This window comes from Protopterus annectens, chromosome 7.part0, assembly GCF_019279795.1.
Source record: "Protopterus annectens isolate FY-2018-M chromosome 7.part0, PAN1.0, whole genome shotgun sequence".
NCBI lineage: Eukaryota > Metazoa > Chordata > Ceratodontiformes > Protopteridae > Protopterus > Protopterus annectens.
In genome coordinates this window covers 1000611048-1000683136 of record NC_056739.1, presented here as the reverse complement: position 1 = coordinate 1000683136, position 72089 = coordinate 1000611048, and positions in this window count along the sequence as shown.

Sequence of the window (72089 nt, the reverse complement as noted above, 5' to 3'; positions counted from 1 at the left end):
GGGCAGTCAGGTTATAAGTTTCTTCACAACTATATGTACCATTTTTTGCATCAATTTATTTTGGTATACAGTACATGTTTTTGTTGGTAGGGAGTTATTTTATGTTTGGTTATATGAGTTTTTAATAAACTGTATTAATGGATTCATTATAACATGAAATTTGTATATAAGAGAACAGTTTTGTAAGGGATTTACAAAAGTGTGGTTTTACATTTAATTAGATAATTGTTAAATGGATAATTTAATGGTATTTTTCATTGGGTAATTGAAGTCACATGGGGTTGTGTGAAGGCTTTTTAAATATATGGGTAATCGCATATATTGTTCTGAAGAAGTCTGACATTTTGAAAGACAGAAGCTCTCAACTGTCAATAATAAATAGTATTTTCATTCTTTTCTTGTCGCCTTACAGTTAGACGTTGCCCGTTCGAGTCTCAGTTAGAGCGTCTTCTATGTGGCGATACGCGCACATGGGCGTTCCTTCAATGAAGGTTGTGTGTTAGGCCTGGCAAGCCAGCATGTAAAAATCTACTGCCAATCATTAGCGGACCGGAGTTCCACTGTGGCGACCCCTAACCGGGAAAAGCCGAAAGACACAAAAAATTATTTTCTGCTGGTTCCAAGGTGTTTCATTCATGGTGTAATTTAGTTCTTTGTATTTTAGAAAGGCCAGACTACTAGCTTTTGGTGATACCTTTGTAGGGTGGAACAGGACAACTGGCTGATAACAGCATCTTTTTAGGGGCTGATAAGCCACATGCACTTCCTGTGGACAGGATTGGTAAAAATGATACCTAGCTAGATTATGTCTGCTGAGTCTGCATTACATAATTGGGAAAATGAAGAAGGACTGCATTTTTTCTGTTTCTTTTCTCAACTCATGTCCAAAGAATCCACATCAAAGACAGAAAACAATTTTCTAGAATTCTATTCTGTTTTACCAGATGCAGTAATTAAATCATTTATAGTCACGATTTTAGAAACACTGCACAACAAAGAAGTATACATATATGTAATTAAATTGTTCAGGCTACTTAACTACCTCTGTGGTGTAAAAGAGCAAAGTTAGGCAAATAGACAGTTAACTCAGGTTTGACTACTGGCCTGAAAGCTTGAGGAGCCATCCAGGGATGGAAGCAAGTGTTTGATACCAGCTGTCCTACACTCAGAGAAAGGAGTTGGATATATGATTGCTACATGCACACCATCTAGATGAAAGATCAGCAATCCACTCAATGTATATACACACACAGACACACAGACACACACACACACACACACACACACACACACACACACACACACACACACACACACACACACACATACACACAAAACTGAGGACCTCAGCCCTGCAGTTGTGCATAAGGGCACTGGATAATTTTGGCAGAGCATTGTCCTGTACTTTCCAACCAGAAACATGAGGTCTTTGGTACACTGGAGAAATCTTGCAGTAGTCAAGGCTGATGGCATGTTAGCTGATGGCTGTAGTTCTCACTAACAGTGAGGTTTTGGTGAAGACAAATCTCTACTGAAGAGCAGAATATCCCCTGTGATGATGCGGGATAATGTAGCCAGATGGAAATGGAGAAGGAAAGGGACAACTGTACCCCAAAGAGGGTTAATGTTCAGATTGGGAAGGGATAGAAAATTTAAAAAAAAGTAAGCATATAGCTTCAGTACACAGACAGAAAAGTAAAGAAAAAAATGATAGAGCATTGATCCACTTGGACCTAATTCAAACATAGAGCAAGAGTGATATCTGCTTATAATCAGACCCAGGACTGTTGCAGGATATATGTATTTACAGGGAAATAAACCTGAATCTTAAACCTCTCATATTTCACAGGTTCATACTAGGCTATTTCTTCTTGAGTGACATTTTAAGCCTAGCCAGTTTCTCTTTTAAAGGTGATGAATCGTGTACCTTGTGTCTGACAGGCAAGCACCTTAACCATTGTACCAACCGCTAACCCTGCTACAAGCTGCTAGAGAGGTAAATGAAAAAAAATACTAATTCAGAATGCATGCCATCAGAATGTATTTACAAAGATGGCACACAAATAGCATGAGACACTGGAACATTAAGTCAAACCAAAGCTGTGTTGTCTAAAGTAGTGAACAAACACAAAGGGAATCAAGTCTGTTTTAGACCTATTAATTATAGGTCCTTGCCTTGACTTTTCAATACACCTCATTCTGCTTTAATTTCTTATAAAAGAAACACAGAAATAGCAGTGTTCTGTTTGCTTGAAGAACTCTTTGTAAAATATTCTAAAAATTTCAGGTACTAGACTCTACATAAGAATAGCCATTGTGTAGCATATGAAGGCCACATTTAGTGCTAGTGTTATTATTAGATCACTAGAGATGTCATCTTCCTGTTTCTATCCTTCACTTTTTTCTAGGCCATGCAGGATAAATTCAGAAAGGGACTATTTCTCAAATGAAAATAGCTTATTTTACTTCAAAACATTTTGCAACAATGCTAGCATTAGTTAAATAAAATCTTAGAGCATGGCGGACAACAGCATACACAGTTTGGATATTCCTTTTTCAAAGCAGTCAGTTTAAAAATAAAGTCACAACCCCCCCTCCAAAAAAAATGGATTTACCTGGGTACAGCCTGTACATTGACTGATACAAAGGATGGAACTGTGTGTGCATTATCATTACTTAATGCCACATGTTATGACTGGAATAAAATCTACAGTGTGAATTAACATTCATAATTGCACATACATCAAAGAATAAATAATGAATTATTGCAAAGTTATTTAAACAACATAACAGTAATGATGCGTTAGTAAACTTTATTAGAAGGTTCCTCTCTGAGGTACTGTTTTATTTTATTTATTTGTTAGTCTTTTTTCTTAACTGGTTTAATAAACTGGTCCAAAGATCCTTTTATTTGAGACAATGACAAAAAAAAAATAGTACAAATGCCATCAGTAGCATAGGATCATAGGAAGTTACTAGGCTATTGGCCCTAAGGCCCTTAAAGCCTAGCCAAGAATTTAGCCCATGTCCCAAAGAGTCAACACCCTATGCCACTATCCAGCAGGGCATAGGAGGAATGGGTGTATTTTCTGTTCCCCATCCAGTTATCCAGGTTGCTCTTAAAAAGGTTTAATGAGGTACTCTGCTTTACATGGAGATGGATTCTATTCCACAAAATGGGGAGTCTCTGGGACACAAGTCTCTCCCACCAAGTCCTATTGATGTTGCAGACCAGGTTGAGGTCTCGCATGCAGGTTACTCAAGTGGAGCTTGACTTGCGGATCTGTAGCAGTTCCATCAGGGCAGGGTCTGAGATTGCTTTGTATGCCAGACAGAGGTCAACTTTGAGGAGTCTGCAGGAGACTGCGTAGAGGGACAGGGCTTTTAACCTATTTGTGTAGAGGAGATGTTTGAGGCCCTGGATTCTCCACATGAGGAATCTCTGTGGTCTCTCCAGTTCAGCTGCTGCATGTGCCTTGGAAGGTACATGCCGAAAGGGGCATTGTATTCAATAATCAGTCTTATAAGCGAAGAATACAGGGATGTTATGACCACCTTGTCCCTAGATGAGATACCCTTACTAATGAGGTGGGACATGTAGAAAGCTTTCCATACAATGGAGGCAATATGGTGGTCAAAAGTCAGTTTGCTATCAACCTGTGTTCCCAAATCCCTCATGACTGATTGCATGCATAATGCCTTATTATCAGTGTGATAATTTGTGGGGACATCATTCTCCCCAAAAGGGATGGTGATGCATTTTGTTGGCATTAAGTTTGAGGACATGTTTCTAGCGCCAGGCATTCATTTGGGTGAGACCCTCTTGGAGGATGTCCACATCACTAGGAGAATTGATGACAGTACCCAGCTTGCAGTAATCTACAAATTTGGTCACCCATAGCGCATTAGATTTGGCCTGCACTTCTGAGAAGTATATCCCAAACATCAGAGGCCCCAAGACAGATCCCTGGGTTGCACCATTTGTTTTGGGTCTACTAGTTAAGGTGGCCTCCCCTATTTTGACTAGGTGGGTTCTATCAGTAAGCCAGTTTGTTACCCATCTGGTAACATATGGATTGATGCCTAGTTGAGAGAGTTTATCTATTATACCTGAGAGGGAATAGTATCAAATGCCTTGACCAGGTCAAGGTAGCACTCATCTATGGCCTTGGTGACTGTCTCAAAGAAGTCGACCAAATTTAACAGGCATGACCTCCCCTTGACAAAACCAAACTGTGTCGGTTCAAGTGTCTGGAGGTTGCCAATGTCCTTATTAATGAGGTCCATGATAATCTGCTACAAGGGAATAAAAGTTAATATTGACATAAAAACTTGTTTTTATTTGTGAAAGTAGATGGCAAGTAGACTTAATTACCAGAATGGGCAATAGAAGGTGATACTTTTACCCCAGCTTGGGATTCCTGAATAGTGAATGTAAAGTGGGACAAATGGCTTTGGTTTGGTGAAGCAATCAGACAGACTAGATCTACTCGGTCTCCACCCATCATCCTGATGGTTATTTTATGTCCTGCTGTATCTTGTTATAGGTTCATAGGTTCATAGGTTCATACTAGGCTATCTGCCCGAGGGCATTTACAAGCCTACCCCATAGTTTTGTGGCTTACGCCACCCCTTTAGTATGGGGAACTATACCCATTATTTTGCTGTGCCTCTGTCGAGTAGTGACACTGAGGTAATCCCTGGGGTATATCTGCGATCTCCCATCCATTGGTCAAGATTTCTCTTGAACAAGGCGAGCGAGGTGCTCTGCCTCACATATACCGGGATTTTATTCCACAGCATAGGGAGTCTTTGGGTGATGAATCTATCCCTCCAGCACGTCCTATTAATAGCCGTGTCGAGGTTTAAGTCTCCCGCCCTTGTGGCTCTGACGGATCTAGATTTTTTGAGGTGAAGCATATTCATCAAATCTGGGTTTGACATGGCCTTGTATGTTAGGCAAAGGTCACCTCTGAGCAAGCAGTAAGCGACTGAATAGAGCTGGAGTTCTTTCAGTCGGGCAGCATAGGACAGATGTTTGAGACCCTTTATCCTTTTGGTGAGGAACTTTGTGGCCTCTCCAGCTGCTGCAAGTGTCGGGTCAGATACATTCCGAATGGGGCATTGTACTCAATCATTGGTCTGATGAGTGATGAGTATAGGGAGACTATGACCTCCCTTGATCTAGATGAGAATCCCTTCATGATAAGGTGGGCAATGTAGAAGGTCTTCCTAACTACTTTAGCTACATGGGTGTCGAATGACAGACTACTATCAACCTGGGTCCCCAGGTCCCTGATAACTTCTTCTGTGCTCAGTGGATTGCCACCTATTTGGTAGCTAGGGGTAACCTTGTTTTTCCCGAAGGGTATGACTATGCATTTTTGGCATTTAACTTTAGGCCATGGCTCTGGCACCAGTTATCCGCTTTCTGTGAGACCCTTCTGAAGGATATCTGTGTCAGATGTGTTTTCTACTATGGCCCAGTTTGCAGTCATCTGCAAACTTTGTCAGCCATAACCCTCCTGTGTTTGCTTGTACTTCAGAAAAGTAGATGCCAAACAAGAGTGGGCCCAGGACTGAGCCCTGTGGTACACCACTTGTGACAGGCTTTGAGTCTGACATGGCGCCAGCAACTCTGACCCTGTGGGTTCTGTCACTCAGCCAGTTTGCAACCCATCTTGTGATGTATGGGTTAACATTTAAGCTGATGAGTTTTTCAATGATACCCGAGTGGGGTATTGTATCAAGGCCTTTGCCAGATCGAGGTAGGCTGTATGGACTGCCTTTCCTCATCAATGGCTTTGGTGACTGTTTCAAAAAGTCAACCAAGTTTAGAAGGCATGATCTGCCTTTGACAAAGCCAAACTGGGATGGATCCAAAGTCTGCAAATTCCCTATGTCTTTATTTATGAGGTCCATTATGATCCTCTCTATGGCTTTGCAGATAAGGCTTGTCAAGCTAATGGGCCGGTAATTTCCAGGGTCGGTGGAGGCACCGCCTTTGTGAAGTGGGACCACAGTTGCAGTGCGCCACTCCCTGGGTACGTATCCAGAGGTAAGACTATGATTAAACAGCTGTCCTAGCTGTGGGTTTAATTCCTCGTTGAGTTCATGGAGCACACAGCCGGGGACACCATCAGGTCCCATGGATGCTGTGTTTTTTGCTTTGGAGGGAGCAGTTCTCACTTGGGCGTTGGAGATGTTTGGGGGGCTGCAATCACTTGGTATAGATATCTCTCCTTTTGGTAGGGGAGAAGTTTGCACTGAACCTGTCAGCCAGTATGTTGGCAATGTCTGTAGGATCAGTAATCTTCACATCATTTTGAACTAGTTCTGAGCATATCAGGGAGTTTCCTCCCAGGTTTCTAACATAGCTAAAGAAGGCCTTATGATTGTCTTTTGAGTCTTTAGCTATTTTTCTCTCAAAATTTGCTTTGGATGATTTTATGAGAGCTCTTAGTTTTTTACTTATAGTGATCAAGGGTGTCTTACCTTTTAAGGATTTTGCTCTATCTTGTAGTAGCTTCCTCCTTTTGTTGTAGAGTTTGTTTATGGCTGGGGTCCACCAGACTGGATGCTTGCCTTTGGTACAAAGAGTCTTTGTTTTGCTTGGGATTGCCTTATCCATGCAGTCCTGCAGGTGCTGGTAGAAGGCATTTGTAAGTGATTCAGCGGCTTGAGTACTGTTTTCCGCAGGCTCGGGGGCCTTAAAGGAGACCACACTAGTCTTTAGAAGTGTGAAGTCGTCTTTCGAGAAGTTCTTTACTGTGGTCTTTTTATTTCAGGTGGGGTGGGATGAGGACCTCCAGCGAGATTAGTTTGTGATCTGATCTCACCAGTGAGGGGTATACTTCCAGTGTTGAACATTGTGCTCCCATGTTCGTGATGATGAGATCAAGTATGTTTTCTCCTCTTGTGGGATGGTGACTAGTTGTTCCATGGCATTTGAGTTTATGAATTCCAGGAACTTTTGGGCTAGGTGTTTGGGCTTGAGTAGTGTTCCCAGTCTATATTAGGGTAATTGAAGTCACCTAGTATGATGGTGTTTGGTGATACATTTATCCCTCTAGTGTTTTCAGGAAGGCCATGTGAGGTTCCTGAGTTTGTGAGGGTGGCCTGTAACATGCTACAATTTGCAGAGCAGTCTTGCCTATGGTTAATTGCACCTGGATGGTCTCCGATGCATCGTGCGTTGCCACCAGTCTTGAGGTGTGGGTGTCTTTGATGAATATGGATACCCTCCTTTCTTGGTATTGTCCGGATTTTGGGGCCGGAACGCATGATAAGAGGTAAAACCTGATAGTGCTGGGGTGCTCTCAGGAGCCTTGAACCAGGTTTCTGTCACTGCACAGACATCGATGTTCTCCATACTGAGAAGGGCCTCGAAAAGTGCATTTTGAGATTTAGACTTCTGGCATTGAGCAGCATTACCCTTAGTTTTTTCCTTTTTGTGTTCTAGGGTGGTAGGTTTAGAATTTGAGCCTTGCCTAAAAAGGCACTATGGGGTGGCAAGAGCCTTTGCCAATATCCGAATCCCAGGGTGACAGGTGCAAGCCGCCCTTGCGAAGCAGCGTGGCTTGTCCAGCATGTCATCCCAGGCAGACAGACATTGGATCCCCTTTGAATGACACCAGAGTTTAAGCCAATTGTTAAAGCTGATCATCTTATCTCTGTATTGTGGCATCATTCTTGGTGAAGGTAGGATACTGCTCAAGGTCAGGGTCATACCTGCCTGGGCTACATAATCAGAGAGCTCCTCAATGTCTCTTTTCATGTAGTCCAAGGAGGTACGTCTCAGGTCGTTTACACCAGCGTGGACAATGACTGAGTCGTATTTGTACCTGCTGTTGAGAGACCTGAGTGCTTGCGTTATGTGGCGGATTCTAGCTACATTAAATAAACAGTCTGTAAAGAATAACATTTGATTCTTAATCTAGTGCTAAATCTATGCAATATTTAAAATAGAAATTGCAATACAGGTAGTGTTAACAACTTACAAATGTAAATCATACTATTCACAACTAATCGGGTGGAGTTTTATTTAACAAACAGATAAGCAGAAATATGAAACAGAAAAAAAAGTGTACTGGAGTGGGAAGCAGTTTAATCTGAATCATTTAAGACACACAGATCTGAACATCTAATTCACAGATCAGCTAAACATTGAATCTTAGTAAGCACATGCTGTCTACCTCTGAACCATAAGAGAAGATGGGACAGCAGGGAAATACAAATGTGTCTGTTTTACTGGTTGCTGTTGTGAGTCATAATAAAATTGATTTTGCTATAAAACCTCAAACATCAAGACATCAAACTTAGAGTTGCAAGTATTTTTGCAGGAAGGCATGTCTCCTGCATACCCCACTTCTCACATTTGTGGTTTTCTATCAATCCACGATACTGGAAAACCCATTACCCTGGCAACTTATTAAGTTCATGATAGCAATATTTAAGTTCCGTCCCTATTCTTGGGGCTTTGTCCCCCATTATTTTTGGTTCTGTCCAGATTTCTTTTGTTAAGAGGTTGAGAGGTATGGATTGAAGTATCAAAATGTTGAGTGCTGTGTCTCTCACTAGGACAGTTTGAATCAAAAAATTTCAAATATTTAGCACGTTTAATAACAAAGATTCAAAGCAACACAAAATGTGTCTTTGTATATATAATAAATCATCTCCATAGAAAGAATATCTAACAATACGCAAATCCCTGCCAGTGCACACTTAGAAATCACAACAAGGGTGATTTTCTGTGGAAACTGGTATTCTGTTCCTTAACATCTTAAGCCTCAGGCAATGATGCTCAAGTAACTACATACCATCCACCTGTTGGTATACATGTTTTTCTCACTTATTATTTTTTATTTGACTGCCATTTGCTAATCTTCATATTTCTGAATTGCATATTCAAGGTTCATTAGGAGATTATTTAGTTTTAGACTTTGTAAAATACCCATTAGTATATGGGATCCTATATTGTCTTCTCCATTTGCCTAAACTGAAGAGTTATCCACCCTGGTGGCAGATCTAAACCGGCACCTTTTTCCACATAGATGCTATAGCTCCTACCCTCTTCCATGCAGTGCAGTCCTACTGTCCCCCAAATCGGTTTTGCTGTAATCATCAGATGCAGTCCTGCAGTGCTCATCTGCATTCTTCAGATAATTAAAATGTTTTCTTATTATTATGTATCTTTGTGATATTTATTCTAAATTTTTACGTCTGTATATTCTTTCTGCTTATTTAGATGCTGTAATTTTATTACAGTTTCCATTTTTTTTCTCCACTCCTCACTTTAAAAATGATACCAAGGCCTAACCATGTCTATATTACTTCTAGTGTAATTTCTATCAGGAAAACTACAATTTCTAGACTTCTCTCTTCTGTCCTTCTTCTATTTCTTCAGATATATGCATTCTTGTTATAAATATTTGTCTAAAAATTGCATTACTGTAGTGATAAGTGAGAAAGTTTCAGGAATCCATGAGCGCTCAAGGAGTGGGTACAAACTTTTACTCTAGGACACACATGAACTTTACATTATGTGCCTATAGCCAGTGTATCTGCAAGTTCCGTGGACCTAGATCCTTTATGGATTGAAGCAATAGACTAATTTTGAAAGGCTTTTTTCCTGCAACAGTGAGGGGGTCATGTGGGTGATGACATGTTATAACAGAGAGAAAAACAACAGGACAAGGAGCAGGACAAACCAAGAAAGAATGACTGAATTGGAGAAAGAGAAAAATCCAAAGAAAAGTAAGAGAGGAAGAGACAGTTTGAATGATCTCCCTTTCCTTCTTCTGCACCAGAAATCACCAAACCATCTTCTCCTTCTGTCCCACAGCTCTGAGCCTATCCAGTCAGGGTGTTTCTAGGTATTTCCCTCTATGTTTTCCCATAGGTCTACCAGGAGTGTACTGGACCTTGATTAGGGGAAAATGATGAGGGCATTCATCAAGGCTCAGATAGATATGGGTGTCCTCTACCACTCTGCACCTAAGGCAGATCTGGTTGGCCTAACAGCTCATGTTTTTACTGCTCCTTTCCTGGCACATTTTGGTTTTAGTGGTCTTGAATCTGATATCCATTGCAGAATCAACCCATATTGTTGCTGATGAATCACCATTGATCTACACTGTCTATGCATATGACAGGAGCAAAAAAATACACTTTATGCATCGCTGCTTAGCTAAGGTTAAACTATTCCTGGCGCCATAAAGTCTGCTCTTCAAATTTTCCCTTAGAACTAGCCAGTTTTTTAGTTTTAGCACTCAAATCCCTTTCTTTGAGCTCAGTACTTGTTCAGAACTCATTGTAAGCACTAAATAAGCTACAAATTACTACAGCACTCAACTTTCCTCACTTGTCTAGAGGAAAACAGTTTTTTTGTACTTAATAAATAAGCACCTATCCAGGAATGTCTAAGGGTCAGCTCCAGTTGTTTTCTCCTGTCAACCTGATGAATTTGGGCATCTTGAGGCAATGCAGCAATTGCCACATGTACACAGACAACCCTCTCCTCCTACCACACAACACTACAACATGTGAGAGATGCACTTATATAGCCAAACTGGAAGCAAAGCTCTCTTCACCCATTACTTGACTAGACAGTCAAGAGAAGAAGGTAAACACTTGCACCACACCACACTCATCACATATTCCTCAAAACCTACACCACCAAAACACATACATAGCAACACAAAACACAAACCTACATTTGCAGAGGCTCTCAGTAAAAACCTGCTCAAGCAACAGAGACCTCCAAAGCAGAAACGCATGCAACCTCCACCCCAACACAACCCAAATGACACATAGCCCACAAACTCAGTGTGCCACTCAAACACAGCCCATAAGGCATAACAACGTACCCAACACTCTAGTCATAGGTGACTCTATAGTCAGGAACACTAATGTTCCACTCACCAGGCTAAACAAGGAGAAAGTTACTGTCAGCTGCCTGTCGGGTGCCAGGATCCGCCACATAATGCAAACACTCAGGTCACTCCACAACAACTACAAATATGACTCCATCATTGTCCATGTTGGTGTGAATGACCTGAGATGTACCTCCCTGGACTACATGAAAAAAGACATGGAGGAGCTCTTGTAGCCCAGGCAGGTATGACTCTAGCCCTAAGTAGCATCCTGCCATCACCCAGAATGATACCACAGTACAAGGACAAAATGATTGAATTCAACAATTGGCTAAGCTTCTGCTGTCATTCTAAGAGGATCCACTATCTGTCTGCTTGGGATGACATAATCGACAGGCCATGATGCTTTGCCAGAGATGGCCTGCACCTGTCACCCTTGGGATTCCAGATACTGACTAAGGGTCTTGCCACCCCTATAGTGCCTCTTTTAGGCAAGGTTCAAATTACAAATTCACCACTGTAACAGGTACAAACAAGCAAAATCTGAGGGTAATGCTACTCAATGCTAGAAGTCTAAACCTCAGAATGCATTCACTCGAGGCACTCCTTAAAATGGAGAACATTGACATCTGTGCAGTGACAGAGACCTGGTTCAAGGCTCCAGAGAGCGCCCCTACATTACCAGGCTATAATTCATACCACATCTTTCGGCCACCTAACCTGAACTGAAAAACTAAAGGTGGAGGCGTGTCCATATTCATTAAGGATATCCACACCTCCAGGATAGTTGTTCAGCATAATGCATCCGAGATTATCCAAGTGCAACTAACTCTAGGCAAGACCGCAATCCAAATTGTAACTTACTACAGATCCTCCACCATGCCCCAGGATTCCCACTCCTCATTTCTTGATACACTGGAAAATAATACCCTAATAATGGGCAATTTCAACTACCCCACCATTAACTGGGAAAACTACTCATGTACCAACTCTTTTTCTAAATGTTTTCTGGAATTCATTAATTCCAACACCTTGAATCAACTTATCCACACCCCCAACAGAGGCAGCAATATCCTAGACCTGGTCATTACCAACATGGGTGACTGGTGTTCCACACCAGATGTCATTTCCTTGTTGGTCAGATCTGACCACAAGCCAATCAGCCTAGACATCCACATCCTGCCCTTACCCCCCCCCCCATTAGGGAAACCACCATAAAACATTTCTCCAAAGTCAACTTCATGCTTCTTAATACAGAACTGGCAAACTTCACAACACCCATGCAGATGGACAATAGAGGTATGACTGCTGAATCCTAAACAAATGCACTTTATAAGCACTTACATGAGTGTATGAATCGTGCTATCCCTAACAGAACTAAGATGCTATCCTCCAAAAAAGGGAAGCCAATCTGGTGGTCCCCTGCCATAAACAAACTCAACAACAGAAGAAAGGAACTGTTGGAAAAAAGAGTAAAATCCCATGACTGTAAGAACTCCATGGTCAGCCTCAGTAAGAAGCTGAGATCCCTCATACAATCCTCCAAAGCTAGTTATGAAAACAAAATTGCCACTGATTCTAAAGACAACCAGAAAGCATTCTATAGCTATGTCAAGAATCTCAATGGCAACACTCAGATCAGCTATGAGTTACAGCACAATGGCACTAAATATACAGAACCAACTGTTATTGCCAACATCCTGGCAGATAGGTTCAGTGCAAACTTTACCGCATCTCACCCCCTAAAGGGCCCATCTCTATACCAGAAGAATGCAAAGTCCCTGTAATCACAGTGGCACAAGTAAAAACCACACTCTCCAAAGCCAAGAACACAGCATCCATGGGACCTGACAACATCCCAGGCTGCGTTCTACATGAACTACAGAATGAACTGGCACCCCACCTAAGCACCATGTTCAATCATAGCCTCACCTCTGGCTTTGTGCCCACTGAATGGCATACAGTGATGGTTATCCCACTCCACAAAGGAGGAGCCACCACGGACCCTGGGAACTACTGCCCCATTAACCTAACGAGCTTGGTCTGCAAGGCCATGGAACGTATCATCATGGAACTTATAAACAAAGACACTGGTCATCTCCAAACTCTGGATTTCACCCATTTCGGGTTTGTAAAAGGCAGATCATGTCTCCTAAACCTGACTGACTTCTTTGAAGCAGTCACCAGAACCATAAATGAGGGTAAGGTGGTTCACACAGCCTATCTAGATCTCGCCAAGGCTTTTGACACAATCCACCATGCTGGAATTATAGATAAACTCACTAAACTAGGTATAAATTCCTATGTCACAAGATAGGTTGCCAACTGGCTTACTGACAGAACCCACACTGTAAAAGTAGCAGACTCCAAATCCGACTTCAGACCAGTGACAAGTGGAGTACCAAAGGGTTCAGTCCTGGGTTCTGAAGTACAGGCTAACACAGAAGGTCTTTGACTAATGAAGTTCGCAGATGACTGCAAACTAGGAGCCATAATTGAAACTCCTAACATTGTGGAGATCCTACAAAAGGGCCTCACTGAGACAGATGCCTGGTTTCAAAGCCATGGCCTCAAGCTCAATGCCAAAAAGTGCATTGTCATCCCCCTTTGGTAAAAATTCTGTACCCATGAGCTACCACAAAGGTGGTAGTCTACTTAACACCACAAGTGTGATAAGCGACCTTGGCACACAGGTGGACATTAGTCTCTCCTTTGATAATCACTTTGCCACAGTAGTCAGGAAATCCTTCTACGTGGCACACCTCATCACAAAAGGTTTCTCATCCAGGAAAAAAGAGGTCATTGTTCCCCTCTACTTGTCACTCATTAGACCCATTATAGAGTACAACGTCCCTTTTGGTATGTACCTCACAAGACATCTAAAACAACTGGAAAGGCCACAGAAATACCTCACAAAGAGGATTACTGGCCTCAAACAGATGCCCAATGCAGACCGTCTCAAAACCCCCAGCTTTACTCCATCACATATCGCCTACTCAGAGGCGATCTCTGCCTAACATACAAAGCTATATCAAACCCAGAGCTGTTGGACATGCTCCACTTAAAGAAATCCCAATCCCTCCGAGCTACACGCTCTAGGGACTTAAACCTTGTCACCACAATAAACAGAACAGATTCCTGTCCCAGAGACTTCCCATACTCTGGAACAAACTACCTATCTATAACAAACAAAGCTCCTCATTAGCAATCTTCAAAAAAAATCTTGATGATTGGATGGGAAATAGGAAATTCACCCCAGGGATCACCTCTGTGGCTCTGCTCGACAGGGGCACAGGAAAATCATTTTCTTGGGTGGCGAAAGCCAGGGTACCTTTTTGGCTAGGTTTGTATAGGCCCTAGCCTAGTACCTACCTATGAACCAATGAACCTATGAAGCCTTCAAAGCTAACTGAATCTTAGTGATGAGTGGTTGAACCTGAGGCATTGATGCTAATTGCATTGCCAACTTCTTTGGCTCCATTTTGGTGTCAGGTTACTCAATAAATTGGCTTTGATGTCAGTCCCAGAGCCGACTGGCCCTTCAATGTTGGGGGTGACCAGCCTGCACTCCCTCTCTTTGCTGGTACAGGGGTGACCTGAGCTTCAATATCCTAGAAGTTTTCTTTCCTGGAAAAGTAGGACTCACCTTAAGAAAAAGTCATGCTGGGGTATTGCTGCTAATAGGAGTGGTAAAGACACAGAGGTTATTGCATTGTTGGAAAATAAAAACTTGATGATTATATTATTTATAAGCATCTTATGCTATGAGTGTATTCTCTGTGTGTATCTGTTTGCAGAAATAAGTAAATAAATACAATTCTCCACTTTTATATGCAGGGAGAGTGCAGACAATACATCAATGCAGCAGCTCTACATAATGGTATGAATGCTGACTCTGCCTGGTATAATTGTCTGCATCTGTTTAACCATATACACACAGATTGACATGTAGGGTATGACCTACATCAACTACAAGAAGCAGCCCTCATCTGAAATACCTTACATTTTATAGAGTTTTGAAGCACATCATGAGTATCTTCACTGCAAACCTTTGGAGTACACACTATGCCTTTATTTGGCAGATAAGCAGAATGTTTCACTACATTGCTAAAGGAACAATGCCTTATAACCACCTAATGGTACAGAGAGTACAGTATTTAATAAACTCTGGATAAATGAGTGCAAATATGGTACAGATTATATGAGCAGGCCATAACCTCAAGAGCAACTAGTTTCATGACTGGTTGCAAGAGCACAGGGTAATCTGATTGGTGCTTGCTGCACTGTAGGAGAGGTGTACACACATTGCATTAGAAGAATAGACATACACTCAGCATGTCATTGTCATAAAGGTTTAACAGCAACATTATGGAAAGATGAGAGTATGCTGACTAGTCCATATAAGTAGGAATAGCAGAACCATGAAGCATGGGCACCTTAAAATTTGAATACAGTAAAATTAGCAGAGAAATAGTTCCTTTCTCTTTCTCTGTTTTTGTTGTTACACCCCAAAACGAGAATCTCTTGTATAAAACAGAAAGCACAACTTTCCACAGTCATGCAGGATTAAAGGCTGTACATTAACAATCAGTTTTGAAACTGCATATTTGTTCATGTGGGAAAATCTCCCCTATGTCTACCATGCAAGGGCTTCAACCCTGTACCTCCAGACTTATTATTAGTGTAAGAGCAAATCATGATTAGGGTGCCACCACCATTAATGAATGTATGTTTAGGGTAAATGTTTTTATTTGAGCAGTTCATTGCCTTGCTCCAAATGGAGACCAAATCATGTAAAGTAAATCTGTGAGAAAGGTTGACTTTACATATAGCAAACTGAATACTAATAGGCCAGTCTATAAGCCACCTGCATTCAGCAGCATCACACATTGTACTGCAGATCTAGACTACCATATCATTCAAACTGAAGTAACGTCATAGGCATCTCCCTCATAACACAGTCAATGTGCAAGAGTCTAATGCTTTATCCAGTGTAGCTTTCATTTCAGTAGGATGCAAGAAAATGTATTTTAGAGTAATGCTGCTTTTGCATCAGATCACATTATACTTTTTATACCATCAACAGGAATGAGTTTTCTTTCCCCAGAGTGTTATGTTAATTTGATTATGTGTAACTTTTTCTAATAGATTAAAAAAATATATAAAAGTGATAAATAGCCCACAGTAAGGGACAACTTTAAGACTATAATAATTTAACAAATGTGCTTCTGTTAAAACTATAACTTATTTTTGACCAGGTCCCATTAATTTAGTCTACAGTTTGGAATATCGAACCTGTTTGCTACTGGTATTTTATATCAAAATGCTAGAATTTCAAAAGATGTTAGTAGCTGGTTGTGTGAGATAATGCTAGAGCAGGGAATGGGATTTGTCCTTTCGCAGCTGCATTGCAATCTCAGAATTATTATATATAGTGTTCAGGGGGGATGGGCTTGTCCCATGCATAAAAGATGTTTAAACTTTTTTTTTTTTTTGGTTTTCAATTTTTTGTATTTTGATTTTGTGGGATTGATAAGTTGATGTCCAGGAGTGATTTAGACATGTGTCTCATTGGTTATGACGGGGAAATATCTCTTTTGCAGGCACTTACATTAAGGGATCTGGTAGTATGTTCGCTCATTGGTTGGAAGTTATGTCATCACTATGTTGTGGAGAAAATTAAGTATAGCCGCATTATCATGCTTGTATGCATAGTAGTCTGCTACATTATACAGCATCATGGCATTGTGCAAGAGATATTACTAGCTGTTTGCTAGAAATTATGAAGATTTACAGTATCTCCATATGTACATTAATAGTTCCAAAATCGAGTAATTTAGAATATGTTGTATAGTAACAGTTGAAACCTCAGTTGTTGTTGGAGAAAACAACCACTAATAATGAAAGTCATAAATCTTGAAAGATATTAATTTATTTAAGTTGTCAGTTATATATAAGACACTGTTTCCATATTTCTATACATATCCCAGTAAACAAGCATTCAATTTCTTGGAGTTGTGTGAGAGATGAATCGTGAATGATCAAACACTCAATGACACTATATGTCTAGGCTGTACAATTTCAAGATATGAAAAGTTGTTTTGGGAAACTTTAAAGAAGAATATAATTCCAGTTTTGTGCAAATTATACAAAGGAAATTGAATCTGAAAATGTTTAAGTGCAAACCATGGCAGATTGCAGCCGGACTTGTCTCAGTTTCATAACACTAATGTAAACAGTATTACTATATCAAAAATGATGCTCCATGTGTTGAAGGATTTTTTTAGCAACACTGAGTTTTTTATGTGTGAGGGTGACATGTCAGGAGATAAACTGTGTCTTGAATCATTAACTGAAGTTTGTGAAAGTAAGTGGCATGTTCATATACAATATTAATTTTAATAGCAAATTGAAATTACTCTATAAGATCAGAGCAGTAAAAACTGTAGCGTGTTTAGATGACTGTTAATAGACTTATCGAGACAAGTCGAGTCTTAGGTGTTCATATTTTATTGGTTCATTTATTAGTCTGCTTATTTTAAAGGGTTAGTATTAATTGGATGTGAGGTGGTGTAGATAGGCAAGCCTGAAATGGTCCAGGATTTTTACTTATTAGGCTGAGAGAAGTGATATCAGTGCTTGCATAAGTGTTGATCAAGGGCTGATACTTGGGGAAGGGGACATTTAGGTGAGTAAACTAAACTGCGTATTTTCTGAAGTAGAATGTCTGTGCTTCTGTGTCCAGGAGCCAGTGTCCACTCCTTGTACTCTAACTGCTTAAAAGACAAAACCTGCACATTTTCTGAACTGAAAACCATAGTCAAACTCATGTATAGGTCTATCAGTAAACTTAAGCTATTGAAAAGAAATTTTAAAGCAATTAATGAAGGAGAACCAAAGTAAAGTGAACAATTGTCATAAGGCAAGCATAGGTTGTCTTGCTTCTGATTTTATAATGACTGCCCCACACTGAGTCCAGGTATGCATACAGATTAAAGTTAGAGTCCTTGTGGAAGGAAGTTTGTTTTCTTACTGAGGCAAGCTGTGTTTCAAATGCTTTATTTTTTATTCTTTGCAATCGTTAGTCTCTTTCAATTGTATGTGAAGTCCTTGTTAGCTATCATTTTAGGAAGACACAAATAAAATAACTATGCAACAGTCACTAGGAAAGACACCAGCCATTTCACTAGATTAAGTTACATAAATAAATCTAAACAATGAGTAACACTAATATCCCGGTGCATCCCTATGCATATAGCAGTAAAGTATTAAGATTTGTATAAAGTCCTAGCAAATAAATCCTTCTTAGCTAGAAAGTCAAAACTGAAAATTTTAACCTTCTTAAAAACATACTCCATTTCACACCTTAATGCCAGAACCACTGAGAGACTTTTTTTATTTTACTTTTGTAATCAATATTTAAATTCATATTAAGATTTATGTATGTGTCTGTATGGCTGACAACATTTTATAATTATGTATTTATTCTATATAACTTTGGAGGTTGTTGCATAAATGTACATTTTTAATCAACTCATTTTCTTGTTACCGACTTAATACCATTCAGGGCCATGTGAATTCAGAGGCTGCCCAAGCAAACAATTGTCAGAAAGAACACAATGCATATGAAATGTAAATACACAAAGGCACACACACACACACACACACACACACACACACACACACACACACACACACACACACACACACACACACATACAGTGACAGATGCTCACACTTTGTTAACTAGGTTGGGGAGCTACACATCAGATATCAAAGCCAAGAGGGCAGTTACAGTTTTGTGACACTGAAGAATTAGACTGGGTAGCAGAAGCATTGACAATGCATTAAGTGATCAATGACATTGGTTCAAGATTGCACACAGGCAAAACATAAAATATTGTTTGATATAGTACAAACAAGGGATATAATGCAAGTCTGTAAAGCAGTATACTAATGACACTGACCATGCCATGCTTCAAAGTGAGCTAAATATATAGATACTTTATGTTCACATGTTAGACAATGAAGAACTGATTCCTAAGTAATACTGGGCACTGCTCTGGGTTGCCTGGTTCACCTGTATAAAACAATGAACATTTGTATGCAACAGTGAAATACTTTAACTGTTTTTTTTTTTTTTTTTTTTTTTAATTAAGTGAATGAAACTACTGCTCATGTCCCTTGTGGCAATACCAACTACCAAACCATCAATGAAAATTAATAATTGCCAGATTGGATTTACTGTCTGTATAGTGATTATAAAGTAAAGAAAAAGAGAAATTAGCTAATTAATCTCCATGGAACACCTGTTGCCAGTAGACAAGATGAAGACAGGAATTTGTCTGCTGTCTCTAATGGTCCTGTCACTAAGCTGCCTATAGAGGTGTAAATTGTTGACAGGCAGTGACTTGGGGTTATGACTGTATATATAGGGATATAAGTACATATTGTAGGACTGTGGGATATTTTCCTATTCGGGCTTTTCACAGTGCTATGATGATGGTCCAAGTAAAAAACAAATGATGCACGGGATTCGTTCTCACAATCATTCTCATAACCTACAGTTATCTTTGCAGTATTGTAAACCTATAGTTAGAGGAAAAGGGCTAGTCATTGGTTAGGCTGGTGAGAAACAACTGATTTGGGGAGGAATAGTTTGTGTCATGGTGAAGAAAGAAAAGAAAAGACAATTTTTTAATCTTAATATAAACTCAGAGAATCGCTGATTACTTTTTATAGAAACATCAAACTATATCAGTCAGCAATATGAGATTATATACAGCTGCTCTATGATTAATAAGACTGACCTGTTTTGCAATTGTCAGCCTGGAATGTGTATACGTTTTGGATCAAAGTATAGGTACTGTGGAAAGAAGGGTACAGCACTAGGGAAGAAAACTGGAATGGACTTGCACATTCCACTGAGATACATAAGCAATGAAGCTGCTTATGTTTATTTGAGGATTTGTCCTCCTAAGGGAACATATTAGGAAAAGTATTTTAATTACTTAGTTTGATGTAGTGGGAATGAATTCATGTACATGAATGCACACATGCATCCATGCCTGCTTAGCATGTTTAAATGGTTCTATGTCTGGAAAGTGCTGAATCAGTATGTCATGTGTTTGTACACCTTCATATTAAACCCTGGATGCGTGTCCCTCATTGATGGATGGATGATATGACAGTTCCATCATGGCCAATGGCACTGCCACAGTGTATTACTGAGATAGCTAAGATGGGAGGTAGTATAAATGCATTATTAATAACAGCTCCTAATAATGAATGGAGAAAAAAATTTGTTTTAGAATTGCTGTTTTAGTCTGTGTTGATGATCCTAAAAGAACAGGATCAGCTACTGGTAGGTTGCAGTTAATATCTGTTGTAATCACATCACATTATTGATAAATTAGGTAAAAGAAAAAAATGATTACTGAGCTTTGTAAGACCCTATCATTAATGTTCATGGCACTGAAATATCAGATTTGTTTCAGCTAGCAAGTTCGTTACTTTAAGTACTCACCATCAGACTATGACTGAGAGGAGATTTTTCTAGTCCTACTTGGGCTATGCCTTCTAGTACTAACAGATGACAAAATTCCTGTTCCTTTGCCCATTCCCAATGTCACTGAAGATTTTGAATGAGAGAGTGTCTACACTGTCCTGACAAAAAAAAAATCATGATTTACGTCAGAGAGTAGACCACAGTGTGAGGTGTCAATTAGGTGTTTACTCACTACTTTCTCAAATTTCTTAGATAAAAGCTTAGAATTACAGGCCTGCTACCTACCTTGTATACTGGCAGACTGTATCTTGGTATAGGGGTATGCTATAACTGCATTCAAGAATCTAAGTATTTCCCCCTTGGGCAGTATTCTGCTAATTACTATAACAGGATTAACAATAAATCAAGCTATGACATGAAGAAATGATTGATAAAGCCTAACAGTGGCTCAGAATACTGTCATTTTTTTCCCTTTTTTGAGTAGTTTATTCATGTCTTGCTAGCTGATTTAAAAGAAACTCAATAAAATGATTTCCACATTGATTCACACATCCTACACTGGCAAAATAAATAATACTGACATGTTCATAGGTTAAATTATTTTAAAATATTCTGTTCTGATGAATTTAGCAAAATATATCACATTGCTCTTTATACTAGAATATTTGTTTTATTATATTGAAATGCAATATAGTTTTATGAACAACATTATGCAGTGGGCAGAAATTATAGCATGCTAAGTGGGATGTTCATCTGAAGTCTACATTTTAGAAGCATATCTGTTACCATATTTAATGTTTATTTTCTGTTTATGACCGGTATATGCTGACATCAAACAATGAAATAAATACTGCTGGCATATATCTACACCTGCAGCATTCAGTTTTATTTTTGTATGTAACTGATAATCAGGTGAACCCACTCGGCGCAAATATCTATTTTCAAACATGAGACAAGGACACTATCCAGTTAATTGACTTGCTCAGGGTCACAGATTTTGCAAGTGAAGACTGGCAGAATCAATTTCAGGAGCAAAGTATGAAGCCCATTAGTAATTTGTAGCCTAAACCACCTGTGATAAAATACCAGAGATTGCGTCATGTCTTTTTTAAAAGAGTACATGAAAATAAAAGTGGTGTGCATTCTTATTAATATTTTGAGGTAATAAATTTGCTTTATCATAAAAAGAATTTATAAAATTAATTTAAACCTGCTAATCCGTTTCTTTATCTGTGAACTCTTTGGGGTATATTTTTTTCAGTCTGCTAAATTTACAACATGTCATTTACCTTATGCTCATAATGATCTTTCATTCAAAGCATAGATCAATAGGGGAAAACAGCTGGCCTGTCTGTCTGACTTGTTTACTTTATCTAAAATATGCCAAGATGGATTAGTCCAATGCCAAGGTCACTCAGTATATGGTAACTCAATGTAAAGATAGTTGACTGATTTTTTAGGAAGAAAAGATAGGAAAGTGGCTAGACAGAAAGTGAAGTAAATACGCTATGTCAGATTTAATATCTATCAAGGACAATTAAGAGATTTCAGAAGTCTTTACATCCCTGTTATATAATGATCTTTATTTGACACAACAAGAGTCATGTATATATTTTATGCTAATTTTAGAAATGATAGAGGAGATGTCAAATTATTATTATTTATTTATTTTTTTTGCAAACACTATTAATGTTTTCCCAGAACAAAATTTTTATTTTCCGATATACAAAACTATAGTGTGCATTTTAGGAAATCTAGTTATAGATATAAAGTTGGAAATTTATAGAAGAGTGTGTGTGTGTGTGTGTGTGTGTGTGTGTGTGTGTGTGTGTGTGTGTGTGTGTGTGTGTGTGTGTGTGTGTGTGTGTGTGTGTGTCTGTGTGCATGTAATTAACAAGAATAAAATAAGTAAATGACAAGCACAAGGGACACTTTGTTTACAATAAAGTGTTCTTGAAAAAAAAACACTGTAGAAATCATATGAGCAAGGTACATCAACACATGATGAAAATAGTTTTCTTCCATTAATCGAACACTTTGCTCAAGAGGGCAGAAACATTAGATCATGTATAAAAATGCTCTAACTGGCCTATATAGAGTACTTAACTAAGGAATCCTTACCATAACAAATTACTCTGTAAATCTGCATGCACATCCTAAATGCAGGAGGATAGATCGTATCTGTCAACTATTAATTAGTTCTAACCACATGCTGCACTTAGTTTGCTGACGCTTCATATGTGCTCAGTCTTCTACTTGTCTTTCCTAAATTTGTAACTGTATCGTTATCTCTATCATCTCATTCCTGTTTGGGGAAAACCTCTTCCTTCCACCTAGAAGTAACTGCTTTCTTCAGTGCCAATAAGAGGGTGCCTTGCAAAGCTTTTTCACGATTCCATTCTCCCACCCCACAGTGATCTCCAAGAAGTAGAGTTTTTTCAAACCAGAAATCAGTTGCTGTACTAAAATCCCTTAGTTTGGGACAGATGCAAAGCACTTGAGACCAGATCCCTGTAGTACCATCCTTATATCTCCAACAGGAACTGCTTGACCCTGTAAGGTGGTATAAAAGTATTTATGCAGACATCTGTATATCTGTGTTGACCTCCAAATCAGATAACTTTAAGAGCATTAAATATCTCATTCAAGTTAGTATAAATCTTTTTCACTTCTGGATACAGTATTTGTAAACTAAGCAGGATAGAGCAGTTTAAATTTCATCTTCTTCACCCAGCAGACCGTATTCTCTTCCTCCTCATACTGGCACTTCAGTGTGTATATGCACCACAGTTTGTCTCCGCAGTACAGTTTAAATCATAGGTAGCCACACTGATAATCAATTGCCTTGGCTGTTTACCTCCAGGCTCCTGATTAAGTGAAAATCTACAGAACACTCTTCCTATAATTTCCTGGTTGGAAAGCCCTGACCACTCCTCTGAAAAGTACTGTACAAAGCCTTTGGGGTCTCTCTGCTCCTTTTTCTTCCAGGAATTCGCAAGTTTCTGAAGCTTTTCTAATGTACCTAGTCCTCTAAACCCATAGTTGGATCTCCAGTTATTATTGCCTCAACTGTTTATCAGTTACATAGGTGTTAGTATGTCTCAGGTCTTTATGAAGGAGTCTGAATACACTTTAAGTGCTTTTTCCATCTCTTCAAACCTCTTTTCTGCTCAGGCCACATAACCATCCAAATTTGAGTTGCATTTGTTTTAGTCAATATTTGCTGTAAATGCTGATAATTTTGACAGAAATCACTCACATTAGTGATCCCACAGATGCAACGATCCTACTCATTCCAATATTCCCATCCTCTATTCACCATCACTGAAGATTTTGGTTGCTTACCCTTTTTCCCACTTTGTGACACCCATTCCACATGATAAAATCAACGCCCTGGTAGTTAACTTATTGTCTGGATCTGTGTTTAAAGCCATATTTACCATTTGGGCCATTACAGTCACAAGTGAGATATTTGGACAAGTTTCACTCGGTCACTTTTTTTTTTTTTACATGTTGCAGTTGTAGTAATTGCTACATGTCTGTCTGCCAGCTTCTTTTGCAGTTATATTTTATTTCCCTGTTAAAACTAGAAACATTTTTGAGCCAAGTTTTGTTCCTCTTTACAAACAAAGCCAGATAATTGGTAAAGCACATGTAATTATAGTGAATGACTTAACAAAGATTGAATCAGGTGAAAATCTTTAAGAAAATTAGAAGAGTGAGTGATGCAACAAAAATGTCAAAGAGTGACTACAATGGTAATTAGCACCAGCAACTAAAATCTGGTTCTTTGACTCCTTGAAATAATGGTGCTATTAGGAAAGAGATTCTGAGAAAAAGCATCAGAAAAAAAAAAAATTAATGCGGACTGCTATTGCTAAAGAAACACTGTACCAGCGTAGCCACACTATAGAAGAAAGATAAAAGGTAAGTAATACAATAGGAACATAACTTGTATGTAATGGACTACTCTTATAAACATAACAAATATGTCAGGCAAAAAGTGAAGGAAGCAAATAAAAAGCAATCGGAACTAAAACCACACACACACACACACACACATATATATATATATATATATATATATATATATATATACTCTCTTCTCAGTTGGTGCACATAATTGCGGCTTACAAAACACTGAAACTGTGCACGGATAAAAACATATCCAACAAACAGAACCCAGCACTAGTTTACTGTGTTATAAATAGTAGTTTATATTGAGCAAAGTAAGGTTTGACCCATATTTCATTTACAGATTTATTAATCCACCATTACAATGGCTTCGGACAGCCACAACTCCACAACAAGCAAACCGGTTTCACCCAATAGGCATCCTATTTTCATCTACTTCACTTCACTGAAAACTCATTTCACTGAAACTCATTTGACTGAGCACATGACTAAAAGCTCACTTCATTGGAAATTCATTTGACTGGAACTCATTTTGTTGAAAGGTATATGCCATTTTCCCCATTGTAGTGCAATCCTGGAGTTAGTATATATAGTAAGGGGGTGTGTGGGGGGTTTAGCTTATTTTATACATTTTAAACCATATACATGGATACTTATAACTCCAATGAATAACTCTTTTTAGAATACAATATATAACCAAACTATGAGGGGGGGGGCTACACCCCCTTACTGTATATATATATATATATATATATATATATATATATATATATATATATATAAACCCAAGCAAGAAGGAGTGCAGTCAATCTGTAGTTCAATCTGTAGTTCAACCAGTATAAGTATAGTCCAATATAAAAAATGAGCAGTTCCAAAAGCACAAATAAAAACCTTTTAATAACAAAGAGATGTGAGCGCATTCACGGATGCTGTATCCGCTTCATCAGACCTAGTTACAAAAAAATCAGAATGCATTAAATACTCTTTCAACCACTCCTACCTTATTATTCAATTAAACTATTAGCCCTTGAATGAGCAAATGACTCCATCCTGAGGCATAAAAAATACTTACAATGTCATGATCTTCTAAAAATATATATCTATATATAAAACGTAGCAAATATGCCTAACAAAAAACTAGTATCTATTAATACAAATATACCAAATATGAAAAGTCATAAAAATATATATGAGTGCCTAAATCTCTGAATGAATAAAACCTAATAACAAAGAAACCTAAGCTGGACCTGAAAAACATTACTACTATCTTAACTTCCTGGCTTTCAAATGGGGCTTAAGAGAGATAGTCTCATTAAGACCTCTGCTCCTATGTGCACCAAGTCTAAAAATCCATCGAAGTTCAGCCTGTTCAGTTAGATTAATAATATCACCAAATCGTATACTCTCTACTTGAACATGGAGTGCTTGGACGAGAAACACATGGTCCATTCCTTCCTGTAGGGTGTGCCTAGCCAGGGCACTATATACTTGTTTCCTTGCATAACAGTAGGCATGGTCCCTGATATGTTCCCTCAGGCTCCTGTTGGTTTTGCCTACGTAAAAACAGAAACAAACCACACAGTGTGCCACATAAACCACATTTCTAGTGTTACAACCACTGTTGTTATGCAGTTCCCACAGATGTCCTGTGTCCGGATCTCTAAAATAACGTGATTCATCTATAGAATCACTAGAAATGTGGTTTAAGTAGAGAATATACAATTTGGTGATATTATTAATCTAACTGAACAGGCTGAACTTCGATGGATTTTTAGACTTGGTGCACATAGGGGCAGAGGTCTTAATGAGACTATCTCTCTTAAGCCCCATTTGAAAGCCAGGAAGTTAAGATAGTAGTAATGTTTTTCAGGTCCAGCTTAGGTTTCTTTGTTATTAGGTTTTATTCATTCAGAGATTTAGGCACTCATATATATTTTTAGGACTTTTCATAGTTGGTATATTTGTATTTTGTACTAGCTCAGTTTTGGTGTTATTGACTGATAGTCTTAAGTCATAATAGTTTGATGGTTAGGCTGGAGGGGAAAACACCATTAGTTTTATTTGAATTTAAGTAACGCTTGGATTGTTCTATCCAGTTTTCATTTTTGTAAAGTAGTGTTCCAGGTCATCTTGGAGCTGTTTGATGAAGAGACAGCACATATTAATGTTGAGTCATCTGAATATTTGATTAAATTTGCTGCATGAGAGGCTGAATACATTTTATTTATAAATATATCAAATAGTAAAGATCCTAATTGTGAATCTTCTGGCACACCTACTGTTATTTGTTGAGGAGGTGACAGCTAATTAGCCCAACATATACAGGGTCATCGTTGGCCAAAATAATTTTTTAAACCAGTTGACTGCATTATTGTAAGGCCTAGTTCCTCAAGTCAAAGTAATAGCATGGGTTGTCAAACAGTTCAAATGCTTTGAACAGATTTGAAAACAGGGATGCAACCATTTAACCTTGATTTTGTCTGTCATGAATAATAGTTAATGAAAGTTAGTAATGGTGTTTTTGTGGTATGTCCTGGCCTAAATCTATACCTTGTTGTGGCAAGTAACTTGTTCTCTGTTAGGTAACTGATCAACTGTATGTGAAAGTATATATTTTTCAAGTATTTTAAATAGCAGGGATAAGATGGTTTTAGGTCTTTAATTTGCTAGTTCAAGTAATTTGCCACATTTATGTGTAGGAATAATGCAGGATTGTTTCCAGTGTCTGGGAAATATACTTTCTTGGAAAGAATGGTTTAACTATCGATACCAGGTATGCAATGGCTTCTACACCATTTTGGTATATTCTACTGATAAGTTATCAGCTGCAAGACAGGTGGGTTTAAGATTGCGAAATAAGTTATTATTATTATGGTGGCAGGAGTTGTGGTAAGTGAGACGGTACTAGTGACAGCATCTGCATCACTCTCTTACATGTAGTGTGCATTTGTTTCATCTGCAAAAGGGCAATGTTTTGATTTTTGGCCAGGGTATATGACAGCTGGAAAAAAATATTCTGGAGTTTTATTGCAGTTTTCTTGTAGTCGAGCATAGTAATTTTGCTTAACAAAGTGAAGCCCTGTGTACTTTTTTAAAGTCATTTGCCAGTGCCCATTAATAATACAGCAGAAGCCTTTTTTCATATAAATTCTTTGGAAAGTTTTTTTCTTTCATTATTTAGGGCAACTTTTAATCCCCTGCTGCTTGTTCTAGCTTGTTGCCACATAAATTATTTTCACCTGCTTAAGCCATGTTCTTCTTCTTTTTGTAATTTGATGTTGCACAGCACACTGGGTTTACTATAATCTCCAATTTGTAACTCATCTGTTCAGTGTAAGACTATGCTCAGATAATGGGCAAAATGTACATCATTACCCTGTTGGGGAACAAACATTTTCCAACAAGGTATTAATGTAAAGGTAACACCCTGCAAAAAACAGGTTCACTGCCGCCATTGTTTACATTTGCTAAACATGGCTTTGCTGTTTAGCAAGTATAAAATTGAAAAAAAAATGTAAATAAAGAAATACATAAAAAAATAAAAAAGTATCTGCAGCAGTGGTTAGAGGGACTTGCCATTTCACTTTCACCTTACTAAATGCAGCTTTAAAAATGCATTTAGAAGTAAGGGGATAAAAAGAAAAGGCAATGCCATTATGTGTGTATATGTGCACACAATAAAGAGAGTGTATGTGTATGTGTGTGTGTGTGTGTGTGTGTGTGTGTGTGTGTGTGTGTGTGTGTGTGTGTGTGTGTGTGTGTGTGTGTGTGTGTGTGCGTGCGTGCGTGTGTGTGTGTGTGTGTGTGTGTGTGTGTGTGTGTGTGTGTGTGTGTGTGCATGCATGTTTGTGTGTGCGTATGTGTGTGCATGTGTGGGTGAGAGTGTATACCTGCCAACTTCTTTTTTCAAGGATTCAAGGCAAAAGTAGAATTGCTTTGAACAATAAGTAGAACAAAACAATAATGTCTGGCTTTATCATCTGACAGTAATCTGCTCTAATTTACCAGAAAATAAAGGGACAGAGCATGAATATAATACAAAATCAAAGACATTCTGCAAAATTGCGGGCAGATGAAAGGCATGAAGGATGAAGGGGTTCAATGACTTGCACTGTATGAGTTTTTTTTTTCATTCATTTGATCAAAGTGAGACATCTGAGGTGTATTCAGTCAAGAAAAGTAACTGTAATTGCTGGGCACATATATATTGTGTGTGTGCATGCATGTATTCACGCGTGTGTGTGTGTGTGTGTGTGTGTGTGTGTGTGTGTGTGTGTGTGTGTGTGTGTGTGCGCACTTCTTCGTAGATGCATGTGTCTGAACATGTTGATGTTTCTGCATGTGTTTGTGTGTCTGGATGTTTCTTTGTTTGAGTCTGTCTGTGCCTCTGCATGGACACCTGTGTGTAAGTTGACATTAAATGCTTTATATTTTGAATGTAAAATTCTTCCTCCAACCTCAATTACAATATCACAGAAACTCTGAAATGTTGGATGGAAAAAACATTTTTCATAAGAAATATAAAAAAAAATTATAGACCAAAAAACAAACAAACATGGAACAATTTAACAGTCTATTATCTAAACACAATAATGCCCTCCATGGTGGTAATAATGAACCTTACAGAAGTGTAGAGACTTTCCCCCTGTGGTGTCAGGCCTCAGAACATCCCTGAATGTGCTGTTATTTCCCCTGTAATGCCGCTCCTGTCATGCATTATTGTTTGTAGAGTCCCAAGTAATTTAGAGACTCAACGTTGCTCATTTTACTCCTTTATTTATTTATTTACCGCTGGAATTTAATTGTAATTTCAACCAGGAATGTATTCTTCAGCCTGTATGTCCTAACCAAATACTCTGTATTGGCATTGGATATTAATAATTTAGCCTGCGGCATACAATTTAATTCAAATAACTTAATGTTTTACTTTGCACTACTGAAAGTAAACTTAAATAATACAATTTTCTTCCATGCCTAGAATGTACAGTCCCAGATTGCAGACTTCCTCCCTAGGTCTTTTTTTGTGAGATTTGAAATGTGCTTAGTGACACAGAGCATACAACTGATTGAAATACATCTAGTTATTTGAAAACAGGGCAAGGAAGGTCAAGTACTAGTCACCGTAAAGACCATAAGAAATAGGAATTCATGTAGCTTTAAGGTATATTATATGCTGTAGAGATGATGGGTGGTTAGGGCATGCTAACAAGACAGAGTTTTTGTCTAATATTGCTGTAACACATGCTACAAAAATGAAAAGTTATTATCAAATGTTTTACATGATCTCAGTAACTACTGCGGCTTTGATGGGCAGTTACTAAAAAGAAAATTTTGCTGTCATTCATAACATCTTTAACACAAGAGCAAATAGAGTTTTATGGTTTATGGGTAACATACTTGGATATAAAAAAAACTGAATAGCTGCACGTATATGAGGTAATTGACTGACATGCAGAGTAATAAACATGGCCTACACAGACGTTAGGCATAGTCAGGGGAAATCAAACCACTTTGTACAACACAGGACAAAGGAGGCCAGGCAACATCATTTAGCATGTCATGAGTTTAGTAGCTGGCAGTGAGAAAAACAGTTGTTAAGGCTCATTCAGCGTGTTATGATGGCAAAGCTAGAGGAAAACTTTTCAAAATTAGAATTGATTCAGGTGCATTTATGTTACTGTTAAGAGATATAATACTGAAGAATGACCAGTTATAAAAGCTACAGATATGAACTTGCAATACCCATGGTGATTTTGGGGGGTATAGAATCTGAGGTAGTGAAGGACAGTGAATGCATAACTCATATCCCAGATAAGGGGAGGAATTCATTTATACCACAGCCATGTTTAGGAAAGGCATTTCCATATTTGTTGTTTTAGTCATGGCACAGAAATGGTCACAAATTCTTAACTCTTTTACATACTGCATTGCAGGATATGCTAGTATGAGAACTGTACTGGTGAGCAGCTTTTAATTACATGGTGCTTTCTTGAGCATAGTGTCAGAAATCATTACGTCCTATTCTTTCTAGATGTTCAAGTGCCAGCCAGACACATTTCAGGCTGGAATGATACTTGTAAGATCTGGATATGTAAATTTATATTAACATGTGTCCTTTATTGCAGCAATAAATCTTTTCAGGTTTGCAAGAAATCATGTTAATAAGGTAAGTTTAAAAAATTTAAGTTATAATATTACCTTTTGATCAAGGTACATATCTGCCTGTTCCCTGTGGAGTGTCTTGCAAAATAAACTTGAATGCTACTATTTTGTATTGGTGCCAAGGGTTACTTATTCCTGGTTTAATGGATGTTACTTGGAGGTCCTACAGAATGGACTAGTCTGATTGAATTGTAGCAGACGTGCCTCTTGCTTAATCTGCATGAGGCAGGTCAGCAAAAATAATTCATTAGCTGGATTCACCTTCTAAATCATTTGTGACTCTCACTCACAGAGAAATTTTTGCTAAAAATGGATGTGCCAGCTTCTTTCCTGGGGGGCACTTAATGCAGTGAAGACAAGAGACCAGGGACTGCAGCAAGCTACTTATCTAATGACATTCAGCTAGCAGCAGATGTCATTGTAAACCCTGTTTGGATTCTAACAAAGGAAAGCCTTCTGAAGAAACAGCTCCATGCTTGCTGAAAGATACAAAACTAAAAATCACAGACAACTTAGGCAACTACTAAGTAATGACCTGGTAAGTTTCTGTGGCATTGTGCTAAAGACAGCTGTCTATATGTATTGATTCACTCTACTGGGAATTCCACACTGTTCAACTCCCACATCACATCATTCATGTAGAACATTGGGCAGATAACACACTTCTCAATGTCAACAGTCATAACAGCACACACTGAAAAAAGAAAAAGAAAAAAAAAACACTGCTGTACTCTTTTTATATTTCTCCAAGGCTTTTTATACCATGAACCACATTGTGTTCTTCCATAAATTCTTATCTCATGCTCTCAACAATTCTGCAGTCTGGTTCTAAAGTGGGACAGGAAGTCCGTTCAGTATGGTTATAGAGTTCTATGTGTGAGACAGGAAATACAGTTTCTATGGTTCTAAACTTAATGGTGGGAAAGGAAGTACAGTTTATGTGCTTCTAGATTCATAGGCAGGGGGAGTCACAGTTGTTGTGGTGCTATAGCACCATAAGGGGGGTGCTGCACTTCTCAGTGTACCATACCATCCTTCGGATGAGATGTTAAACCAATGTCCCATTTTCCTGAGTTGGTGGTAGCTCCGATGGTTGTAAAAAATCACAAGGCACTTACAGGAAAGAGTAGGGGAAGTGTCCCTTGTGCCCTGTCCAAATTTCCCATAGTCAGTATGAATTTCTTATCATGAATACCTCCAGTAGAGGCCATTGGCATAGTGGGACTAACCTGGTTAAGAAAAGGTAAACAGAATAAATTAATTGTATAGCTCTGGGGGGAAAAGGAAGTACATGTAGCCCACTTCTAGATTTATATGTGGAAGAGGAAGCGCAGTTAATATGGTTCTGCTATAATATATAGGACTGGAAGAGCAGTTAGTTTGTCTTTTGATAAGTGTACAGAATACACAGTTGGTATGCTTCTAGAGGTATAGGTAACCCAGGAAACAAACAGGTAAAATATACAAGTACATGTTCAGTTAGAGAACCCATCTTCTTGGACAGCCATAAAGGTCGGTTCTCAGTTCTCTTGCATTCAACCTCTTTTTTAATCTGAAGGGGTAGCATGATAAACATGCACATATCTTCCAGAATATAGATAATTGTGATCTAGTCTGCTCTGGAACAGATTTCTCAACCTGCAATCCCACCTGCTGGACAGTTTCCTAACATATCAGTCCCACCTGTGTAGCTCATCACTCAGACTTAGTTCAAAATGGTTAAAGTCATAAGTGGCAAGTAAGGTCAACTTTCTGGTAGAACAGACCTGTTCTTTAAAAGATGAGCTAGTAAGACCCCCCCCACACCCCCACCCCCACCAAAGTGGTACAACAGCACTACCTGTCTGAAAGTTACTACTTCCTGGGGGTTAGCGTCTGCAAGATCACTTGTTCCAAATCTATGCAAATACAGCAAAAGCCATAAAAGAAAGTCACTTCAGAGTCTGGGGGAAAAATTACTCAGATACACCACCTCCATAATTACATTTCAGAGACAAGATTCTTTATTAAATATCCAGAACACAATATTAGTAAATAGGGTCTATGACAACTGATCAAAAAGTAATTTTGGTGAACGGCATACAGATCGAAAATGCCATTAAGCAAAATCAGGTTTGTGGGGGGGGGGGTGCACCCCCCACACCCCCGCTAAATATATAGTCCAACTCCGAGATCACACTACCATGAGGAAAGGGCATATTTTCCAATTATCACTGTACCACGATCTCACAATACCACTTTCAAATAACGGCATTTTCGATCCATATGCTGTTCATGGAAATTACTTTTCGATCGGTAGTCATAGACCCAAGTAAATATACTGCAGCACAGGCTACAGTCATTTTATTTATGCCTGGATGACTAGAAGCCCAAAACAAGATACAGCTGTGTACCTTATTTTTAACCACAAATATCTCTACAAGGCTACTTATAACAGTCTGTCCAGTCTCCTGCAGTAGAACTCTCATGCTATATAACTTAGGTCATTGCCTGACTTTTAGGTACATGAGTGATGAACATCCGTTAGGCATGTGGTGGAGGGGGTCACACTTAGAAAAGGCACCCACAGTATACCTACACTGTACAGTAATCTAGCATATGTTATTTGGGACTTCGAGTCATACATAGATTTAAAGGTCTGTTATAATATGTCAGCTTTTAAAGCGTACATCTATTCCTGCAACTTTCTCTGTTTAACTATGTGGAAATAATATCTTACTGTTTGAAAATGTTTGATGAATCCAAAACTCATACAGGTTTCTAGTTGTTAAGCACTATTGTACCCATTAAACTACAACCCCTTCTCCAGCTTATACCTGAAGTTTGCGATTACATATTCACAAATCTCCTAATACATAAAGATTAATCCACTCCTTTCAATCCCTTACCCATTCATGACTAAGGAACAAATTGCAGTTTTACTCTGCCCCTTTCTCCTATATCGCCTTCAACTGTTTTGTGAGATACATATCTATGCATCAGCAGAACATACTGTGCAATGCTCGTATAGTTCTGCATAAGCACTCCCTTCATATCTGTTTGTGTGTGTTTTGTGTATATGAGTAAATGGTATTTGTCCCTGAATACATTGTATTAACTAAATTTCTAACAGATTTGTCGGTATCATTAATTTGTGCATGATACTAATTTCACTTGAAGTGGACTCTATCTGTTCAGTTATCTACTTACTGCAGTCATTCGTTGCTGGGGTACCAGTAATAATGTACGCTATTGATTTATTGTATCTGTCTGATTGCTTTGCTGCTGTCTACTGTACAGCTATTTAGGTCCTGATGAAAGTATACATTTTCACCTGCACCTTGCATTTTACTGTATAAAACTTTGGTCCTCCAGTCCTGTAAACTGCAAAAAGCCTCAGTGTACAACATTGAAACTTTATTCCTCCAAGACCTCCAAGAAACAAGGGCACTGCACAGCTGGGTGTACTAGTTAACAAAACATAAATGTAATTACTTGAAGTTAACTATGTTACACTGCTGTGCAGAATAAGTAACCCCGTGCAATGTCTATAATTTCAGGTTTTATTATGCTTTTGGCATTTATTATATGAAGCATGCCTCATGAGCCATGAAATCTTCTTGAACATTAATTTGTTCTTCCAGATTTAGAGAGTGATCTTGTTCACTTTACTAAGGACACAGATTTTCTATTCTTCTATGAAAATGTCACAAAATTCCCGAACACGGACTATCTGAGAACTAGAATTACATCAGCTTTAATATAATTTAGTATTTTAGGCCAGCATATTCATTTAACATAGGTTGTATTTCTTCAATATGTACTGCTATTCCTTTATTCAATTTTCTGTACTTTATATCCGTTTCTTACATACAGTTGTACTAAAATTATAGTAAAATCCTGGTAATAATCGGATGGAGCAGTTAACAATCACAGGTATAATACCCACAATTTTAGGCAGTAAAAATGTAATTTCATTTTTAATAAACATGCATCAATATTCCTGTAAATTAGTCCCACTTTCCTTAGCTAAGGTCATAAACAATTCATTTGATACACCACCTGATCCTACTGCTGTGTTGTTTTCAGATTGTTCGATGACATATATTACTTCATCAAGAGATTCTCATACAATATACTAAGGGATATCTGTCACAAAACATGTTTCAAGAATATTTCAGTGTTTACTGAAGCTATCTTGAATGGCTTCTTTCTCTATCGGAGCATTAAGGTAGCTTGGATAGGTGTGGGGCAATAATTTGACTGGACCATATCTGGCTTGTATTCTTTGAAAGAAATCCTGTATGCTGCATTTGTCATTGCACAGATGAATCATCTTAGCTTTGTCTTCCTCCATTTCAGCTTCTGCTTGCTTTGTTCATAGTCTCAGGCTGTTCATCGACTGGACTATGTGTATATATAAGTATGTACTTTAAGAAACACAGCCTGGGAATCTTCTCAAGTACAGTAAGACCTCACAATTTTCTTAGTGAAGAGGGTTATGTGTGCCATGTATCCTGTGGACTATGCTATGTGGGTCTTACTATATGAGTAGAGTAACCCATGGTGAACAAGCCTTTAATAATTTCCCAGAATAACAGTGGCCATCCAGACAAAGTCGTGAATGAAGCTGTGGCTCATGCTGAAGAAGATTGTAGGATTTGTATGGCAGTAAAGGTAAATAAAGACATCAAGAAAAAAATCTCATAGTCTTGAACCCACCTCAACAAAGTGATTTTGCTGTCCACCTTATTAAATTTGTGTTGTTGCTGCTCGTATGTCATTTTATCCAATGAATTCTTCTCTATGTTCCTGCCCTGGGTGGATACCATTCAACTCCTGTAAAGAATTCTGGACAAAGACAAAAATAATGGAAAAATAAAGGCCCAAAATTAAGGACATTTATTTTTAAATATTATTAATAAAAACAACAAGTTTTATATCAAAGTGCATTTTCTAAACATTAAGGACTATGACACAATAATATCTGACATTATTGACTGACTGTAGTCCTTAGTGATTTACCAGAAAATCAGAAAATTTGAGGGTCAGGACAAAAATATGAGGCAAAAATTTGGAACATTCTGCAAAATTAGCAAAATTTGTGAGTTATGCTGGGGGTCATACACAAAATACTGTATGCCTTCTAGTGACATAATGATATAGATGACTGGACCCATCAACACAGCAGTCCTATGCAGACAGCAGTAAATGGATGGTTTTAATACATTTCAGTAGTTATTATATTGACTAAACAGTCCTTCTAAATGCCCCCTAAACAAACTACAAATACAGAAGCCTTAACTTAAGTAGTCTGTCATTTTCTTTTCTGGTCAAAACTTTTCCTGAAGAAAAATAACTTCCTCTTAGACACCTCATTCTGTGGGCTGGAATAAGAAAGAGATGATGACACTTTTGACGTGGAATATTTATTCTAATCACAGCTTATACTTCAATAAATAACAACAAAGGCAAATGACTTTAGTTGCCAACAAATTTGCAAGAAATCAGCAAGACAAGAGGACCTGAAAAAGGTCATTTCAGAGAAGTTTGTGAAAGATCCACCTTATTCTGGACAGGGTAGTATGCTGAAGACAGTAACAGCTCTGGTGTCAGAATTGCCTTTAAAAAACATACTAATGAACATGCTTTTCAACTGTACAGATTTCTGCAGGATGTCCAGATTTTTGCCTCATATTTTGGTCTGTTTCTCATAAAATTATGGTTTTCTGGCAAAGCATTGAAGGTTGTAGTCAGAAAATAATGACAGACATTTGAGTTTCAAGCTTTATACCATTCCGAAAATTCATGCTAATGAAAAATGTGTTATTCTGTCAACGTTCTAAGTCTGTAAGAGCAATATTTAAAAAGTTTCCATATTTTTGGGCCTTTGTCCCCCCATTATTTATGGTTTGCCCAGATTTCTTGATCTAAGAGGTTGAGAGGTATGCTGATGAACCAGCTTATACAGATTCCATTGATAACAAATGCTTTGTTGTCCAGCTCTGCAGGTAAAGGGGAGGGATGAAGGGTAAAGTCCTGATTATGACCAAGGCAACTTGAATTTGATTAATGGTTTAGGTGTCTGTTTGAACTGGAAAGAGGATGAAAGGAAGCAAAGTGAAGTAACATTGTTTCACATCTATTCAGAGGGGTGAGGTTGCCTGTCTGTGTGCAGTGTCCCATGGTAGATTCTCTGCTAGAGACCAGAGACCACTGAGGAGCACTGGCTCTTAGAAGGGCAAGGCAATCTTCAGGAGGGTTGCTTCACTTGATGAAGAGAGTGACATGCCCTTTCAAAATCCAGGAGTGGGATACTGGGCATGCTCTGTGGGTTAGGGCTGAAAAAGAAAAAGAACAAAAAGACACTGATGGCTGTTCAAGTCATGGCTACTGTCAGCTCTGGTCCCCGGTGAAGAAGGAATGAACAGGCCAACTGGCTGAGACTGGAGAGCTGCTAGATGACAGGTGGCAGGAAAAAAAACAAATATCCCTTCTGAAGTTATGCTTGTTGCTGTACACATAGGTTCATATCTTTGGTTGTGGTATTTGGCATTGTTATTCCAGATTTTCAGTGCATGTTTTAAAATTGTTGTATTTTTTTAAGTTAACATTTTTAGCTTTTCATCATAATAAAAAATGCATTTATATTGTAGCAAATGGGATTTCTGTGCAATATATTTATTGTGAAATGTTAGTTCTGGTTATAAAAAAAATCACTGTGAAAACAACCATACCATTAACAATGTGATCAGAAGTTGTACCTATTATACAATTTCCCAGTGAAACTACTAAATACCGTATGCTTGTATGTAGGTTTTGGTAGATTATAGGGGTCTACTTCAATAGACCGAATTTACAGTTACCTGAATTTCAATTTACCAAGATGACAACACCAAACTTTCACAAAACTGAAACTGCACATTACTGATTTTTTTTACAAGAAATAGGGACACTTGGTCATCATTGAAACAAACACACCGCAGTATGTCTAACCCACCCAAGTAGGGGCTGTGCCTCCCACAGCCCCCCTAACTGAATATACCAACTCCAGGATCGCACTACAGTGGAGAAAAAGGCAAATTTCCCCATGTTGGCCACATCTCGACATTCCCTGTAAAAAATATTTGGTAATGTGCAGTTTTGATTTTGTGAAAGTTCGGTGTTGTCGTCTTGGTAAACTGAAATTCGGGTAAGTATAAATTTGGTCTATAGAAGTAGACACAGTTATAGCTATAATTAAACATGCTTCTCATGACCACTGTGAAAAAAAATCTTACATAGTTTTATAATTTTCTCAAATAAACTCCTTACTACATTAAAGCTGACATTTTTGATTATCTTTGAGCAATGATTTTTACCATGAATATGACAAATGACAGCTATCTATTTTATGATAGGGTGTAAAGAAATTATATTCCAATCAGAATATTAACTGTCATTCCTCATGACATGATGCCATATTTACTGCATTTACCAAATATGATGTAATTTTATAAAAAACAAAAGTAGCCTAAGTGAAGCAGCTGAATTGGACCCACTCACCAAAAATGGATGACTCAGTAGTGTAAATCACAAAGGCACCTTATTTGCACCAGTACATAAATCCAAGAACAAAATAGATAAGCGCTTTATTCTAGGTAATCTAGACTTCATCAGACAACAGTTAAAACATAGATACTTCCTTTTATACAAGCCATTCAGGAACTGACATCATTTAAACTTAATTAGGGCAGATAAATGACTTTACATTAAATATTCATGAAGTGAATAAAATAAAATAAAACTAAATCCTAAGTATTGCAAAAAACTACAAGACACAACACCCCCACAGCAGTATAAATACAAGTTAAATACATTAAATATAAAAAATGAAATTACAAATTTGTAAAAAGACTGATGGTATGTAATAAATAGAATAAATAACATTTAAAACCATATAAAACAAACAATATGGTATGTGTATGTGACAGTAATTATTTGGGAGGTGATATTACCTCTCCAATGCCTTTAATTTCAGTAAGGAGCTGATGGAAATATTTCCGTTTATGTCTGGCCAGTTCCCTGCATTCAGGTGTAGCTGCCAATATAATTCCCTTTTTTCCAACAATAGTGAGCATGCTCCTCCTCTAACATCAGTGTTGATACTATCTATAATAAAGAATAAAAATTTGTGATTGTTGTTCTCCATTATGTGCTTACATAATGCATTAGTGTCTTTAGTATTTTTAATATCATAATATTCATAGATGCGGTTCCTCAGCTTCCGGTCAGTCTTGCCAACATAGAAACATGAGCAGACAGTGCACATAGCACAATATATTACTGTCTCACAACAACAGTTATATTTCTGCCTAATCTTAATTTCCACATTGTTGACACAAACTATGTTGCCTTCTTTTACAAATTTACAGTAGTTGCATCTACCACACTTATTCATGGAACCAGGTTTTTGGTGAAAGAGCTGGCTCCTAGTTTCAAAAATGTTCTTTAAATTCCTTCATTTTTTGTAAACAGTAGTAGGTTGTGAGTCTATCACAGATCTAATATTCTTTTCATGTTTAAGGATGGACCAGTTTTTCATTAAAATATCCTTTAAAATGAAACTCTAATCAGTAAAAACAATAATAAATGAGGTTTTAAAATCCCCACTTTCTTCCACTATGCTAGTGTCATGAATGTCGGATGAAGATGAGATAATGAATGTACTATCACCAGAAAGTAAGAGGAGGTAAAAGCCTCTCTCCCTTTTGTTAACAACCTCAATCATCATGATAATAATAAATGTGTGAGGGTAATGTCTTCTTAGAAACCTTTCAGCATGTCAAATTCATCCAGAAACTCATCTATTAAAGACACCATGTGTGCTGCATGCACAAATTGGCCTTTAACAATAGCCTTCTTTTGTTTCATAGGGTGGGTGCTAGAATAATGTAGTAGAGAGTTAGAGTAGGTATTTTTTCTAAAAATCTTTGAAAGGAATTTCATATCCTGAACGTCCTTGAGTAAAAGGATGTCAAGGAAAGAAATCATATTAAAATCACTGGTGTGTGTAAACTTTAACAAATCAGTGGTGGTTCCAATATATGCAATAAAATCATTAACAAGTTTGTTAGGTCCATCCCATAAAATAAACGTCTTCCAAAAACCTGGTATACAACGTAATATATATAAAATACTTTGAGGGAACAAGAATTTTTTCTCCCATTGTTTCACCACAATGTTGGCATATAGCCCACCACATGCTGACCCCATGGCTACTCCCTCTTGCTGTCAATATATTTCCTTATTAAAAAGTATAAAATTGTTTTTGAGGACCATTTCCATCAAGTATAGATAAATGAGAACATCAAAGTGTGCTATACCTTTCTCATAAAGGTATTCTGTGAACCTAACCTTGTCTCATGGGGTATTACTGAATATAAATCCTTGATGTCAATGGTTATAAACATATAGGTATCTTTAAAAGGTATTTTATCAATTGCTTCTAAAAAAACTTCATGAATCCTTACAAATGTGTGTTTCATTGAGTACATGTTCTTTTAACTTGTCCAAATATTTTGTCGAGGGGTGAGTGATAGAACCTTTAGAATCAACTATGGGATGCATAGGTGGATATGTGAAATCCTTGTGTAATTTTGGTAGCCCAAACATTACAGATAGTCTGGGGTAGGGAACTGACAGGTAATTATGCATATCAATAGTAACTGATCCTTCAATGAAAAGATCTTGTAGTTCATTTCTTATTTTGTTATATGACACATTTAACTCATTTAAAGAAGCTTTTGTGTACGCTTTTCCTTCTAAAATAAATAACATCTTGTCATTATAATCATTTTAGTTCATTAAAATGAACCCTCCCCCTTTATCTGGTTTCATAATTCTAGTTTTATGCGCAAAAACCTTTATTTCATCAATTAACCTTTTATCATTTACATTAATGTTCGTATTTGAGAACTTGGAATTACGTATGTGAAGTTCACAAATGTTCTCGAGTAGTTGAACCACAGGGTGGAGTGGAGGGTTGTAAGTGGTAGATATAGCCAAAGGATTGATGAAATAAGCAGAAAAGGAATTATTAAAAATAATTTTTAAATGTAATTTACGTGTGTAAATTCTTAGATCCATTAAAGTACTGGCAATATCTAGGGATTGTGAGGGCACAAAGGTAAACCCTTTGGCAAAAAGATTGCAATGTCCTGACCTAATTTAACTGTGGGAAAAATGATATATATTAAAATCAACCAAAGTTTTAGTGATGATATAACAGGGTGGCAGTGGATGATCCAAAATGTGTTTTTGTATATCCAACAACATATTGGAAGTGTCAGGTGTAGGTACAATTAACTCCTGTTGTTCCAGTTCTAGAACCTCCTCCCACCTGTTCATCATCCATCCCCTGTTCGATTGGTTGTGGGAATACACAGGAGCCATCTTCCAGTTGTTGTTCATAGGTGGGCCCTTGTTTCTCAGACACTCTAACCATCTTAGAGGTGGAATTCCTGTGGGTCTAAAATAATCTGCCCAGAATTGCTGGGTGTTGTATCATTACTATTGTTTTCATTAGTATTGTTGACAGAATAAGAGTTGTTAAATTTGTTACCCCATTCTTGTGATGGTGGAGGTCTGGGGTATGCCATACCTTTGCCATAATCATTTCTGTCTCTTGACAGTTTTTTCACCTTTCTAGCTTTTATGAGATCCACAAGTTGATCAATATCTTGTATATTCTCAAATGCTCAAATTTAAACTTGTCATAATGTAAATGCTCACAAATAATTTTATACAAGTCAGAAACAGAATAAATCAATTAATTAATTAACAAATCATTATGTTTGACTATTAATCGCATGTATTCTATCCCATGTTTGTCAAGCATAACCACTAACTCTTTAAACAATTCAGAATTATGTTGCAAGCCACTAGGATAGCGCCACATTCTCAAACCTTTTGAAACTATATTTTCCTTCATACATTCAATGAAATATGCATTATCAAGTTGAAAATGCTTATTTTTAGATACTTTATAATCAAAAGCTTCAAAGAAAGTTGGTAAATCACTGTTACCATTAGTTGTTGAAAGTCCTTCAGTCTCACAAAGGGAAATACTTTCTGAATCTTAGCCTTACTACAGGATACGTACCCAAAGAATGGCGTACGGCAACTGTGGTCCCACTCCACAAAGGCGGTGCTTCTACGGACCCTGGAAATTACCGCCCCATAAGCTTGACAAGCCTTGTCTGCAAAGCTATGGAGTGGATCATAATGGAACTCATAAATAAAGACATTGGGGACCTACAGACACTGGATCCTACCCAATTTGGCTTTGTCAAGGGCAGATCCTGCCTCTTGGACTTGGTCGACTTTTTCGAAACAGTCACTAAGGCCATTGATGAGGGTAAGGCAGTTCACACAGCCTACCTTGACCTAGCAAAAGCGTTCGACACAATACCCCACTCGGGCATCATAGAAAAGCTCACCAGCTTAGATGTAAACCCATATGTCACAAGATGGGTTGCAAACTGGCTCAAGGACAGAACACACAGGGTTAGAGTTGCTGGTGCCATGTCAGACTCTAAGCCGGTCATGAGTGGTGTCCCACAGGGCTCAGTCCTGGGCCCCCTCTTGTTCGGCATTTATTTTTCTGAAGTGCAGGCAAACATAGGGGGATTGTGGCTGACAAAATTTGCAGATGACTGCAAACTGGGCACCATAATTGACACTCCATCAGACACAGACATCCACCAGAAAGGTCTCATAGAAATGGATAACTGGTGCCAGAGCCATGGCCTTAAGCTAAATGCCAAAAAATGTATAGTCATACCCTTTGGGAAAAACAAGGTAACCCCTAATTACCACATAGGTGGTAATCCATTAAACACGGAAGAAGTTATCAGGGACCTGGGGACCCAAGTTGACAGTAACCTCTTTTTGACACTCACATTGCCAAAGTGGTTAGGAAGACCTTCTACATTGCCCACCTGATCATGAAGGGATTCACATCCAGATCAGGAGAGGTCATTGTACCCCTGTACTCTTCACTTATCAGACCAATGATTGAGTACAACGCCCCATTCGAATGTACCTTACCCGACACCTGCAGCAGTTGGAAAGACCCCAAAAGTTCCTCACCAAAAGGATAAAGGGGCTCAAACATATGTCATACGATGCCCGACTGAAGAAACTCCAGCTCTATTCAGTCGCATACCATCTGCTCAGAGGTGATCTGTGCCTGACATACAAGGCCATGTCCAACCCGGAATTTATGGACATGCTCCACCTCAAAAATCCAAATCCACCAGAGCCACAAGAGCAAGAGACTTAAACCTCAACACGGATATAAATAGGACATGCTGGAGGGACAGATTCATCACCCAGAGACTCCCTACACTATGGAACAGAATCCCAGTCCATGTGAGGCAGAGCCCCTCACTGACTCTGTTCAAGAGAAATCTTGACGAGTGGATGGGAGATCGTAGGTTTACCCCGGGAATCATCTCTGTATCACTGCTGGACAGAGGCACAGCAAACTAATGGGTATAGTATTCTCATCCTAAGGGGTGGTGAAAGCCACACACACTCTGGCTAGGCTTATAAATGCCCTAGGGCAGATAGCCTAGTATGAACCTATGAACCTATGAACCTATGAACCTATGTAAGCCAGTCCTGTAAAGCAGGCACAATTCCTGCCCTCAAAGTCGTCTCGCCTATCTATTTCACTTGTTGTGTATGTTGTCCAGAAGGTATGGATGAAGAAAGACTGCCAAATCTATTGAAACTGGAAGGAAAACCATTAAATGCACACCGCTGTTCATTATTTTCCAAGTTACAGTGACTCAAAGCAGACCGCAAGCTGGTAGAAGCTGTTTCAGTTCCACTAGAAGCAGGAAAATACGGTCTGACGTCAGAAGGGGGTGTGTCAAGTAGACCGTTCACTTTATGTAAAACAGACTGCACTACAGAACTTAAAGTGAGCACAGTTTGCTTCAAAGCCTCAATATCCAAGATCTGTGAACTGAGTGGGGCCGATGAATCCTTGCTGTCTTAACTGGCCATGACAAACTAATAATAAAGTCAAACAGAAGCAAAAAACAGTCCAAAAAAACAAAAGTAGCCCAAGTGAAGCAGCTGGATTGGACACACTCACCGAAAATGGATGACTCAGTAGTGTAAATCACAAAGCCACTTTATTTGAATCAGTACATAAATCCAGCAACAAAACAGATAAGCTCTTTCGTCTAGGTAATCAGGCAACAGTTAAAACATAGATACTTCCTTTTTTACAAACCATACAGGAAGTGACATAATTTAAAATTAATTAGGACAGATAAATGACTTTACATTAAATATTTATGAAGTGAATGTAATAAAATAAAATGAAATCCTAAGTATAACAACAAACTACAAGACACAAAATCCCCACAGCAGTATAAATACAAGTTAGATAAATTAAATGTAAAAAATGAAATTACAAATTTGTAAAAAGACTGATGGTATGTAATAAATAGAATAAATAACATTTAAAGCCATATAAAATAAACAATATGGTATCTGTGCATGTGACAGTAATTATTTGGGAGGTGATATTACCTCTCCAATTCCTTTAATTTCTGTAAGGAGCTGATGGAAATATTTTCGTTTAAGCCTGGCCAGTTACCTGCATTCAGGTGTAGCTGCCAATATTATTCCCTTTTTTCCAATAATAGTGACCATGCTCCTCCTTTAACATCAGTGTTGATACTATCTATAATGAAAACAAAAAAAGGCATTGGAGAGGTAATATGACCTCCCAAATAATTACCGTCACAAACACAGATACCATATTGTTTATTTTATATGGTTTTAAATGTTATTTATTCTATTTATTACATACCATCAGTCTTGTTACAAATTTGTAATTTCATTTTTTTATATTTAATGTATTTAACTTGTATTTATACTGCTGTGGGGGGCTTGTGTCTTGTAGTTTGTTGTTATACTTAGGATTTCATTTTATTTTATGTTATTCACTTCATGGATATTTATTGTAAAATCATTTATCTGCTCTAATTAACTTTAAATGATGTCATTTCCTGTATGGTTTGTATAAAAGGAAGTAGCTATGTTTTAACTGTTGTCTGATGAAGTCTAGATTACCTAGACAAAAGTGCTTATCTATTTTGTTCTTATATTTATGTATTGGTTAGAATAAAGTGGTTTTGTGATTTACACTACTGAGTCATCCGTTTTTGAGGGTTTTATTCCAATCCAGCTGCTTTACTTGGCCTACTTTTGTTTTTTGCACTGGTTTGTGCTTCTGTTTGACTTTATTATTAGTTTGTCATGGCAAGTGAACACAGTGGGGATTTGTTGGCTACACTCAGTTCATAGAACTCGGATATTGAGGCTTTGAAGCAAACTGTGCTCACTTTAAGTTCTGTAGTACAGTCTCTTTCACATAAAGTGAATGCTCTACTTGACACACCCCCTTCTGACATCAGACCACATTTTCCTGCTTCTAGTGGAACTGAAACGGCTTCTACCAGCTTGCAGTCTGCTTTGTGTGACTGTAACTTGGAAAATAATGAACAACAGCATGAATCTAATCGTTTTCCTTCCAGTTTCAATGGATTTGGCAATCTTTCTTCATTCATACCTTGTGGACAACGTACACAACAAGCGGAACTCACAGAAGAAACTACTTTGAGGGCAGGAACCATGCCTGCTTTACAGGACTGGCTTACAGAGAGTATTTCCTTTTGTGAGACTGAAAGACTTTCAACAACTAATGGTAACAGTGATGTACCAACTTTGTTTGAAGCATTTGATTAAAAATTATCTAAAATAACCATTTGCAACTTGATAATGCATATTTCATTGAATATATGAAGGAAAATATAGTTCCAAAAGGTTTGAGAAGTGGCGCTATCCTAGTGGCTTGCAACATAATTCTGAATTGTTTAAAGATTTAGTGGTTATGCTTGACAAACATGGGATATAATACATGCGATTAATAGTCAAACATAACGATTTGTTAATTAATTAATTGATTTCTTCTGTTTCTGACTTGGATAAAATTATTTGTGAGCATTTACATTATGACAAGTTTAAATTTGAGCATTTGAGAATATACAAGAGTATTGATCAACTTGTGAATCTCATAAAAGCTAGAAAGGTGAAAAAACTGACTAGAGACAGAAATGATTATGGCAAAGGTATAGCATTCCCCAGACCTCCACCATCACAAGAATGGGGTAACAAATTTAACAACTCTTATTCTGTCAACAATACTAATGAAAACAATAGTAATGATACAACACCCAGCAATTCTAGGCAGATTATTTTAGACCCACAGGAATTTACACCTCTGAGCTGCTTAGAGTATCTGAGGAACAAGGGCCCACCTATGAACAACAACTGGAAGATGGCTCCTGTGTATTCCCACAACCAAAGGAACAACTGAGGGATGACAAACGGGGGGGGGGGGGATTCCAGAACTGGAACAACAGGAGTTAATTGTACCTACACCTGACACTTCTAATATCTTGTTGGATATACAACAACACATTTTGGATCATCCACTGCCACCCTGTTATATCATCACTAACACCTTGGTTGATTTCATTGTATACATTTTTCCAGCAATTAAATTAGGCCAGAACATTGCAATCTTTTTGCCAAAGGGTTTACCTTTGTGCCCTCACAAGTACTTTAACGGATCTAAGAATTTACACACATAAATTAAATTTGAAAATTCTTTTTAATAATTCCTTTTCTGCTTCTTTCATTAATCCTTTGGCTATATCTAGCACTTACAACCCTCCACTCCACTCTGTGGTTCAAGTATCCGAGAACATTTGTGAACTTGACATACGCAATTCCAAGTTCTCAAATAGGAACATTAATGCAAATGAAAAAGGTTAATTGATGAAATAAAGGTTTTTGTGCATACAACTAGAATTATGAAACCAGATAAAGGGGGCAGGTGTAGTTTTAATGAACTACGATAATTATAATGAGAAGATGTTATTTATTTTAGAAGGAAAAGCATACACAAAAGTTTCTTTAAATGAGTAAAATGTGTTATATAACAAAATAAGAAATGAACTACAAGATCTTTTCATTGAAAGAACAATTACTATTGATATGCATAATTAACTATCAGTTCCCTACCCCAGACTATCTGTGATGTATGGACTACCAAAATTATACAAGGATTTCACATAATCACCTATGCACCCCATAGTCAATTCTAACGGTTCTATCACTCACCCCTTGGCAAAATATTTGGACAACAAGTTAAAAGAACATGTACTCGATGAAACACACATTTGTAAGGACTCATGGAGTTTTTTAGAAGAAATTGATAAAATACCTTTTAAAAATACCTATATGTTTATAACCATTGACATCAAGGATTTATACAGCAATATCCCATGAGATAGGGTTAGACTGGTTTACAGAATACCTTTATGAGAAAGGTATAGCACACTTTGATGTTTTCATTTATGTACACTTGATGGAAATGGTCCTCAAAAACAATTTTATACTTTTTATTAAGGAAATATATTTACAGCAAGAGGGAGTGGCCATGGGATCAGTATGTGGTGGGCTATATGCCAACATTGTGATGAAACAATGGAAGAAAAAAATTCTTGTTCCCCTCAAAATATTTTGGATATATTAAGTTTTATACCAGGTTTTTGGATGACATGTTTATGTTATGGGATGTACCTAAAGAACCTGTTAATGATTTATTACATATATTGCAACCATCACTGATTTCTTAGTTTACACACACCAGTGATTTTTAATATGATTTCTTTCCTTGACATCCTTTTACTCAAGGACTATCAGGATAAGAAATTTGTTTGAAAGATTTTTAGAAACAATACCTACCCTAACTCACTACTACATTATTCCAGCACTCACCCTATGAAACAAAAGAAGGGTATTGTTAAAGGCCAATTTGTACGTGCAACACACATGGTGTCTTTAATGGATGAATTCCTGAATGAATGTGACACGCTGAAAGAAATGTTTCTAAGAAGAGGTTACTCTCAAAAATGTATTATTAACATTATGAATGAGGTTGTTAACAAAAGGGAGAGAGGCTTTTATCACCCCTTACTTTCTGGTGATAGTACATCCATTATCTCACCTTCATCCAACATTCATGACATCAGCATAGTTGAAGAAAGAATCAATTTTAAAACCTCATTTATTACTGTTTTTACTGGCGAGAGTTTCATTTTAAGGGATATTTTAATGAAAAACTGGTCCATCCTTAAACATGAAAAGAATATTAGATCTGTGATAGGCTCACCACCTACTATTGTATATAAAAAAGGAAGGAATTTAAACAGGGGCGGCTCATGGCATCGGACTGCCGGACTGCAGCCCCCTCAGCTCAGTTGACTTAGTTGCTTAGTTTATGATTTTTTAATGTAAAAAAAAAATCTTTTTTTGCACTTTAAATTTCGAGTCCGCAACTCGAAAGTACGCGCATGCGCATTGCGCACGTCGATCGCGGTTTTAAACAGCGCTTTTTTTTTCTTCTTGCATTGTTTTCATTGGAGCCTGGAGGATGCAATGAAGGCATTATTGTGATGGCCCAGAAGTCTATGCGGTTGAGTACAAACCGCATAGACTTGGAAGGGGCTCGGACTGCGACGTCCGCAGGCACGTCATGACGTGCTTGCTGGAAAAATGCTGCTGATTGGTTGTCGCTCTCTTCCCGGGCTTTATGTGCTGGGAAAAGAGTGAGAATCAGTCAGTTCAGTTTAGCTTGGCTTCAGCTTTGCTTAAACTGTTTGTGATCATTTTATTTTACTTGCATTTCTGATTTGGAATCGCCATTTTTTGGGTGGATTTATCATTTTGACAGCGCCTGTAGAAGAAAGAAGAAGAAAGAAGAAGGAAGAAGAAGAAAAGTACAGAGTGAAGGACGGGGTAGAATTAAATAAGTAATTATGTTAAGTCTGCACCTCACATTTATTTTCAGGAGTCATCAAGGATAGGAATCTTACTTTTTCAGTTTTGAACTCATTAGTAACTCCACAGGTAACAGCCCAGCACATTGTACAATCAGCCTTATCTGGTGTCCTTACAGACTCTCTCTTTCAGACAATTATGCCTCATTTTCAGTTGGTGTCTGAAGTTTTCAAAAACCTGTATATTCACCTTCCGGGTTTTTTCTCCTTGTGTATAAGAAGAGGGTCGGTCATTGTTCTCTAAAATCTATACAGGCTCTTCCCCACAACAGACAGAAAGTCTGTTTTTTTTTTTTTTGCTGCAGTTTAGGATTATAAAGGGAGGTCAGAAGGTAGAAAACCTTTGTGATCAATAGCTGGCTAACTATATTATTTCTGTCAGTCTCCTTCTAATAGCAAGAAAAGACATTTGACAGGAGATGTGTCTGTTTCTGCTTCTCCAATATCCAACTCTCTGTTACCTGGTCATCACTGTATACCTTCACAAAGTACTAGACCTTGGATTTGTATTCCCAGAGTTCAGTTTCATTTAGCAGAGCTATCTTGTATGATTTTCTAACATCATTTCTTGTATATGCGTTTATCTCCTCCTTGTACTTCAATGGTAGACAGTTTGAGAATCTGTGCAATGATAGTGTCTACTTCAGAAATCATCTTGAAGTAACATATTAGGATATGAGTATCCACCTTTTGTGCATCTTGAGAAGGACTTCTTAAGTGGGTCATTTATTTAACCTCCTGCTGTACCCCTTTGAATTTAGCTGTCTCCATTGATTATTTAGGTATACAGTTATAAACTAAGGATATTTGGTAAAAAGTGTTATAAGCTCTAATAGTCTGTCTTATAGAAATATTGGTTTCTGGAGTGTCACCTGTTTAAATAAACAAAATGGGTCTGCAGTAGTGATGGTGCCCTTTAGATAAATGACATTGGTACAGTCCATGGGAAGAGGTATTTGTGTGTGTGTGTGTGTGTGTGTGTGTGTGTGTGTGTGTGTGTGTGTGTGTGTGTGTGTATGTGTGTGTGTGTGTGTGTGTGTGTGTGTTTATCCTGTATCTCTAACAAATACAAGCATTGAGTTTTTTCTCCCACTGTTTGCTAATGAGTGCTAAGCAATATAAAAGTAAGTGTTATAGGTAGTCTTCAGTTCTGAAGTCCTGCTTAAAGCTGAACACGTAAGTTGAGTATTTGGTTAGTAGTACAAGCTGATATTCTGGTGCCTTGTACACAATATTGCATTTACTTGAATAGCGGGTAAAACAGGATTAACCAAACTCCAGATGTAGAATGCTATCTGCCACTGTTTAACAACATGAGTAGGGATAGAACATAACTAGATATATTTCTTAGAAAAGATGACTCTGAAACTTACTCAGCCATGGAGAGTTACTCAACCTTAGCAAAGTAGCTCATGAATAAAAAATGTCACCACAACTCAACTTTATATGGCATGATTAGGACCAGGAGACTACAGAGGAGGCTCCTGTGGGACGGTGGAGGGAACATATTCCTCGGACAAAACTATTATTGAGGACAACTGCACAGAGTTACACTGCATGAATACACATAACCAAATACTAAATGTATTCCTGAGGAAGAACAGCATGAACGTTACAGTGCATGAATATGTTTAACCTAATACTAAATATATTTCGCAGAGAGAGCAGTAGAGATAGTTACACTGTTTGAGTGTGCAAATCACAATACTGAATGTACCTTTGAGGAGGAGAAAGAGGAGGAAGGTACCAGTGGTTATGCTGCTGGTCTGGAGATGACAAAGGACCAGACGGATTGTTTAGAAAGGATGGTGAGACATACAGGCATTGTGGGGGGAGGAGAGGTAACATATAAAGTCAGACAGATTTCTGAGAATGAATGGTGCTAAGAAGGCAATCCGGAAAGAGAACTGCACTCCTGTGTTGGGGTAACAAAAATAAATACAGCTCTGTAGGAAGAGAATGATGTGGTGTAATAATGCTAAGTTTGTTTAGCAGATGGCTTGGTGTTTATGATGTAAAATGCAGAATAAAACTTTCAAATGAAGTCCAAATCATCATGGAAGTAAATCAGTATGCACATTGGTGTTTATGGTAATTGGAGTGAAATAGCCAAGTAATGGGATCATTGGAATGGCTGCAGGAGGAGGCTCCATTTGACCATGATTTTGTGAGGGGGAAGGGTGGCAAAGGTAGACAGCCCCAGCTGAACTATACCTCCCAACTGTCCAGATTTTCAAAGAATGAATAGATTTTGGCTTCTTATTTTTGGTTTGTTCCTCATAAAATTTGTGGCAAATCATTTAGGAATTAAGTCACTAAATGACACACTGAGTTTCAGACTTCATAACCAATGCATGCTAAAATAAGACTTGTTCTATCAACTGTCTCAGTTTATACAAGAGCAATTTTTAGTACTGTTTATATGTTCCCCCAATATATTTGGCCTTGTCCAGATTTAACAGGTTGAGAGGTACATACATGCAAATTGCTTTATAGAATTAGGCATAGCCAAATCTCTAAACTGCCCCTGATTTTGGCTCAAAATGTTGCTCTTCCCCTAATAATCCCTCCACAAAATAGCAATTTTGGAAGAAAACATGGAGGGTTTACAATTAAGAAATAACTGTAATCATAGTTATAGATTACTTTTTATTTCAGAAATGCATGTAGATTATTTTATTTTGTCAGCTGCTCACGTTAGCAGTACTAATATTAAAATGTCCCTTCTTTGACAGGTTCCCAGCTGTATTGTGTGGCTATTTTATATTTTTACATCAAATTTTTGGTCCATTTTTCATAAAATTGTGTTTTTTTTGGCAAATTAGTGACAAATCATTAAAGACTGAAGTTAGAAAATGACAGACATTTGAGTTTCAGATTTCATACCATTCAGAAAATTCATACTAATGCAAGACCTATTCTATTATCTTTCTAAGTTTATAACAGCAATATTTTTAAAAATTGCCCTTGTTTTGGGGCCTTTGTCCCACTTCTTTGTATGGCTTTGTCCAGATTTCTTGCTCTGAGGTTGAGAGGTATGACAAATGTGTCAGGGCCATCACAAGTCAGCCAGAGACATTTCAAACTGTGACATACTTGTTGCACCCCACTCCCCCATGTAGTGACTCTGGATGTGTCGAAGCAAGGCAAGGAGTAGTTATGCAGTGTAAATGTGCAGGGTATCCCACCCATCCAAGGTAGACAAGTACTAGAGTGGCTTTTCATCTGTCCTTGCTTTTTTACAGAATGGTCTGGTTTCTGCATATTTTTTGTACTGTTGATTTTTGCTTATTACTCAAAGTGCCTGTTGCTCTGTGTTTAAGTAGCAATACATTAATGACCATCAGGTAAGCTTGGCTGAGATTGCAAGATGCAAGTAAGCTTTAATAAGCATACTGTTAAAGAATTGCCAACATTGAAAGCCTTTCTGTTGCCATGTAGAGAATACTTAACTAGATAATGTATAAGCCTTGGGTATTGAAATGCATATGCCAGTATTTGTAATAAAGGACAGAATTACATTAAGAGTCTCATTACACTTGGAGACTTCCAGTCATCTCTGCAGGCTTTACCCGTAAACCGAATGCCAATCGCGTGGTCCATAACCTGTACAGTAATCCTTTTAAGCAATGTATCTTGAGCTTATTTCTTGTTTGCTTTTCATTTTTTACTTTGATCATGTTTTCCCCATGAAACAAGTAGATGTCAGGCAGCAGGCCTTTTTTTGGATAAGGAACATTTTTACAAGTGGGGGCATCAGAGATTTCTACTTTCAGCATGTTACTTGTTACTTTAATAAAGCTGAATATAAATTATAATTAGAACTGCAGTGCAAGAAGTGGTTTGAATTGAGTGCTGCTTGTTTTTCTTATACTTGATTTTGACTGGCATTCCATTAATGTATTTAAAAAAAAGTAATTTATTTTTTCATACCTCACAACCTTTTTTGTTTCCATCTAGATATTAAGCTGTCATGTAGCCAATGCACTGAAATATTTTTATTCTTCTACACTTCATTTTGTCTTGATTGGACTCTCATAATGACGGTTTGGCACCAAGTGCAGTATATTTAGTTTTTGTGGTTTGCTACTACAGGTGTGTGTGTGTGTGTGTGTGTGTGTGTGTGTGTGTGGTAGGGAATACCTCAGGCTTGAACCCTGTACCTTGTATGCAGGTGTTAAAGACCTGAATTCCCTACCCACCACCATTTGTAAAAAAAAAATGCAGATTTTTGCCTCATATTTGATCTGATCTGTTCCTCATAATTTCTGTGGTTTGTAAATATTGCAATGCTTGATATCTGATGGTGCAGTGGTAGCATTGTTGCCTCACAGCTGCAGGTTCTCAGGTTTGATTTTTGGCTGGGGTGCCTTCTTTGTGGGGTCTGTATCTTCTCCCTGTGTTTGTGTGGGTTTGCTTTTGTGTCCTCCCATGTTACAAAGACATGTCTGCATTATTTCTTCCTGGGCCTCTGCTGAATTTTTTTTTTGTTCCAAGTCAGACTGTCCTGATTAACAAATGTTAAATAAAATTGACAGGCATTTGAATTTCAGACTTCAGGTTTCTGAATGTTTAATTGCTTGCATATTTGATGGTGCAGTGGTAGTATTGTTGCCTCACAGCTATAGGTTTTCTGGTTTGATTCTTGGCTGGGGTGCCTTCTGTGTGGAGTCTGCATCTCCTCCCTGTGTTTGTGTGGATTTGCTCTGGTGCCCTGTCATTTTACAAAGACGTGTCTGCAGTATTAATCCTTGGGTCTCTGCTGAAAATTGTTTTTGTTCTGTCAGCAGTAAAATTGACAGGCATTTGAATTTCAGACTTCATGTTCTTCAGAATACATAATAACACAACCTTTTTTTCTAGCAATTTTCTAAGTTTATAAGATGAATATTTGAAATTTGTCCCTATTTTTGGGACTGTATTCCCCCATTATTGGCTTCGTCCAGGTTTTTGGGCTAAGGTTGACAGCTATGGCAAGAACTGAATTCACTGAATATGTTTGAGGGCTGTATTCCCTCATTACTGGGTTTGTCCAGGTGTTTTGTACTAAGAGGTTGACAGCTATGGTGAGAACTGAATTCACTAAATGATAGCCATTTAAGTTTCAAGTCTTCCTCTCTTTTACAAAGCAGCTGATTTGGCGTAGTGGTATGTTACTCTGACTGTTTTGCTCAGGGACCTTGGCAGTAAAATGTATGGTGGTAACACAGCATTTTATTCTAGCAACTTTCCAAGATTATACAAGTAATGTTTAATGTGTCCCTGGTTTTTGGGCTTTTGACCCCCCCCAATACATTTTGGCTTTTTCCAGTTTTCTTGTGCTACGAAGTTGAGATACAGTTGAGTATTGAATAGATTTTACAAGGAGCTGAGAGCTGCAGGGGAACAGAAGTTTAGTGTTTTGCCTTGTTAATAGCACAACAGGTTGTGTACTTGCTTTTGATGCAGAAGGCTGTGGGTTCTACTCCCACAACGGGTGGATGCTGCCGTACTGAGAATGTTCTCCTTGGTGAAGATGCTAACTATGAGTCTGTTATCAGTTTGCCATCCATTTCCTCTTGCAATATTATTACTAGCTTATCATTTTTTAATGTAATATAGGCAATTTATTCCTGAGGGGCAACAGACACTTTATTTTTCGATGAAACCATGAAATATAAAGATGATTGATAGCAGCAACCTCTTCATTAGTTACAGATTTCTTTAATGTGTAATTATTTAGATGACTTTTACTTCGGAGATTGTACATATTTACTGATAATGGACTGTAGAATTGTGCATATTTACTGATAAAGGTGGACTGTAGAATTGTGCATATTTACTGATAATGGTGGACTGTAGAATTGTGCATATTTACGAATAATGGTGGACTGTAGAATTGTGCATATTTACTAATAATGGTGGACTGTGGAAGTCTGAGTAGACTTTTTTATGATAAATGTTCTGAACTGGGCAGTTTTGCCATTATGGATGCATGCGTTTTGTTTCATTGTTTACTGGAAAAATGTTCAAAACAAATTTAAAACACCCTCTAACAACTGTACTGTATTGTACAAGGAATACAATTTTAGTACAATGAGGAAGGTGTATCAAAGAGCACATGTATGTTGCAAGGGGCCTATGATTTGAAAACAGCCCAAAATTAATCTTTATCTGCCATTGGCAAAATGTATTTTCTTTGAATGTGGGTTTCAATGCTGTTTCAATGAATGTGAGTTTTAAGGGCAGTGAAGTTTTAATTCTAAGTTTTCATTGTGAGACTGCATTGCTTTGTTTAGCAGATGACTTAGTATTTGTGCTGTAAAATACAAAATAAAACTTTCAAATGAAGTCCAACTCATCATAGAAGTAAAGCAGTATGCACATTAGTGTTTATGGTAAATGGAGTGAAATACCCAAGTAATGGTTCACTGGAATGGCTGCAGAGGCTCCATTCAACCATGATTTTGTCAGGGGGCAAGGGCAGCAAACTCAGACAGGCCCAGCTGAACTATACCTCCCAACTGTCCAGATTTCCAAAGAATGAATAGATTTTTGCTTCTTATTTTTGGTTTGTTCTTCATAAAATTTGTAGTTTTCTGGCAAATCATTTAGGAATTAAGTCACTAAATAATGATACACTGAGTTTCAGACTACATAACCTTCAGAAAAATGCATGTTAAAGTAAGAGCTCTTCTATCAACTGTCTCAGTTTATACAAGAGCAATATTTAGTGCTGTTTATATGTGCCCCCATTATATTTGGCCTTGTTCAGATTTACTGCATTAACAGGTTGAGAGGTACATGCAAATAAATTGCTTCATAGAATTAGGCATAGCCAACCTCTCAACTGTCCCCGATTTTGGCTCAAAATGTTGCTCTTCCCCCTAATAATCCCTCTGCAAAATAGCAATTTTGGAAGAAAACATGGAGGGTTTACAATTAAGAAATAACTGTAATAATCAAAGTTATAGATTATTTGAAATGCATGTAGATTATTTTATTTTGTCAGCTGCTCAAGGTAGCAGTACTAATATTAAAGTGTCCCTTCTTTGACAGGTTCCCAGCTGTATTGTGTGTCTATTTTATGTTTTTGCATCACATTCTTGGTCCATTTTTCATAAAATTGTGTTTTTGGCAAATTAGTGACAAATCACTAAAGACTGAAGTTAGAAAATGACAGACATTTGAGTTTCAGATTTTATACCCTTCAGATTTTATACCCTTCAGAAAATTCATACTAATGCAAGACCTATTCTATTATCTTTCTAAGTTTATTAGAGCAATATTTAAAAATTGTCCTTATTTTTGGGCCTTTGTCCCACTTCTGTGTATGGCTTTGTCCAGATTTCTTGCTCTTGAGGTTGAGAGGTATGACAAATGTGTCAGGGCCATCACAGTCAGCCAGAGACATTTCAAATTGTGACATACTTGTTGCACCCCACTCCCCCATGTAGTGACTCTGGATGTGTCCAAGCAAGGCAAGGAGTAGTTATGCAGTGTGTCCCCCCCATCCAAGGTAGACACAAGTACTACAGTGGCTTTTCATCTGTCCTTGATTTTGCAGAATGGTCTGGTTTCTGTCATATTTTTGTACTGTCGATTTATGCTTATTACTCAAAGTGCCTGTTGCTCTGTGTTTAAGTAGCAATGCTTTAATGACCATAAGGTAAGCTTGTCTGGGATTGTAAGATGCAAGTAAGCTTTAATAAGCATACTGTTAAAGAATTGCCAACATTGAAAGCCTTTCTGTTGTTGCCATGCAGAGAATACGTGACTAGATAATGTATAAGCCTTGGGTATTAAAGGACAGGATTCCATTATTTTAAAAAGCTCATTACACTTGTTGGAGACTTCCAGTCATCTCTACAGACTTTACCCGTAAACTAAACAGAATGCCAACCATGTGTATTCCATAACCTGTACAGTAATCCTTTAAGCAATGTATCTTGAGCTTGTTTCTTGTTTGCTTTTCATTTTTTACTTTGATCATGTTTTCCCCATGAAACAAGTTGTCAGGCAGCAGGTCTTTTTTGGATAAGAAACATTTTTCAAGTGGGGGCATCACAGAGATTTCTATTTTCAGCATGTTACTTGGTACTTTAATAAAGCTGAATATAAATTATAATTAGAACTGCAGTGCAAGGAGAAGTGGTTTAAGTTGAGTGCTTCTGTTTTTTCTTATACTTGATTTTGACTGGCATTCCAGTAATGTATTTAAAAAGTAATTTATTTTTTCATGCCTCGCAACCTTTTGTTTCCATCTAGATATTAAGTAAGCTGTCATGCAGCCAATGCATTGAAATATTTTTATTCTTCTACACTTATTTTTGTCTTGATTGGACTTTCATAATGATGGTTTGCCAGCCAGGGCAGCGTATTTAATTAAAGTTAGTTTTTGTGGTTTTGAGAATAGCTCCTCCCCTTTCTAGTTGACCACACCCATTCCCCATTGACCCCACCCATTCAGCTGTCTCCTGCAGCCCCCCTGTGATTTGAAGTCACCAGCCGACACTGAATATAAAGAACATTTTTGAAACTAGGAGCCTGCTCTTTCACCAAAAACCTGGCTCCATGAATAAGTGTGGTAAATACAACTACTGTAAATTTGTAAAAGAAGACAACATATTTTGTGTCAACAATGTGGAAATTAAGATTAGGCAGAAATATAACTGTTGTTCTGCGAAAGTAGTATATTGTGCTATGTGCACTGTCTGTTTGTGTTTCTATGTTGTCAAGACTGACCGGAAGCTGAAGAACTGCATCTAAGAACATTTATATGATATTAAAAATAATAAAGACACCAATGCATCAAGTAAGCACATAATGGAGAAAACAATTATAAATTTTTATTCTTTATTATAGATAGTATCAACACTGATGTTAGAGGAGGAGCATGCTCACTATTGTTGGAAAAAAAGGAATTATATTGGCAGCTACACCTGAATGCAAGGAACTGGCCAGGCTTAAACAAAAATATTTCCATCAGCTCCTTGCTAACATTAAAGGCACTGGAGAGGTAATATCACCTCCCAAATAATTACTGTCACATACACAGATACCATATTGTTTATTTTATATGGTTTTAAATGTTATTTATTCTATTTATTATATACCATCAGTCTTTTTATAAATTTGTAATTTCATTTTTTATATTTAATGTATTTAACTTGTATTTATACTGTTGTGGGGGGGTTGTGTCTTGTAGTTTGTTATTATACTTAGGATTTCATTTTATTGTATTTTATTCACTTCATGAATATTTAATGTAATGTCATTTATCTGCCCTAATTAACTTTAAATTATGTCACTTCCTGAATGGTTTGTATAAAAGGAAGTATCTATGTTTTAACTATTGTCTGATGAAGTCTAGATTACCTAGAAGAAAGTGCTTATCTATTTTGTCTTGGATTTATGTACTGGTTCGAATAAAGTGGTTTTGTGATTTACACTACTGAGTCATCCATTTTCGGTAAGTGTGTCCAATCCAGCTGCTTCACTAGGGCTACTTTTGTTATTTGGACTGGTTTGTGCTTCTGTTTGACTTTATTAGTAATTTTATAAAAGACATTGCATTGTTTTGTCCTAAGTTTTCAGTACATTTATCGTATAACCCACCCCAGTAACCTGAAGTTGTAAATTATGCCACTGATCATAATAACTGCTGTAGAGGTAATTTGACAGGCTGAACATGAAATTACTTCTAAGTAAAAATTACTCAGCAAAAGTACAGTTTATATACTGCGGACCTTTCAATGACATGCTGAAGAAGTGCGCCTAAAATTCTGAATTCTATCTAAAGCAGACACAGTCATCAACTTTAGAGAAGTCTCTACCTTGGCAATTATCATTAACTATAGAATGAACTTTCCAAGTGCTCATCTTAGGACATCACAGCATGAACTACTGTACTGCCTTTGGAAAATGCTATAATATTCTGTGATTTTTCAGGAACAACATCTTAGTCATAGATAAATAATATAGCAAACATGAAGCAGAAAATATTCAGTTTTTCATTTCTGATTAAGTCAAGATTTTGAAGCACTGCAGTATTACAGCTGAAAACTGAAATAAGCTGTTACCAATTTAATGACAAGCTTCTGCAAAAGAAACAGAGAAGTCATAGTGGCATTATACAGAACACTGAAAAGTGTTTAGTTTTGCAGCTAATAAATTTACCAGTGTAAGGGCATATACTGCACAGAATTCACTAGGAAAAGGAAGTATCGGAGTCATAGGTGTAGACTGCATTTTAAGTCCAAAGGAAAAAATGATCTTCATTTACTTGAAATTGGGTTGCTTGTTTACCACATACCCAGTCTTAGATACTTGGGGATATTTGCTTTATGTCTGTTTACTCATGTTGTATTGTAATAATGCATGTTTGGTCAGTTTGTCAGTGCTCTTTCTCCATGTCGCTGTACCCCAGAGGTGAGAATAATGAAGTAAGGTGGTGCAGTAGTATAAATGTTCGTGTCACTCTGCAAACATTTCTTTTACCACTGCTATCATATTCTTTTGCTCATTTCGCTTTGCGTACTGATGCATGTTGTGCACTTTATTCAAGGGCAGGTGCTTTGGTGAGATTATCAAACAAAATGCCAGAGTAGCTACAAGCAAAAAAGCCTGAAAGCCCCTACTGTAATGTCTGTAATAAAAAAAAAAAGCTAAACATATAATAAAGCATACTTTAAAATCTTGACTAGAAAAATAAGCTGCAAAAATACAAAATGTTGCATCACCAGAATATTTTTTGTTTAAGACAATTGACAGAAGGGCAATTTAGAGGAAATCGGATATGAAATGTATTCAAGGAAGACTGCTGGAGAAGTTTAATTATTTTTCTTTAGAGAACATGGTAAAGGGAAAAAAAATCACATAATTCAGTAAAACATAAAGCAATCTATAAGATGGAATGAATGAATTTAATGGGTCATAAGGCTTCATCTAAGAGTACTTATGAATCTGTATATCTAATATCATTTTGTATCCAGTATACTTGTATCTTTAAACTACAATCACTGAAATAATTAAATGTAGCTAAAAAATGCATCCCTGTGCCCTTATGTGTTGCATCAATCAAATTACTTGCAATCATTTTGTACTGAGCGTCATACAAGGGCCTTTCACATCTGATGTCAATCATAACTATTTATCAAAAAGTACACCTATTTCTGTTGTTTGAAATTTCTATCACTGATTGCATTTTGCAATGCACGACTATCCTTTACATATAATTATTTTAATTATGTTTGCAGTTTAAATGAGTTACAAAATTACCATCACTGTAATTTACTTTAGAAAATTAATCATCTCTGAGTTACACTAAATATACTCCTCTAAGCTGTAGAGATGTTTTGTCAAAATTCTACTTTTTTCTTGAAGTTATACTTAAATGATGACATTCAAGAGAAACTTAACTCTTAGAAAGCTGTTAGGTAGTGAGTCAATGAGTGTGTGTGTGTGTGTGTGTGTGTGTGTGTGTGTGTGTGTGTGTGTGTGTGTGTGTGTGTGTGTGTGAAAAAAGAGAGAGTACACGTGATATGTTTTTTGGACAATGCTTATTTCTGTTTTTGTGTGTTTGTGTATGGGAATATGAGTGTGCATATGAGTTTGTGAGTGTGTGCACATGTGTATGCATGTGCTTTTGCTATTATTTGCATCTTTATTCACAGAGTGCTTTGGTTAGCATTACTAAGCTATCATCAAGTTAGACCAGACCTACCTACTCCCTCCAAACTGGCATTTCCTTCACACTCCAGACTAGACTAGAACTATGAGACACCATGGTTACCAATGATGCTATTCCTCCTTTCCAGGATAGGAACTTCCCCCACCAACCAGCACCTCACAGGCTTGAACCACTAATCTTACCCAGATTGCTTGGTCTGTAGGCAGGGTTTTTTTCCACTACACCATGGTATTTGAAGTTCTATACACGTCCTGAAAGTCTGGTGAAGTCTTTGGATTAATGGTTCAGTGAAAATGATAGGGATAAGTATATTCTCTTTTATGACATTTTTGATGGCAGAAACATTCTTATTTATGAATTATAAGAGCATGGGATAATATATATCTGTGTTGCTGGATTTCATAGCAAGCAATAAAATCTGATGACCTTTCTTTTTCAACTTTTAGGTGATATCATACATCTCAATTGTCCAGATTTTTACAGAATGTCATCATTTTTGCCTCATATTTTTGGTCTGTTCCTCATATAATTTGAGGTTTTCTGAAAATCATTGAGGATTGAAGTCACTAAATAATGACAGAAATTTGAGTTTCAGACTTCAAACACTTCAGAAAATGCACATTAATGCAAATCATGTTATCCTATCAGCTTTCTAAGTTTATAAGAGAAATATTTAAAATTGTCCCTATTTTATGTCTTTGCCCCCCCCCCATTATTTTTTGGTTTTGTCCAGATTTCTTGTCCTAATGGTTGAGAGATATTGGTGGTATGTTTCTGTAGTTACATTACTGACACAATGCAAGCACCCATTTAGGTTGCACAGAACAAACCATTAGTAATACGGTACATTTGTACTACCTTTTGTTGTGAATACATTTTTGTTGCATGATAATTAAATATACACATAAAGAAGCATTCACCATTTCAAGTCAGCAAGGTTATTAATATCTATGGGATTCAGAGTGGTAAAAGAATAGCAAAACTATTGCCTTTGTAACATGGTGGCACAGCACAACAGGTATTACAACTGTTTCCAAATTCCTGTGTCTAGGGTTCAGTTCTGGCCATTGGATACAGTGTGGGTGGAATGTATATGTTCTCTACACATATGCATGTTTTTCCCTGGATACTCACATTTTCTCCAATGGCATGTGGGTTATGTTGATTACTTAGTATGACCAAAGACAACTTCATGCTTCTTAAGAAAGAAGTGGTGAACTTCATGACACCCATGCAGATGGACAATACAGTTACGACTACTGAATCCTACACAATTGCACTTTATAAGCACTTACATGAGGGCATGGATTGTGCTATCCCAAACAGAACCAAGAAGCTATCCTCCAAAAAAAGGAAGCCAATCTGGTGGTCCCCTGCCATAAACAAACTGTACAACAGAAGGAAGAAATTGTTGCAAAACAGAGTAAATTCCCATGAGTGGAGGAGCTCCCTGGTCAGCCTCATTAAAAAGCTGCAATCCCTGATAAAATCCTACAAAGCTAGTTACGAAAACAAAATTGCCACTGATTTTAAAGACAACCACAAAGCATTTTATAGCTATGTCAAGAATCTCAATGGCAACACTCAGATCTGCTCTTAGTTACAGCACAATGGCACTAAATATACAGACCAAACTGATATTGCCAACATCTTGGCAGACAGGTTCAGTGCTAACTTTATCCCCCTCTCACCCCCTAAAGAGCCCATCTCTATCCCGGAAGAATGCAAAGATCCTGTAATCACAGCTGCACAGGTAAAAACCACACTCTCCAAAGCCATGAACACAGCATCCATGGGACCAGACAACATCCCAGGCTGCGTTCTACACAAACTACAGAACAAACTGGCACCCCACCTAAGTACCATGTTCAATCACAGCCTCACCTCAGGCTTTGTGCCTGCTGAATGGTGCACAGCGACGGTTATCCCACTCCACAAGGGGGGAGCCACCATGGACCCCGGGAACTACCACCCCATTAGCCTGATGAGCCTGGTCTGCAAGGCCATGGAATGTATTATCATGGAACTTATAAACAAAGACATTGGTAATCTCAAAACTCTGGACCCTACCCAGTTCGGGTTTGTAAAAGGCAGATCATGTCTCCTAAACCTGATAAACTTCTTTGAAGCAGTCAGCAAAGCTGTTGACAAGGGTAAGGTGGTTCACACAGCCTGTCTAGATGTTGCCAAGGCTTTCAACACCATCCCGCACTCTGGAATTATAGATAAACTCACTAAACTAGGTATAAATCCCTGTGTCACAAGATGGGTTGCGAACTGGCTCACTGACAGAACCCATACTGTGAAAGTAGCAGACTCCAAATCCGACTTCAGACCAGTGACAAGTGGAGTACCACAGGGTTCAGTCCTGGGTCTTCTCCTGTTTGGTATCTACTTATCTGAAGTACAGGCTAACACAGAAGGTCTTTGGCTAATGAAGTTTGCAGATGACTGCAAACTAGGAGCCATAATCGAAACTCCTAACGATGTGGACATCCTACAAAAGGGCCTCACTGAGACAGATGCCTGGTGTCAAAGCCATGGCCTCAAGCTCAATGCCAAAAAGTGCATTGTCTTCCCCTTTGGTAAAAATTCTGTACCCATGAACTACAACATAGGTGATAGTATACTTAACACAGAAAGTGTGATAAGAGACCTTAGGACACAGGTGGACAGTAGTCTCTACTTTGATAATCACATCGCCACATTAGTCAGAAAATCCTTCTATGTAGCACACCTCATCACAAAAGGTTTCTCATCCAGAAAAAAATAGGTCATTGTTCCCCTCTACTCATCACTCATTAGACCCATTATAGAGTACAATGCCCCTTTTGGTATGTACCTCACAAGACATCTACAACAACTAGAAAGGCCACAGAAATACCTCACAAAGAGGATTACCAGCTTCAAATAGATGCCCTACGCAGACCATCTCAAATAACTCCAGCTTTACTCCGTCGCATATTGCCTACTCAGAGGTGATCTCTGCCTAACATACAAAGTTATGTCAAACCCAGAGCTGTTGGACATGCTCCACTTAAAGAAATCCCAATCCCTCCGAGCTACATGCTCTAGGGACCTAAACCTTGTCACCATAATAAACAGAACATGCCAGAGGGATAGATTCCTTTCCCAGAGACTTCCCATACTCTGGAATAAACTACCTATCTATATCAAACAAAGCTCCTCCTCATTAGCACTCTTCAAGAAAAATCTTGATGATTGGATGGGAAATAGGAAATTCACCCTGGGGATCATCTCTGTGGCTCTGCTCAATAGTGGCACATGAAAATAATTTTCTTGGGTGGCAAAAGCCAGGTTACCTTTTCACTGGGCTTGTATAGGCCCCAGGGCCGATAGCCTAGCACCTACCTATGAACCTATGAACCTATGAAAATATGCATATGTTTGTATAATGAAGCTATCTCCCTTGTATAAGGAAAGCTGATTCAAAGAGATAAAACCAGTTAATAGAATGGAATAAATTAATAACATGACTTCCTGACTGCTAAATTAATATTTCAAGGTTGAATATTTCTGCATACCAGAGCAATATCTCCCACTTTACTGTAACACCAAAGCAGAATGGAAAATCCACTAAACTTGTAGCCAAAGCAGAACAGGAATAAATAGCATTTAGTGTTCCTAAAATAAGGTATTGCTTGGGGAAAATGATAGGTTGCACATCCCTAAAATCATCTTGAGCCTATGGTGTCCTTTCTGGAGGAAGGAGGTAACACTTAATTCAGGGTTCTCTGGCTGGAATGACAGCCTACTATTTACCTTTGAATGTATAAATCTATTTGCAACCTACGCTCAGCTTTATTGTAGTATGTTGTTAAACCACTAATCAGAGCACACATGCCATTTTGTCTCTCTCTCTCTCTCTCTCTCTCTTACCAGCATAGAGAGATCCTTTATTATGAATTCATATATTATTATTACAAGTGCCAATTGACCTTTTGTACAATGAAAGGAAGAATGAAGGGAATTTTGCCTTTATACAGCTGTAGATTAAATATTAGCTGTCAGAAAAATATCTTTACTGCTGTTAAAGTTTGATAATGTTTGGAAAATGACAGGCTGTCTATCAAATGTAATGTCTGTTGCAATTTCTCAGTACCTGCATATAAGATACTCAGCTTTTCCAGGGGATCTCCAGGGAAAACTAGAAGGGTACTGTACTTGCCTTTCTTAGTGCAGAAAATGCATATTTCATAATTTCCTGGCCTGCTTCTGATGAACTTGCAAGTGTTATTTGGAAAATGGAGAATGGAAATTGCATGCTAATTGCATTTCTAGGATATTTTCAGTTCAGTAATTACATTTTCTGGTAAGCATGAGGACTGGACTCTTGCAAGGCCTAATACTGTTTCAAGGTTAAACAAAAAGAATTTTGAGCTACATGAATATTCATTTTTCCCTCAAAGTGGACAAGTGGACAGATCTACAGACACACGCACACACACACACACACACACACACACTCACACACACACACACAAGCACACACACACACACACACACACACACACATATATTTATATTTATATATATATTTATATATATATATATATATATATATATATGGATTCAGCAAGCAGCCGTGCAGGAATAAGTTATTCCTGCCTGGCAGGGACTGTTCCTGTTCAGCACAGCAGTGTGCCATCATATGTATGAAGGCACGCAGCCATTCTCTAAAACATGACTTCATTATTTCCACCTTCAGCTATTTGCCAGACTAATATACATGTTTGGAGGAGCAGAACAAACACTATGATGGCTTAAATCTTGACATTCTGTACAGATCTGTACAGTTGGCAGTTATGGCCCACTGCCCACAGGGCCAGATGCTATGTCCATAGCAGTTCAGGATTAGTTATAACAACATGCATAGATATTCCCATTAACCCAAAACACCAGATTTGGATCAGTTGCATAGCAAACAGAACACATGCATATATGGAACCACAGTGGCCATTACAACAGCATCCAGGTTACATTGATAACAACAGGCCACTAATGATAGTGTTTCAACATGGAACAGGAATAGAAACACATTTCAATATTTGTTGAACAATAGGATATATGTCCCAACAGTAGATTTGGTGTAAACATACCCATTGATTTGTGTGTTTAGATTATTGTTGCAGACATGGTGGGGGGAGAGAGAGATGTCAATTAACAACTTTTATATCCTTGCAGTATTAAGTCCTGTGACCTTTTTTCCTGTTATGTCTTCCAGGTACAATGTCCCATGAACGGCTCCCTGCATATACACCCCAGGAAAAGGATGTCATGATAAACATCATTGTATTACATCACGGAACCCTATTTAGAGGCAGGGCCCATGATCTGCAGGAGAGGACTGCCCTGTGGAATGAGCTCGTTCACAGGGTAAATGATGTTGGCCTGCATAACCACAGTTATGAGCAGGTGTGACATCATTACACTGATCTGATCTGCCATGCCCATCAGCGTGCTGCTGAAGTTTGGAGGGACCAACTAGCCACAGGTGGGGGTCATGCCATCCAGCCCCCACTGACACATGCTGAGGAGCTCCTCACCAGCCTTGGGGCACCCACCTGCCAGCAAAGCCAGGAACCTGAAGATAGTATTTTGGAGGTGGGTGCCATCCACACAATGGATAAGGAACGTGCAGGTAAGGCCCCAGAGCACATTAGTAGACCACTGTTGCTTATCCATCTTCATCTGTAAAGTATCTACATGCATATGTCCAATAACATAGTCTGTTGCTGCAGCGTAGTAATGAACAGATGTGCATAGTCTCTAGTATTGTGGGTTTGTACTGTTGATGCAATGAAATGCTGCTCCCACCCTGTACCAATGCCACAGCTCTGGTTACTGATATCACGTCTCTCACACAACTGTGTAGGTCTCTTTGGTATACAACTGGGACAGCAGCCTGTAGCTGGTGAATATGGAGTTTTTTTGTTCAGGTTTGCCACTACACTGGCCATGTTTTGGCCATGGTATCTGCCATGCACACCTTTAACACACCTACCCATAATGCATACTGTACATGTTCACTCATTGTTGCTGTTAACTGAACTGTATCACAGTGGTCACCATGGTGGCATATCTGAAGGGTATGCAAGAGTCCTGCATTATACCTAACAACCTGTCAGTGCAAGATGTGTGGACTGAATGAACATAATGGTGGGACAAATGGCCTACAGTAGGGGCATGTCTGAAACATTACCCTCATACAGTGGCTATAACTGTGTATACACCACTATTACAATGGCAACTGTTCCTGATCTAAACAATGGCAAATCACAATTCCACATTCCACACCTTTTACAACCTGTAATGTGATCCTAACATGAGCAATGGATGTGTAATATGGAATCCTATGTTAGGACAACAAATATGGGGAATACATACCTTAACAAATACTGGAAGCATATGTGTGTACACACTCCAAATAACATTGTGGAAGCAGCTTTGGAGGTACTGACAGCATTCACTCTTCTTGAGTACACACCATTCATTAAGTACAGGGCCTCAATGTCACACCAAGTAATGGTCTGCTGTCCAAGAAGTATGTCCATGACATTTGCCCACTCACCTGCAACAGAGACAGCCATGGCTTGCACACATCTTACAAACCACGGAATAGATCCCATATCCGAAAGGGAGCACTCAGGAGTGGGAGAAGTAGCCTTACCTCATCATAGCATATACCATGGCAAACAGTGCAGACAGTCATGTATGTGTGTATGAAGTATGGGACAACATTACTGTAGAAAATAAACAGATGCCCATCCAAGACAGATGACAACACATGCTGCAAACTGGTCATGGAGGCTCCCCAGAAACATGCAGCAACACTGAGGGCCTTGCAGGAATGTCTAGCAAGTATTGCCTGTGCAGTACCTGTGTTGACAATCACCTGGAATCTGCATACATGTGGCCTATGGGTTAGGAGGGGGGCTATATTAGAACACCGAACTTTCAAAATGTCGAGTGTTCTAATATCAACTCATTTTCAGTGAACGCTGAAAATATTGAAGAAATAGAAAACCAACTTTTTTCCTAGGGGAAAGAATTTGGTTGTCCATTTCTGTTGCTTCGGTATTTTCAACACTGTGGTGGAAAGTTTTGGGTCAGGTTCATGTAAGTGTGCAATTGTGTGGGCATGAGGGTTAGGGCGGGTTAGGTGAGTTAGGGTTAGAGCACTGGTGAGGTGACTGTGCAATAGTAATGGGCCTTAGGGTTAGGGTTTGGGTTAAGGTAAGTGGATAGTTAGTGGTGTATGTATAGTTTAGTGTAGGGTTAGGTGTAAGAGTTTAGGTGTATGTGTGTGGATTGCTGTTTGTTTGGTGTGCTTGTGTTGTGTGTATGGGTTTTGGAACAGCAAATTTTTTCGCTAGGAAAAATTTTCACTGTTCTGTATGTTCGATGTTTTAAATTTTCGATTAATAAGGTTCGATATTAGAACACTCGAAATTTTGAAAGTTCTAATATAGACTTGGGTTAGGGTAATGAGATGGAAGAGTTTTTCCACAGAAAACACCATCCAGGGCTCTCTACAGGTAGCATATGCATAACATCGAGTCTCCCAAAGGCATGTGTTGCAATGTGTAATGGTGTACTGAAACCAAGGCTGAAACATACAGACAGTATTAATAAAGATACATATGGTGCACAAGAAACACCTCACTCCACCTCAGGCCCCTCATCCCCATTTTTACCTTGCTGGTTCCAGTGTACACCTTTAGATTTGCTGTTTATTAGCATGAACTAGGCCAGTAGACATGGTGTTCTGAATTTGGAACACTGCACAATGACACTCGTGTGGCCCATAGTTGTCAAGCATCTCCAGTAAGGCTGAGAATGGGGAGGGGTGTCATCCTAAAACACAACAATGAACTGAAGCATACATCCAAAGTTCACTAAGAATGGCTGTATCTGAACACACTCAAGGTCATGAATTGTGCCAGACATAACCCTGACTCTGCAGCAATAGTGAAGGTACTGTGTGACCTCCAAGGGCTGTGCACATGAGCTGGTCTTGAAATCCGGCAGAGTTGCGGGACATTTGTAGGGCAAAGTGACCAAATAATGGCAAGTAAAGATGGGCCATGCTAGTACACCTCTTCCAGGAATTGCTGTAGTTCACCTAACAGGTGCTTCAACAAACCATTGTGTTAAGGGTGTGCACACTTATGCAACTCACATATTTTATGCATCTCAGTCAGCATCTGCATGACTAACACATTTGTTTGATACTGCATTTGATTGAACAGGTCATATGTCACATATCAGGTGTGTGTAATGTTAACATATGCAGTATTGTGGCCACACTGCATATCATGGAAGAAGCTGGCATGTTAACAAGGGTGTGTGCACTCCTCATAGCCACAGTAAGCTTTGAAGGTTGTCAGCGTAATCAGATTTTATTGCTCATACATGCACTGCTGATGATGAGATCTGCAAATCAGAGGTCAAGCAGTAACTATTGACATCCATCCTCATATCATCCCAGGTATGTGTCAGACAAATGGGTCTATATTACATCGCCAAACTCACAGGAGTTCAAACAATGTAATATCGAACCATGAAGTTTGAAACCCAAGAATTACGAAAACACAGAACAGCGTTTTTTTCCTAGGGAAAAAAATCTCTGTTCCTGTACAAAAAAAAAAAAAAAAAAAAAAACACTTACACTTTAAACTTAAACTACCCCCAACACCCCCCCCCCCACTTAAATATACTAACTCCGAGATCGCAACACAGTGGAGGAAATAGCAAAGCCCCAAAAACAGCCCACCAATGTTTTTCCCTGGGAAAAAATTGGTGTGCCGTGGCTTCGCTATTTTCATATTTCGAACATTTGGGTTCGATATTACAATGTTCGGACTCCTGTGAGTTCAACGTTGTAATATAGACCCCAGAAAAATGCATAGGGGCTGTGAGCAACAGAACAAACATAACTGCCACACATATACACATTCAGTGATGGTGTGTACACTCACGAGGTATGGTGCACATGTACAGGTGCACAGCAATACTATGTACATGGGTGCAGTGTGTTCCAGGGGAAGGGGCATCACCTAGTAACACAACTCATGCATCACAGAGATGTATAATGTTGGTAACAAGGACTGAGTATAGCTGCAGTGCATGCTGTTGAGTGCCGTATGTCATGCATGAGGTCTGTGTAATATCTTTGTACCACCTCACCTGTAAGTGTGTGTGTGTGTGTGTGTGTGTGTGTGTGTGTGTGTGTGTGTGTGTGTGCGTGTGTGTGTGTGTGTGTGTGTGTGTGTGTGTGTGTGTGTGTGTGTGTGTGTGTGTGTGTGTGTGCGTGAGTGTGTGTTGAGGTAAGCAATAACATACAGATCTTAAATTACATTTTTTTGTTTTCTTCTCACAGGTGGTGAGGTGGGTCAGGGTCCCTCCTGCAGACAAACTGATGTTAGTGCCCATATAGACTCTGACAATGATAATAGGTATGGTGAAGCACAGGCAAGGTTATCAGGGGCTGAAGCTGTGCCATCAGTTGACATCCCATTTTTATCAATCTCATCCCTACACACAGTCACAATGCCTATACATACCCCATCACCAGTGGCCATAGATGACGGACAGTTGGTGGGGGTGGCATGGGACAGGACAGTGTGGGGACTATGGCAAGTGTGTCTGTACACAGCACTATGCCAAATGTGTCTGTACACAGCAGCCATAGCCGGTTGACCAGTGAGGTACCACACAGGCAGATGTACAGGGGTGCTAGTAGGAGGGCTGCTGGCCATCATGCTCCTGGCAGAAGTGCCACAGCAGGTGTCACCAGACACATGTTTTGGGCTGTCATGGAGGCACAGGCATGTATGGAACATTGCACTCCTGAGGGATACTCATTCTGCTGTACTTGACAACATCTGTGATCTTGCAGGTGCCCACCGTTATTTTGCAGAGGTCCTGGATAGATCGTTGGGTGAGATGGTGGGAATACTCAACCGTGTGGTGTCTGTGTTAGAGCATATGGTGGGTATAGGGTGTCAGCCATGTGGATGTAGGTCAGCAACACCAACAGGTGGAGGTCTATGTGCACATGCAACAAGTCACAGCAACTCCCATAGTGGCAGTACCAGCACCAGCACTGCAAGAGGGGTGCTGTCCACACCACAACACAGCAGGCCACATGAACATGGTCCTGGCTGGTCCCAACAGAGACGCGGATCCAGTGGACATTTGTCATCATCAGGGGAGAGTAACATATCTGAGCTTCTACCTGGTAGTGCCTGTGGAACCCCTGGCAGGCACAGTTCCCGTGTACATGGCCGGATACGGTGAACTGTACACCCTGCCATGTACGGTCTGCAGCTGTCCAACAAACACTTGTATAGGGCAGCCACATGGCAGAACTGTGTATACATAGACACATGCATCACCAACACAGCTAGGGCACCTCCATACCTACACACACCACATCTGCACAGCCCAATTGACAATGAACCCCCTAACACACACAATGATGTCAACCAAATGTCTCAGCCTAGGTCTCTGGCAAAACACACCCTGTGCATATGATGATAACTGTGCCACATCCCTGTCATCCAGACCATCGAAGCAGGGATATGCTAATATGGTTCTGATTCACAGGGTGAATGTGCTAAGGTTTAGCAGTGTAATGCTGTTTAACATGTTTTCAGCTGGAATGTTTAATGCTTACATGTCAGAGTGTGTAGCTGTCCACCCATGATGCATTATAGCTGCTATTAACACTGACTGATTGTGTCTCCATAATGTATTCAGTTTGTGTTGTAGGTGTGTATGTGTTAGCAGGATGTTGGTCTGCTGTCCTTTCCTACAAGGGGTATGGCGCTGTGGTGACACACTGACTGTGTCATATCCTGGGTACAGCTGAACACAAGTAACAGGTCTGTATAACAGTTACTGCATGTGCCACATGGCTGATAGGTCTGAGGGGTGTATACAGGTGAGTGCATGGTGACTGATGCCAGCAGCTCTTCTACAGTGGACAATGGTAAGTGTACTGGGTGGGACACACCACATGTTTGTGAATAACACACACACACACACACACACACACACACACACACACACACACACACACACACACACACACACACACACACACACACAGGCTTTAGTGTTGATGCAATACACAGAGAATACTGTATACATGGATGTACTTAATTTTGCAGTGAACTCATTTTAGCCTATGTAATTCCACCAAGACAAAATAAGCAAAACATCACATCAGTAAATAATCAGTCTGCCAGTTTAATGTCATTGACAATGGTACTGGCAGAGTATATGTCCTCTTCCTCAATGTAGTGCAATCCTGGAGTTAGTAAACATAGGTGTGCTGGTGTGGGCGGGCACAGCGCCCCACTTTGGAGGGTGTGGGCTGACATAGCACCATACATAGTGTGATTAACAACTACTTAACCTGTTAACATAAACTGTACAGTATAACAGCAGACTAAATGGGGGGATACGCACAACAATAACCCCAATGAGGGTGGCTGTGCCCACAACAACCACAACCACCTATATATACCAACTCCAGTATCGCTGTACAGCTGTACAGTGGGGAAGAAGGCATTTACGCATCTGCAACTAGTTTTGATGGAATGAATTTCCAGAAGATAATTCCTTTGAAATGTTAGCTTTTGACAATTAGTTTTCAGACAAATGATCTCCTGGGACATGTATTTTCTGCAAGCTGAAGTAGATCCCTTCACATACACACACACATTTACTTGTCAACAGTGAGATTAGAACCACTACCTAAGTACTTATTGCTACTAATGTGTTTGGCCTTAACTGCACACACCACAGAGCTTTTAGGATTAGGTGTGTCCCGAGTTTCTTGTTAAGTGAAGAACATCACTAGGCCTTGTACAGTATGGTAATGGGGGATGTACTGGATGTTAATGAGCAATACATAGTATGACATACTGTCATATACACATTGACAAAAACATAACAGTCATAGACACATCTGATAG